The 72089-nt window shown below is 40.9% G+C and overlaps 1 protein-coding gene across 1 annotated transcript; it reads right to left on the bottom strand.

Moving 5' to 3' along the window:
• Positions 1-16584: 16584 nt before the first annotated feature.
• Positions 16585-58716, bottom strand: si (sucrase-isomaltase (alpha-glucosidase)). Its single transcript, XM_036536427.1, has 47 exons — positions 58593-58716; positions 58110-58186; positions 57561-57681; positions 57041-57150; positions 56777-56928; positions 55175-55346; positions 54744-54843; positions 54259-54371; positions 53185-53310; positions 51959-52090; positions 51337-51453; positions 48838-48951; positions 48436-48520; positions 48022-48139; positions 47542-47713; positions 46983-47099; positions 45803-45957; positions 45470-45554; positions 41550-41606; positions 39608-39732; positions 38835-38923; positions 36282-36331; positions 35603-35776; positions 34917-35066; positions 33758-33964; positions 33335-33489; positions 31981-32149; positions 30464-30560; positions 30119-30231; positions 29190-29315; positions 28573-28701; positions 27987-28100; positions 27824-27886; positions 27588-27704; positions 27082-27172; positions 26732-26870; positions 26422-26555; positions 26198-26232; positions 25941-26057; positions 22332-22480; positions 21553-21637; positions 21268-21324; positions 20715-20839; positions 19367-19455; positions 18172-18221; positions 17604-17783; positions 16585-16662 (listed from the first exon to the last, which is right to left on the bottom strand). Exons 1-47 carry the CDS (start codon positions 58714-58716, stop codon positions 16585-16587), a joined length of 5454 nt encoding a protein of 1817 aa, XP_036392320.1.
• Positions 58717-72089: the final 13373 nt, after the last annotated feature.

The raw sequence follows: 72089 nt of genomic DNA, 5'->3' as shown, positions 1-72089 counted from the left end.
CTTACCCTGTAGCCTAGGTTAGCGACAATTGATAATTAGGCTACCTTAGCTTCTCATAACTATGAGATCCTGAGAAAAGATCTCGAAATTACGAGATCAGGATCTCGTAATTACGAGAAAAGATCTCGTAATTACGAGAAAAGATCTCGTAATTACGAGAAAAAATCTCGTAATTTCGAGATCTTTTCTCATAATTACGAGATCGTTTCTCGTAATTACGGAATTCTGATCTCGTAAATTCGAGATCGTTTCTCGTAATTACGAGAGCTTTTCTCATAATTATGAGATAAAACGTCTAATTTTTTTTTTTTTTTTGTAAATGCAATGCACTTCCGTGTAATTAGCTGAACATAGCACTGAAATCATGAATGCATGCTTAGATTGACATGTAAATGAAGTCTCTTTGAAAGGTATTTCACTACAGTGATTTTCTGTAAAGGTCACGCTGTGTTCTTCTCCCATCGGTGGATTGGCCTGTTTGGACTGACTTTAAATATACATATCATCACCTGTTGAGATAATGTGGATTGCAGCAGACAGAAGCCTCAAATCTCATCTTGGGTATAAAACAATGATAATTCTGTTTTGAAAAAAAGAGTGTGTGTGCTATTTTTTGTGGAAATTAATGAATTAATTCTGTCACATGAAAAAGCATCAGGAGATTGACACATAGCGTACAGTAACAGTTTGGAAAAGTTTGGAAACACCTGCTCATATAAGGGTTTTTTTCTTTATTTTTACTATTTTACACATTTTAGAATAATAGTAAAGACATTATAGCTATGAAATAACACAAATGGAATTGTGTAGCAACAAAAAATACCTTTTTAAATGACAAAAATTGGTTTGGAAAGACATTCACACACAGGCATCAACTTCACTACTTATATTTGTCTAAGAAACATATTTCAAGCATTTAAGCATAATTCAAAAGATCAAAAAGTCTTTGAATGCATGTTTCCCATTACCCTAATCAGGTGTGTCCAAACTTTTGTGATACCCCAGCCATGTCAGACATTTTATTTCTCAAACTCTGGATAAAAGTAAATTCTGAGATGCAGCACCAGTCACAGATTTCATTCCAGTTTTGGAGGAAGGTCAGGAGGTGCCCAGATAAGATAAAATAATGCCAAAATTATACAGTGTAAGCTCATTAGGGTTCTGTTCAATCAGATCAATAACTGGGGTAAAGCTTTACACTCTGTTTCCAAGATTCCAGTCCATCATGCAGCCTGAGATTGGAAGCAGCTGTCAGCAACTATGGCACGGGAGTGTCAGCAGGTGCATGCAAGTGTGTGGGGTCAGCGGCTTACTCACCTTAATGTGCACCACCTGGGAGCCGTTAGCCACCTGGCTGGGAGCAGGGCAATTGTCTCAATATAGGCGGACTTGAAACAGAAGGAAACTGGAGTCACACGCCAGTAAGCATAGTCAGCTTGCTGTAAACTGTGAGATGATTTATTTTCTCATAAGTTTTACATGTAGTGCAACAGTGTTTATGTCTGTGTGAATATGCATGTTGTGTAAGGGATGAGAAGTGGAGGGGTAAGCTGCAACCAGGCAGTGGAGTGGAGACTAGTATAGGGGAAACCCAGGGATCCATCCAGCCCAGTGAGGTGGTGACTGAGGCTGAGTGAGAAGGACAGAGAATGTGTGTATTCATGGGCTAAATGCCCTTTCAGTTAAAGCGGGGGGGCTTACCTTGTACTTATGTGTGTGTGTGTGAGAGGTCAGGGGTGCTGGTGGACACTGAACTCACTTGTTGACAGGTCCACAGTACTGGTGAAAGAGTGGCAAGTGGCTTCTGGTTGGTGTACCTGCAAAGAAAAAGGGAGGGAGGCAGGGAGGGAGACTGGCGTAAAAGGCAGGAGAAGTTGTCAGTGGCTGGTGTGGGCTATATAGATTATAGCTTTGATGGACACCCAGTTACGTGGTTATTTAAAACGAGGGTTTCCTTAGGGACAGGGGCACATGGGAAGCCAGAATGCACCTTATTAGCAGGAGTGTGGGAGTATGTGAATTGCACACCTAGCGTGGTTATTTTGTCACAAGCTACAATGTGCTGTGCTGTGTGTTATACTCTGTTGCAGTGAAGAGGAGAGCTATACATAGCCTCATCCTTGTGCATTTTAATTAACTAGTGTACTTACCTGTATTGTTGGGTTCCCTGGGGAATGTTCTGGATAGTGCCTGGAAGAGGGAAAAAAAGCTGTTAGCTCCTACACAATTCCGTATAGTTACATGTGTATGATTTATGAACTTAAACTTTTAATAAAGATTGTGAATTTGCCACTTACCTTCCTATCTCTGATCTGCTGGGTTGCTCTTGTGGTGGATTCCTGTGGGGAGGGGGGCAGAGTTCCCCACAACACCCACTACACAGATCACTGGCTTTTAGCTCCTAGGAAATGAATGGTCACACTTCCTCATCCTTTATGTAGACTATAGTGTCCCTCATGCCATTACATTGTAAGGGATATGGACACACATTCACAACCAAAACCAAATAATTTAGTGCTTAACACTCAGCATTTTTAAAATGTATACGGCTGCCGTCCCCTCAGATCATATGGACTGCCCCTCCTCAATAACTCAATGAGTGTTATTGTTTAATACTTGGATTGTAAAGAGCTTAGTTGATTTAGTTGTGGACGAGATGTGTTTAGACACATCTGTAATTTGTACAGCAATAATTTTTTTTTCATTGTTACAATTCCCTTATGAGACTGACTAGACTAATTTACCAATGGTTAAGCTTATGTTAACTAGTACGGTTACACACTTCTAATTCCACTGCGTGGCAAACTATGGTTATCACTTCATGATGTCTGTAGTTTGACTCAGCTGCTGAAACCCCAATCCAACACTCACACTTATCTTTATACTCCCTTTCTTTTGTCTTGCTCCGCAATGACATTTTTTTTATCGTCTGTACATTAATTTCTCATTCATCACTGTCTCTTTGTTTAGCTTTTCTAGTGTATTTCATTTCATTAGTGTTTCTGCTTTGTGTAAATAACTGTGATTTATTAATTACATTTGTTGCCTCGTCTGTAAATGTATTAACAAAAATTTGTTTAAAAAGCTCATTTTATTAATGTACATTCCTCAAGGAATGTAAATCTATCCTTGCCAAATGACCAGTGCCTCTATGGGGATAGTGATGTCCCCTACATAACTGGTGCCCTGTTTGAGGTAGTCTAATACCCCCCAACAGCGTATACTGCAATTTTTGTATTCCATCTATAGAGGACCTGTCACAGTAAAGACTTCAATTAAATTCAGTCCCCTCACTGCATCCTCTGCATATTTTTGGTGGTATTTGTATAGACTTCTACATTTTAGGTATTTAATTCTTTGATGCACGTTTTTTTGGCAGAGCAAGTGAGAAAGCACATACTGAATAATGCAATGTTTTATGCCCTTTGTTGTATTTCTCCAAAAGGGGAGGCAAAATTTTGTCCCCACAGCAACTTTTAATTGGGTAACATTTTTCACCTGAAAGAGGTATAGTTTTCATTGTGAAAGATAAAGGTCAAAAGGTAGCAGAGATGTTTCTTTCTGTCATTGTCATAACCCCCCCCCCCAAAAAAAAAACAAGAAAAGCACACTGCTGGTAATCTGATAGCATAGTAAAAACCATTTTATATGGAGTGTGCAGGTACATGTGGGCAAACATGGATGCGACCCCAGCTAACAAATTGCATCCTTATTAACAGAAACAGTAAATGTCATGGGAATATTGTTGTAATAAAATAGGTGGGAGGAGTGGTGCAAGGTTGCACAATAATAATCACATATCACCTCAGGGCAATCCATTTCTCACCATGTGGGCATTAGTTATTTGTATGCATGACAGTGTGGGGACTTGCTCAATAGTATGAACCTGAGAATGTTATTTTCTTCAAGATTCTCAAAATGTCTTCCCTCTTGAACTTGCAGGTTTTTTCATTTGCGTTTTATAAACAAAATACCGCAGAAAACGGTGTGCAATTTATCTAATACATAGTAGTTTTGACAAGTTATTCTGCCATTGCAATTACTATGATTGTACCTATTAATCACCAGAAGTACCACCATCATCCTCATTGTCATTGTCACTGTCATCATCTTCACCGTTGTCTTCATCATCATCATCAAATATAAAATTGCTACATTCCATGCTATTCTCGTAAGGCTAGAGAGGGTAGATATGGTATTTATATTTGCAGCGTGTACTTGGAGTCCCAATGTTGCTTCACAATCCACTGAAGTTTAGTCTCCACAAAGCCTACACAGTTTGCTGAGGCCCCATCAGTCACAGAGCTCAGTGAAATTCTTACAGGCTGTCAACCGTAATCACAGAGCAGTGCAGAAAATCCCAGTGATTACTATTGCTGCTGATGTGAATTTCACTTCAGTGGCATTCAAAATTGAAAAAGACATTTAATTCACTTTTGTTAATTGGTTATTTTATGTATTTTTAAATTATTTATGTATTTATTTTTTTGCCAGTGGTGGTTCTCAGTGCAGATGTAGTTGATGTCATGATGTCATTGTGTGCTTAACTCTGCTACAGATGATGACATCACCCCCTAGTCAAGATTAGTGCTCTCACCATTTGATGGTCTTTTCTCCAGTTTACATCTCCTGTGTGGAGATGAGTTGCAGAGTTCCAGGGCTCGGTTTTAGCAGGAGCCACACCATCGGTATTGGTTCTGTGGTCCAGGTACCCAATACTGATGCCTAGCAGCTGCCTGAAGTTGCAGTTGGTATACGGAGATGAAGAGAGTGGTGTAGACCGTTGCCAGGATGAGACCACTCCATGCCCGTGATCATGAAACACCATTTATTCATGATAAGAGGCTTCTGACTGACACAGGTTTTCACTTGTACCAATGTGATAATAACTGCTAACTCATTCATCAAAAAAAAAAAAGCTTAAGTTGTAATAGCCTGCATTTGTAATCCAAGCTACTTGGAAAAGGGCAATAGTATTTCAGAAAGTCAGGATATTTTCCCACTTGATAAAGTCATTTAAAAGTTTGGATTGAATTCATCTATATTTATTAGGCAGAAGATCAGCCATCAGTATTCAGTGTTGAATATGTATTCATACTCATTCTTTCATATTCATTCATTCTACAGTGGTTTAAAAAGGAAGAAGCACATTACCATATAAGTCAAATTGTTTCACATCATAAAAAACACATATACAAGCTTGGTCTGCAAGACAGGGACCAATTGAATACCATCAGACAAATCTATGAATACATTATGGAAAATCATTTGATTTTTGACAAGCTGTTATAGCATTCAAGACCAAACATGGTAAAAATGTGTTAAATTAACAACCATACAGTAGGTAAAATAAAATGTACTTGATTTATTTGTATTTATTATGGGACAATATTGCAAAAAAAAAAAAACTTGTAGTATGTGTATGGTTACTGAAGAGCAGTGTGATGGTTTTAGTAATATTTTTTTTTTTTCTTTTCATATTGATGACATGATTTTAGTTCTGCTACAAACCTGAAGTAACACTGAAAACGCTGAATGTATTCTTCTTGAGGAGATATATTTAGTACTGGAATATTTTAGTCCTTTTATTTTGATCTTGTTATTTCATGTGTTTCTTTTCTCTGTAATGTAAACGTACATAAATGCAGTCATCAAAATATTACCAGATGATATTATCAGATGTCCACACAAACATGCACACGCTTGCCCAGTCTGAAGCACCTTCTCAGTGTTTCCCTGTCACCGGTGAAATCCTCTTCCGTCTTGAGGAATAATAATGCTGCCATTTCCCTGGCAATGTGACAAACGAGAAGTGATAATAATCTCAGTCTGTGGGTTTCCACCCTCAGTCACTGCCTGCCTTTTTTCCTGTTTTCAGTGTGGGAAGGTGGCAGAGATGTTAGCCCCACTCCATTCATTAAAATGTAGAAAACACTACCTCATCTTTTTCTCGGTCTCCTCCTACCCCCTTGCTACAGTTATTGAATGACAGCCATCTCTTCCTCTTTCTCATTCTGTGCCTGGAACAACCCACCTGCAACACACATGCGCATGCACTCACACTCACACTCACACTCACACTCACTCACACACATACACACACACACACTCAAAAAACACCTGCTCTCAGTGTAGGATGAAACCCCATGTTACACTTAGTGTAGCATGAGACCCCATATTTCCCCTCTCCCTTGTGACAGTGGAACTCTTGTTGAAGCAGCTCCTATGCTGTGCTTTCTGGTCAGGTTTCCTTGTGGCTCAGAGGTGCAGAATCATGCTTGCAGCAGCAGTACAAAGCCCTTCACTGTGCTCACAGGTGCTCACTTCAGGAATGCTAATGTCATGAGGTAACTTTGGAACACATAGCACGCACTCTCTGACTTCCAGGTATTGCAGCTGAGATGTAAGAAATATTGTCATGATTTCAAGAAATGCATTGTGTAGAGATCCATTTGTTTAATAGAGAAATCTTTCAAATGAAAGGAGTGGTGAGTCTCAATCCAGAAACACAATATTACTCATCCATTGACACCAATGTTTTTGGCAAAATGAGAAAAAGTTTGATGTTCACTGTAAAGTGATGTGTGTGAACATGCACATGCATGTCTGTGTGTACATTTTTTGTTCAGCAAGATGTTCAGCATTCAGATGTCAGCTAAGGGCTTGGCCGTCTTATAATGTACACTGTTACTTAATGTAGTGTGTAATGCAATTCATTTTCATTTGACCACTGCAATAATAATTATTATAATCATTACAGGCAAAATTTGTTACTGCTTGCAAGAATTTAAGTCATAAAGTCAATTATACCATGTAATTGCATGTTTTTCCATAATGTGACCAAGAAATGTACCTGCAGCAAGCCAAATACTTGTTCTAATTACTTTAATTGATTGGTGAGTTAGTAGAGTGTTTCAGTCCATAGAGTCCGCAGAGTCCTTTCTGTGTTTTGTTACCAATTGTTAGTCAACCCTTCGCCAGGAAGATCACACATTACAATCAGACCTTATCATTGTCCCTTCAATTGGTGAGACAACTTCAGTCTTGCTAGATCTCCATAAAATCCAGTGCTGTTCTTAGAACCTCGACTAACCCTGGACCTAGACAGAGTATATAGTAAATCTTTCACATTTGCATTCACATCTCATTGCAATGAATTACTGCTATATAAATAAACTGATGCAAACTGGGAAAAAAACAATAGCATTTATTTAATGATGAATGATATTGTGTTCACAGATGTTGCACATGCCTTTTTTCTTTTAAAATGAAAACAGAAGGGGGCATGATTGTGTTTTTCATTAACAATAGCTCACCATTTTAAAAAACATATATATTTTTTTTAAAATACATAGCCTGTTTATCACCATAAAATGAATAATTTTGTCTCTTCATGATGGATTAGATTTGAAGCAGATTTCCTTCCAAATGAATGCAGTCAAATGAATATCCTCTAATTAATAAACCTGCTAACCTGTAATGGGGGTCACCTTTTTCTGATTCTCTTAATGAGCTCACAGTTGAGTTTGTGGGGTCCATAAGCTCTGCTGACTGAATAATTATTGCATCTTGTTCTCTTCAGTGATATTTAGCTAATTCGGCATATCAGTTATTTCCTTTTTGTTGTTGTTTATCATGCTTTTTGTTGTTTTTTTGCAGAACTTCTCCTGCCACCTCATAAGTGATTCATGTGGAAACAGTTTGATTCTGAGCTGCAGTATGCAACTTCACTCAACTGCTGTGTGTGTGTGTGTGTGTGTGTGTGTGTGTGTGTGTGTGTGTATGTATGTAGGTGAATCAGCTGCTTTAACCAATTGACATACTTGTCAATCATGCAAACTAATCATAAGCAGGTTCAGAGCAATCAACAGCTTCAAGGTGAACTTTTATGCCCCCCGCCTCCTCCATTTCAAATTCATGTGCCTTTACTGACACACATTGTTGTCAACAATTTATGGTCACGTGATCTAAACACTCCGATCAATTGACCTGCGCAACCATCTGATGGTTAATGGAGGGCTTGCTACTTCTGTTTTCATCATCTCAATTCCTGGCCTCTGTTACCTCTTTCCCACATGATTGAGAGCTACACTTATGCACTTACAATACCACATATGGAAATATGTCTAACTCATAAAAATATGCACTTAAAAAGAGTGGCATAGTGGAAATACCCACTGCTCCTAGACTAAATCTAGAGTCTGTATTAAACCACAACTACTCTTTGTCAGCAAAGTAATTATATAGCTCTTGTTATTATTTTTATTCATTAGTTTTTTTTTCTTACATTCAAAAACAAAAATAATTGCACATCAGTGAGCCTGTTCCTGCTGTTGTCTTTCTTTAAGCTGTAAAATATAAGTGCCTTAGTCACATTGTGGGCGTCGTCACTCGAAAAAATGTTCATTAGGTCAGACAGTGAGCCTTCCAAAGTGGGAAATGATTGCCCGTTTATTTCCTTTAATCATAGGCATGCCCACAGCTCCCTGCCGCTGAAGCTGGAGAGGAGCAGAGAGGAGTTCACTGCACATCCTGGTTCTCCTGCGCCGCTCTCTGCGGTGTGGAGACAGAGCTGCTGCGCAGCGAGTGAAACACTGGCCTTCCTGCCTACCCCCTGTAAAGACATCATAATGTAAATAATCCCTGCCCCTCTACGTGCATTTCTCAGTTATTTATAATCTCATGACTGTGATTATGGTGATGATGATAGTGGAGATAACAAAGCTGAAGATGATGATGATGATGATGATGATTATGGTGATGACGAAAACAAGTGATCAAGTCAATGCCATTCGTTAACCAATTAATCTGTGCATAACTCTCCTCAAGAAACCCACTTGTCATCCTCCTAAAAGCCACACATGCATACCCTGACCGCCTTTGTTTTCAGCTTTGTACTTTTGGACACCAGTATTTCTGAAGGTCACCAAGAACAACCAATATAAAATGAGAAAGACTGTTCTTTTAACCCTTAACTGCATCTCTGAATCACCAATATGTTCATGTCATGCCACAGTGTCTTGTTCCATAACCTAAGCGGATTAACTGATCATAACAAATGACTACAAATTGCCATGCACAACAATGTATAAGAAGTTTCCTGTCTGTGGTGAATTTCCTAAAACACAAACTGGAAATCAAGTGAGCCCTAAATGACCACAACAATATATTTCCTGTTGCAATCCATTTGTGGGTGATTTGTACAGAATGGACAGGACTCGCTGTGTGGACAGGAATACAGAACTTCAGTTCTCTTTGCTGCATCCCTCACCCTTTTATCTTTTATTTAATCACAATCCCATCACAAATAAGGCAGTTTACCTCATCCCTCATTAGGTACAAAATTGTGAACTGCTAATTAATGCAAGCAGAGTGTGTTATTTTATTTATATATATATATATATATATATATAATATATATATGGACTGCCCCAGAAGTCTCATGTAGGTGCCTGTATGTGTTGTGTGCTGTGTAATACACTATCTGACTGGTACCAGCTGGCTTCTATTTTTGCTGCATGCCACTCAGCGACAGAGCACATCCCTCTGTTCCCTCAGGAACACACAGCCTGCGAAAGGCAGTGTCTCCATGTGGTCGTGTGACACTCTCACAGTAGAACAGCACCTCAGAGAGGAGGCGCGCGCCAGTCCTGGAGTGTGGAGGAGAGAGCACTTTGAACACTCGTATGGGCACCTACGGCAGAGATTATGGTCCCAGAATAAATGGACTCTGGTTCCCCCAGGAGCAGAGCACATGTAGTCCCAGTCAGCTCAAGTCCTCTGTCTTATCCCGGATTTCTGGGCGATCCATATGTTATTGATGTTGCCGTGCGCTTAAGGTTTAGGCTTAAAGCACCATTGGACACATACACACACACACACACACACACACACTCGTACGCACACAGACACACACATCTGCACACATGTCCACACACACAAACTGCACACAGCATTGACAGATTTAAGTGCTATATCATGTCTTCCTTTGAAGATAACCAGGAATCGACTCAGATTTGGCACATCCCCTCTGTCTCTCCATTTTCCCCTTTCTATTCCTGTCTGTCTCTGTGAGCCTGAGCGGCCCTTCCTTTAGACTGATAAGGATCTTCACAGATGCTCTGTACTGTTTCATTAACTGTGTTTCCATGGTAGTGCCTCACAGTTCCTGGTTACTCTAGTACTGCCACATGGTAAAAGAATGGGCCTAGTACTAGGGCTTATGACTGCCACCCTGCTGGACACTTCCCAGAAGGTCCCAACATTTTTTGTTTTTGGTTTACTTGATTGCATGATTACCTTTGCATAGCTGGAAATAAAACATTAATTTCACTAATTATTTATTTCTGTGCTTCTTTTTTGACAGGAAATCATAAAGAGAGTTTGATTTTGTCTCTTCATAAATGTAATAAGATCAATGGAATCCAATAAAGTAACCAAAAGATAAATAAATGGACTAAATCTTGAAAGTTTTTATTTTAGGGCACTGTTGAAGTGTTAAAAGTTAGAAATGTATGTTTTCATCCTCTTCGTATCTTTCTATTTTTTATTTGGATTAATGTATACGTTAATGAGGCACCAAAGTGGGCTCCCAAGTGGTTCAGTGGAAAAGGTATTCATCTCAAGTGCAGGCAATGCCATATGGTCTGGAGTCATTGTCAGCCCTGTCATCAGTGAAATATTACAGAAAACCCACAATGAACAAATTGACTTCATTTTTCTTGGGTAGGAGTGGGTATGTCAGCAGGATCTCCAAGTCTCACCGCTCTCAGGCACCCTTTGAGTCATCAGACCTCTGCAACTTGCCTGGATGACAGTGGAGTAGCACCTCTCCTCCAACTGGTGCTCAGTTCACTCTGGTGCACTGTGGGACTTGTAGTGTGAAAAACAGTTGTTAATTCTGTGTGAGCATGTCAGAGGATCGCAGTCATATTGCTTCAGCACTCCAGGATAATTGCAAAGATTGCTGCAGTACAACGAGCCTAATGTGTAATTGCACATTCCAAAAGAAGGTTGCATAAAGGGGAAAAAGCAAAACTGGGAAAAAAAAATGAAGCACACATGTTCACATGCGTGAGGTCACATATATAAGCACACACACTGTATGCGCACTCATGCGCTCACACACACATTCACCTGCCCTTGTTTTACGTGTCCAAATGTAATTGGCGTATAAGTGAAAGGAAAATGATGTGGGTGCAATAGGGTGTCATGCAGTGAAATTGCTTGGAAGGACAGGAGAGAAGGGGTGTTATTTTGGCTGTCGGTGTACCTATCGGCACTTCAAGTGGCAAGATAGCAAAAGGAGGTGTGTGCGTGTGTGTGTGTGTGTGTGTGTGTACACAGGCAAAATAGAGAGTGTGTGTTAATCTGCCTGCTATTTTGGCCAGCAGGACCAGTTCAAGAGTTGTTTCCACAGGCGTGTGTGCTTAGCAACTTGCCTGGATGGGTGACCTATCGACAAACACAACACAGTGCAAAGTGGAGGGCTTGCTTGCCTTTCCATAAACTGTCCATGAAGGAAACGCAATGTGAAAAGTTTGCGGGCTGTGTGTTTGTGGGTGTTTTCAGTATCTAGCAATGAAAGGAGGTGCTGCATCCAATGCAGTGAGACACTCAGATGCCCAGTCAGTCAGTCGAACGGTCTGTCAGTCAGGTAGTCAGTTAGAAAGAAATAATGCTTATGTTTCCTCAGTTGGCAGTCAAAAAAAATAAAAGTCTAAAAGTGGAAGAAATGAAATAAGAGGAAATTATTGTGGATGTCTCTCTCATTTCACCTTAGGCTGATGCAGCCTCTCAAGATCAGTTTTGGAGATTGTGTCCAAGACTGTTGAGGCATTTTACTGTTCTTCTACCCCTGCAGAGTTTAAACAGAGTTTTAAATGAGGTATTATTCCAGGCCCAGAGATGTGACAGAATATAAATATCAAAATGTTACATATATTTCCCCCTCTTGTCTGTAAGGTAATGGCTTGATATCCAGAACTCCCGAATAACAGTTCTCTATCTACACTTCGATCAAAAGAAGCGTAAAGACACTATCCATGACAAGTGCTTTTTTATTAACACCCCGTCCCCTCTTAACCTTCAAAGTCTCTATGAACATACAGGGTAAATACATTCATAAAGAATGCATCATCCTACAAGCTGAATTTATTTTTTTGGAATTTGATTTTATTTTAAATAAATCCTCCTGATTTTCACCTAAGGGAGTGGATTACCGTGGCTCCTTTGAAACGTTTTACCATGTTCTATGGGACTGAACATTGTCTGAATAAAGAGGGCTTTAAATCCTGTCAAAGGAAATAAAAAAGCCCCCCTCTGGGTCTTTGACAGCTATATATAGGAGTGCACCCTACTGAACAGCAGAGATAAGCAGGTCAGAATTTTCCTCTCCTCTACCGCTGACTGCTAAATGCAATATTTCAGTAATCTGGACTTGTATTATATGTTAAACTATGCAGAGAGGATTGACACAGCCCATCCACAGGGCTTTGTTCCAACCATCCACTAATGTATTATAGATTACAATTAGTCATATGACTCAAAGTAAATACTTCCTCTAATTGGCTTCTTTATCTTTAACGAACCATCGTGTTTAGAGAGGGGACAACTATGTTGTGGTGAGAATGAATAGTGGCTATGAAAGTGTGGTCAGCAAAGGCAAACAAATCTTCAGGGTCTGATCCTGTCTCCGGAGCAATGGGCAGGCCAGTGGCCGGAATATTCCTGTGGGGAAATTACAACTCAAAGAAAACTCTGTGCCTGGCAGGCGAAGTGTCATGGACTCTTACCCAAGGCCAGACAGATGACAGCGAGAAGCCAAAGGCCATGGGTCAAGGGTGCTCAGGTCATTTGGCAGAAAGCAGCAAAAACTGATATACTTCATCTTTCTAGTATGGATGTCTGTGCTGCATCAAAGAATGAAGTGTATGCACATTCTCTCAGTGAGCTCATGTCTGGAAGATTAATAACACATATTTGTGTGCTGAAATACACATTTCTGTCCATGATAAAACTTTTTTTACTTAGGGGCAGGGTAGTCAGTAAACATATTGCAGCCGTGTTACACTCTGATGGCTTTATCAAATGGGTTTGAGCAATACTTCAAAATGTAATTATTTGTATCCATTCTGCATTGCTCATTTCATTCCTCTAGCACTGAGTATTTTTAGTTGAGAGGCACAAGTGGCTTTGGAATAATACAATACAGCTAATGTAGGTGTAGAGGTCAAGTGCTGCCCTCACAGCCCTGTGCGGTTATCTGTTATCAGAATTCCTCTCTTTCCTCCCTGCACACTGCTACATTAGTGCTTTTATTCATTGATCTGATTAGCAGATGTACTTATCTACGGTGACTTGTGCACTTTATATTTCACACATCACATAGCTGTGGTGACAGGGTTAATTGGGCTTGCCACCAGAAGGGTGCAGGTTTGACTCCCATGGGGAAAGCTGTACCCTTGAACAAGACACATCTGAATTTCTCCAGTGACTATCCAGCTGAGCAAATTGACATTTTTTTTAAACAAGGATGCTCTGTGTGTTGCTTTTGAGTGTCCGCAAAGAAATTATCATATTTTATGGAATCAGTACAACAGTAGCACAAGCTGAACTGCAAGATGATTTTTATTCACGCCTCTGAAGTATTTTTTTATGCTTTTCATGTGTATCCTTCCAGGGTAAGAGACAGTCTGCTGTGCATATACACATCTGACATGCTGACCTTAAACAAAATCAGTAGAAAACAAAATGTTTCCATGTTGAATGTGCCAGAAGTCTTAATTACACATCATGCATATTTATTTCGCTTATGTTTATATTCAATATGATCCAGATTGCTCATTGCACTAAAGGTTTAGTTTATGGCGAGGTACAGATTTTTTTATTGTAGATGTCACAACATACATAATGTTGGGCCTTAACTACAGAGTTAAGCTTACAACTCTGTCAGGGTAAAGCAATATTTAACGTGCCGTGCAAGATATGTGAATGTGATATGTTAAGCAAAGGAAACTGACTTTGCAGATTTAATTACAGAAGCTCCAGGGTTTGTCCTTGTTCTGGCTTTCATCATTTTTTTTTTCCTAGTGCAGGCTTCATTTGTCATTTTTACAGATTGCAAAGCAGTGTATTCTTGGACAGCTTCGTTTTCATCACAGTTGTTTCCCCTCTACTTTCTATGCATTTGAGCATTATCATTCCATCATTACGTAACGCAGTGAGCATCTTGTCGAACTTTTTACATATGTTGGCTATCCCCTCGGCAACCCTGTCCAGATGCTCGTAATGTTTTTCGTGCAGAAAGAGAAACAGAGGCTGTGAGCTAACCTCTCCTTCTCGTGATCTGCAGAGTGGATAATGTATTCATGCATGAAAACTCTTTTGCTTGCTCTTAAGATTCACATGTAAACACTTTGAAGTCATGGAATGTTGAAAGCAGCACTTTCTTTTCAGCAGAAGTTGCTTTTTTTCTTTTGTGCTGGTATTCCTCTTTTCTTTCCTTTTTTTTCAAATTACAAATTGTCATTTTATGCTGGGGGTGAATCAAAAAGGAGTCATCTGTCTGTTGGACAAAAATGGAGCTCAGAAAGAAAGGAAAGGAAAAAAAGATTTCTTACGTCAAAATGAGAATAGGAAAAATCAAATCAATTAAGCTAGAGGACAGAAGTAGTGTTGAGAATAAGTTGAATAAGGGATTCAACAAGAAGGAAAGCCAAGATCTTCTGCATTTATTATATTCAGCCAATATAATGCTCACCCATAACTAGTGTGGATGGACTGCAGGTCAAAGGTCAACCAAACATATGAGGTTTGAAGAAGATTTCATCTGTTTGTGAGATCAGGGTGAGGCAACAATAATTACCATGTTTTGACACAAAATAACTCCCTGGGGACTCTCTTGAACTGAATCCCTCAACAGAGCCAATAAAGTCAAGACAAGTGGAGAATGTGTGTTTTATGCGGCCATTCTCACTATATAAGATATTTTCACATAATTACCTTCATCCTGATGTCTCCAAAATGTACTGCAGGATTTAAAAAGAGCAAAATAACTGGATTAGGTCAATGACTGAAGATTGGTTGAAAGGATATTAGGTGAGGGGAGGATGGGGGTTTAGAAGACTGGAATGTACAGTATGCCCTCAAGGTGAAGTCTCACCAACCCCCCATCCATCGTTCCTGACAGCTTCTTAGTATTAGCATGCTTAAGTCTGTGGTTATAAGGGATAGGAAAAAGAAAAAGAGAAAACATCAACCAAAAAAAAAGGAAAGCAAGTACTCCAGAAGGGGGGGGGGGTGATATGCTATGCTTTCTGTATTTTCTGTATGGGTAGGGGAGATATAAATACATTCATGAGAGAGTTCTTGTGACATTGCCTTTCAGCTTTCAGGTCTGGTGCCATGAGGTCACAGTGCCCTCTGACTACTCGGGAACCCAGTATGATGATTTTAATCAAGGTATTTACATACTGCATGCATTGTGGGAGAAAAGAGGCTTCAGGATACATTGCGCTTAGCAGCTCCTCTCTGACTTAAATGGAAGCCAAAAGGTCAAAACATGTACATGTGTACAGTATAGTGAATTAGGACAGATATTTATACATGTTTGCATCTCAATTAGGTAAGTGGGTGAACACACGTGTATTTATTTAAACAGTAGCCAGTACATTAAGGATGTGTTTGATGGGGGGGGGTAGGCCTGCAGTACTGCAAAGTCTGGTCATCTCCAGGGCTAGGTGTTGTCCTTCAATAATCTTGCTGGAAGAATAAGTTCGGACTACATTTGAAACTTAATTTTTGATTGAAACAGTAATTGAAGAGGTGCTCTAAATGTTATTTCTAATAATAATAATAAAAAATGTTGTTCTCCTGTCGAGCTGCAGCCGGCGTTCTCGGAAACATCACTGAGAAGATCCTCTTCGTTGCAATGATCATTAGCATCTCGCTGTGCTCCACTCACTCACCCCTTCCCTCTCCCACCATATGCCCCCCCAAATAAATAAATAAATAAGTGATGATTGCCAATTAGAGCAGAAATCAATTAAATTCCCCATTGCTAAATTGATACCATTATCTTTACTGCTGTATGAATAATTGATTATTGTATCATTATATCTGTGTTTAATGGTGCACGAACCTCACCCCTCTGACACGCAGACAGATGCAGGTAATTGTATCTCTCCTGATCTCAAGGTTTGTTTTTTTTTTTGTTGTTTTAATTCTCCTCCCAATTTCTCCTTTGTCAGTCTCATATGTTTTTGTCCCTCACTGTTTGTCTTTGAAACTTGCTGACATGATATCAGGGCATGTTCAATTAGGGAATCGAAACAAACTCACAAACTCAATGCAACATTTGGATTTTTTTCGATCAGCAATGGCCATTTTATTTCTGTTACAGGTTATTACACAAATAATTAATCCTATAACACTATATATTTAGACAAGTATAACAGTGCAGATATATTTCTTCTTTTTTGTAATTGCTTTGTCTCTCACAAGATCCGATAGATTATAAATTACTCTATTTCCTTTTTCCCATAACAGTAATTCACATGGCAAATCTCTGAGTGTCTTTACAGATCAAACATTTATTTTCCAAATTATGGAGAAGGCTTCATCCAGAGACACTGATGACGCTGATAAATCCATGATCAGTTCCTGAAAAAAAGGGAAATCAGTCCAAACCAATGACTCCCTCATCAAAATACAAGTCTTCATTTACAATATGCACTGTACATGACAAACTGTGTACAATAATAGATGTCATAGCTTTTTTTTTTCTTCCCCTTTAGACTTTTATTCTAAATGATTGACTGAGATTACAGTACATTTCTGCCAGACTAAAGTCATAGCTCTGCAGCTAAGGTGTTTCTTCAAGTCAGTTCAAAATGCCACTGTTCTTCATAACACAACTTGCAGACAGGCAAACAAATTCCAAGATCGATGAGGGGCTGCGACTATTTCAAGTTATTGTGCTATAGAAAAATACTAAGCGAGATTAATGGATGGATTTAGTATGAGGTCCTAGTTATATAAATAAATGTCTAGCGTTTTCTTTTTTTTTTTTTTTTCCCTCTAGCCACCCAAAATAAATCATGGCCTCTTTAAAATTCTTATGTAAATTAAAATTTATGGCCATCCCATTCAATACACAAAGATGTTGTTTACTGGCTGTCAATGGTAGGTCTGGATTTATCTGGGCAAGGGCACCAGGCCTCCCCATTGAAGGGCATATCAGCATTTGGGCATTGTCTTACACCCCCTTTTTCAGGTCATCCCCTCTCCTGTCTTCGATTGGCATTGCCTGTCCATCAAGCCAAGCACAGCCCAAGGTGAAAGTGAGTTTACAGCACTTGGCTATAAGATTTATGGCACACAATGGAGGGGAGTGCCGCTGTGTCATTATACCCTTGCTAAAGTTATTTCAACGCAATACCATCACGTGTGAATGGTGCACGTTTGCAGTGTGACAGTAATGACTTTGTTGAAGTGAACTTCTCTTAGTAACAGCAGTACATTGTACAGTATTGTATCCTGTAATAAACAAAACTACTGTCTGACACCATCCAGCTTTTACATGAACGCACAGATAGGCTCACCTGTGTTTGCAGGTTGTGGGAGAAGCTGGAGCTGGGCAGTGCAATGTCTGCACCTGCCCCTTTCCTTAATACCACCTCCCTCACTGGGACCCTCCCTGCGCCCCACACCTTCACCTGTCCGAGCGTTAGTTTGTCGGCAGGGGCCAGTGCAGCGTGTGAGATCCTGTTCACCAGGGTGTCCTGATGCGTAGAGAGGAGGGGCCAGAAGCAGGGTCAGAGGATGCGATGGCTTCGATCAGATATCAAGGCTGGAATGTCCAACTAATCCCCCATCTTAAAACAAATACTTCTGAGACTGGAAATGTACAGCAGGCTCTGACTATGTCTATATCTTAAAAAAACATAACTAGGTCATAATTATTTAAGGTAACATCTGTACATACAGCATATCAATTAATGGCTTAATTAAATCATTAAAAGCTAAATCTTCACAAATCGAGGAAACAAACAGTTTGATGCAATACAGTATGATCCAAGAAATACATTTTCCATCCTTTTCAATTTTTCACACTCAATTGACCATACAACCACTGAATTGTACTTCCAGTAAAAGTTTTATAGACTGTACCTTGTAGGCAGTGAAAGTAACCAGGAGGTAATGGCCTCTTCCATAAGTATCTGTGGAAAAAAAACAGAGAAAAGTGAGAGAGAGAGGATAGACTGATAAGGATGTCTGTGATAGAAAGCATATTTACAATCTGAAACAGCGAGCATTACAGAAATCTTTCTTTCAACATTATTTTATTCATACCTACTCAGTATGCCAACTCTGAAGTGTCCCTTCAAGTCAAGACTATTTCAATCAAAATATGGACTTTAAAACTTTTAAAATCCACAACTGCTTCATTGCAGCCTGGGGTTTTCATTTCAAGGTCAAGAGCCTAGCACTGAGAGGTTCTCAGCACAGCTTTTGCGAGGGGGTGGTACAAGACAAAAGGCACTCGAAGAGACAATTTTCACTTTATAAGGTTGCATGTGAATGTTTAGCAAACCTATGAACCTGTGTTACATCATAATTGGATTATAGGAAATAATAATATCACATGATGATTGTACCTGATATTTTACAATGTTTTTTTATGGATGGCAAGGAGCCAAAGCCAAATACACCAGTTGCTGTATCATAGTTCAAAATCATTTGTCTTGTCATGATAAGCATGAGAGTTCCCAAGCTGCATACAAGCATGTCTGTCTAGTTACATACCCTAAACATCTACTACATCAAGGGTATTTTACCAGTACTGTAAGGGGTACAGCCTAACAGTGGTATCCGTCTAAGATGTTAAGTATTTTTCATTTTGAAATACACTTCAGCTGATTTAGACAGCTGTGCATTACTAAATTAGAAATATGTTACCATTTTGCCTCCAACCCTTCTCCACAATTATGCAACTGTCTAAAAAAGCAAGTAAACAACTCTGTTCTCAAATTCTGTTCTGCTGTCACACAGCAGATAACTATAACTTATTGTAATTCAGAATGACTGAATTTTTGACAGTGTTAAAATGTTTTTGTTTTTTACTTTCAAAGCAAGGAAAGACATTGTGTTCTTTGATTCAGCTTTTGACAACGCTGACATCACAACTTCTGCTGTAAAATTAAGATATTTTTGCATATTCATAACTCTGCGAAAGTCATAGATAGATAAAGTCTGTTGTAATGAATGTATATCATCGACCAAAGGCAGGTAATCCTACTGATTTGAGATGAATGAATTGAAACATCAGAGCGCCCGGGTCACCTTTACAGCAATAACAACTCACCAATGCCTTGTCCATCATCCCAGAAGAGCGAGCCCTGGGCAAACCCACTGTCGCTCAGAGCAACGATGAGACCCAGTGGATTCTTCCGACTGGAAAAATTGAACACAGAGCACCCATAAACACAAAGCCACTAGTTTCTTAAAGGGTCCTGTCAAATGCAGCGCATGCAGGCCTTTTCATTACATGCCTGCACTGAAACAAAAGAGCCCTCTATTAATATTCCTGCTACAGATTGTACATTATCTGAAGTGCAGGTAAATCCACAGCCACCAGAATATATGACATAAAAATGGAGCACCGAGAAGTGCCTATATGCATGGTACTGTACACGAGCACATTTCATTGCATGAATTACACTGCTGTGACCACCTGCTCCTTTACCTCTGAGTTCTTTTTGTGAATTCCGTATACTCGCATAGTGTGTGCTTGCTGCTATGCTGTATGGGAGCTGTATGAGGTCTGCTTTACGTATGTTTTAGACCTTGACACATTCTACTTTACACATTCTACTTGGTTTGGGGTGAAGCACATATATGAGGTCTTCTAGTGCAGTGAGCATGTAAAGTAAACAGATGGTGTAAAGTACACATTCACATAAAAAAGGTAGCTAGTTAGCTAATTGAGCACAACCACAATTGTCTTCAGCTTGCTCTGTGATTTGTCAGAATTCAAGGATAAAGTAATAAAGTTTGAATGTCACGACAGTATTTTTACGCTACATTCATGTAATGAATGTATTAATTTAGTGCTACTATTCAATGGGCTAGGATATGTTCCTGCTAGATCTATACAAGAGAGCAGTTATTAGTTAGCAAAAAAGACAGTAGTATAGATTATTGCTAGTATAGGCTGAATCAACCTAAGTGATTTTGTAAACTGTAAACTGTCTATAGTGAACATGTTTAAGATGTGCAAGAGCACATTGCAATAAATAAACTTATGTTGCAGCTGAATTTCATGTCATTAATTAGCTTCTAGCTGCACTTTTTTGTTTCTTTAGTTTTGGTAAGGTTAATTGCTGTGTCGCTAGCCTGAAGAAAAAAAGAAATGGTGATTGCACTTCCATGTTATACTATTACATAGTCAATATCCCTTCCCTCTGTCCTGCTGTTCCCCTCTGGCTTAGGGGCATTGGCAAGACAAAGGGCAAGCCTGTAAACCTCAACGTTCAAGCAGTATGAACAGGTCATGTACACATCTAGTGAAAAAGAGCGAACAGTTGTATTGCAAACATATACAGTGGTTAGGTACAATAAACAACCATTGTACACATACACAAGTGAAGTAAACAGGAGCAGTGATGTGTTGCAGTAAATAGCCGTAGGATATACATGCAGTTTTCCATCACCTATAGTGCGTGTTGTTCTCTGGCTTCTGCCAGGGCAGGATGTAGCCTCCTCGCACATGAAGATTGATCTGGTCCAGAGGAGTGGGCATGGTCACCCACTGCCGTCTCTTTCCAATGTCCTCTGCCTGAGTGACACAGAGAGAGGCTGTCATATATCAGGTGGCACTCCCTTCCCTCTGCAGACAACTCCTGCTAAATGCTAAAGAGATCATGCTAATATATTTATTTTAGTAATCTTTTTAAACCCAATAACCTTTCTGAAAATATCACTATTTATACCTTGTTCAAAGGACCCTGGATGTCATTTATTCGTTATAAGTTTAATATACAAGGCTACTACTAAAACCACTACATCTGTTACTATTACTAATAATAATAATTAATATTAATAGGCAGGCACCTTTTCAGGCAAACATACTTGTGTAATATGGTATGATGCATTAAAAACAAATCCGTGGAGCAACATGCACAGCGATAACAGTGCATATGCATTCCATAGTAAGAACAGGATATGAAGGTAAGTGGCCCATCAGCGAGTACTGGGGACACATACCGTATGATAGTTGTACCATCGCGCCTCCGGCATGTAACCAGTGACTTCTCTGACACCCTGGGAATAAAATCCAGAGAGAAAGATCATCACACCCCCTCCTACACTCCAATACTCACTGATTGAGATGCCAATCACACAGTGAGGAATTTCACATGCACCTCCCAGGGTTCTGTCTGTGACAAACCATACAGGCAATACAGGCAATATTCATAATTAACGTTTTCGTAGGCACGAATGCAGGGATGTTGTTTAGGAATGCATGTGTGTCTGTGTGCACGTTCTCACCGCATTTAACGCGGGACTGATCAGCAGGGCAGGCCCCCAGAGGAACTGATTGTGGATGTCCCACGTCGTCTTGTCAGTCACAAACCTGCGAGAGATGAAAGAACCCCAGGCATCAGCCAAACACCAAGAACCAAACAAATGGAGCAGTGATATACCACCCCAAGGACAGAAGGACAGGAACCGAACAGAGCACTGCGGTAAAAGGCAGAAAGACTGGCAAGGCAGAAAGAAGCGGCAAAGAAGTATGAGAGCAGTGGCAGGGAAAAAAATGGAGGAGGAGGGAAGAGTCGCCTAGCATAGAAAATCAACAGCGGATATAAGAAGGACACTTAATCACCAACAGAGAAGGAAAAGAAAAATGAGCAGCAGGAGGTGAGAAGGTGAGGGAGAGCAGAGAAGGACAGGATCTGTGGCAAGCTGAATATGAAAGGAATATGAGACAATGAAAAAAACACAGAACAGGTTGTTGAGGAAATGAAATGAAAAAGGGTAAATGAAGGAATAAGAAGGCTAGAAAGCAACTGAATGAAAAGCAGAAGGAGGATTACGAAGGTAAGGAGAAGAATTGTGCAATTGGGCTGCTCCATCATCGTTACAGCTACTGTTAATTTTGGTATGTGAAAACCATCAGAGCTCAGCCTGTGTCACCAGCATCAGTGACATGACACTTCACCCACTTGGGTATTAAGTTTGGGGTGTAACCAGCTTCAGAAGTTAGTCTGCAACGTCACCAGTTTCAATGATTAGTCCGCCGTGTTATGACTGCTGTGTTTACTTACTCATGCAGCAGAGGCCTGACCACTGTGCTGCCCTCGCTGTGCGCGTGGAACATGAGGGTGTAGAGGTACGGCAGCAACGTGTAGCGAATGTTCAGCACGTCCCGTGAGGCGTTGGCAAAGGCAGCATCCCAGGCCACGGGATCCTGTCTCTGTCACACAAACACACAACCAACACACACTTGACACACCAGCAAAGTGCCTCTGTTTCATTCAGCTTTTGGTTCTTTCACCTCTGCAACTGCCACTACTGGGAAAGGATCAATAATTTCGCCTCTGAGCAAGAACTCTGTAAAGAAGGATGGCGAAGACTACCATATGGCTGAACTTGAAAGGCCAGATGGGAAATATCAGCTGACTGGAGACATGCCTTAGATGTTTGTGCTCTCTGTGGATCAGAGGCATGATAAATTGCCTCAGCCCTCTTTACAGACTCCTCTCTTGTGAATAAGTCATACAGCAATAATGCAGAAAGCCTGGAGCTCTCTAGTGGACTCTGATGGACGGTCATGTGAAAGAGAAAGCATGTCTAAATGTATAGGTGCACTAGTGCCGTACAGACTGTGTGAGTGAACAACAGATTGAACATCATGGACAGAAAAAAGCAGAACATAACAATTGACTCCAATACAATGACATCCAGAAAGAGCCTGACAGATATCTGATCAGTGACAAGTACAGTTTTAGTCTCATTAAGTTTTTTTTTAGTAATATCTGCAGTGGTACTTCTCCCTTAGCAAAGGCAACTATCATTGTTAACTGTAACATCATCTGTCATGATCATTGACATTCCCAAGGTGCTTCTTCTACACTCTTTATGATCTCTGGTAACACAAACTGGCACAGATCACGACTTCCTGGCTCCAGCATTCTCTGATAAATCATTATCTGTATCATTATCATGTGTTTGTAATTTAACATTTTTACTTATATAAACATTGTTTTAATATAGGGAATGAAGTTGTTGTTGTTGTATTATTATTATTATTATTGTTGTTGTTGTACAAACCATGAAAACAGAGTGGGTTTAAGAGGAGACAAAAAAAAATCTATTTTTCCATCTTTTAGTAGAGAGGAGTCACAGAGACCTTTGAAGGCCTCCATTACCTCCATATGTCAATACGCTGCCAAAATTAACAGCAGTCTCAAATCAATACAGGATGGAAGTAAAAGAGGAAGTGTTTGAAAAGCGGCAGGTAGTCATTTCACTTAACACAGAAATGCTTTTATTGTTCAGAGAAAGAAGCCATTTCTGAAAAGATCAGCGGCATTATATGAAAAGGTACTTGAGCGGTAGTGTTTCTGGCTTTCCTTGGCTCCTGTATCTCACTCAGTATTGGCCCAATTCCCTCAACATGTATTCGGCCAATAAAAAAATCAGACTCTTGTGCCTTGTCTCCGCTGGACTATCCATGCCCTGTCTTAACCAGACTGGACAGACAATTTAGATAACTGTGTCCATTATAATTTGGAGTTCATTTGGTGGTAACCTACTGTGAAACATAAACATTAAACACTGGTTGCTAATATATAGCAAAACTAGGTAGCAAGTTTGTAAATTCCATTTCATCAACTTAAATATTTAGACATAGGGCCATGCTTGTGTAGCTGTGCATAGCTATTTGCACAAACAGTATCATTAGTGTTATACATTATAGTTTACTGGTATTCATTATATTTATACAAGAACACATATATTGGTTCTTATTCTGCTTATACCATAGCTAACTTACTTGCAACAGAAATAATTCAGTACTGTTGCAGCTGTAAGTTTTCTCATTAGGGTTATAAATACAATTTTAATTTGTATTTTAATATGGAAGATAATATGGCTATTTGCATTGGAAGAGAGTATTTAAACAAGCATGCATAACCAATAATCTATAACAATACTGTATTTTCATTGAAAAACGTTAATTTGACATTCAGTGAATCATACCCACTTACATTCACTGACACGCCCCCTGGACAGGTTTGCTTGAGGAAGAGAAAGCTGTCCAGGGTGTTGAGATTACAGACAGGTTTGAACAGGTTTGGGTAACAATGCAGATGCTCACAATTTATCAGCTAGTTTAGAGTCAGTCTGTAACTTGACCAGTGGAGATAAGGTGTTGTTCCCAGACATAACAGGACACATGCCCCTACATTAAAAATGGAAACAGACCCAGCCCATCATACTTCCCCACATTTACTCACTTCACCAAAGCAAAGCTGAGTGCTGAATTACTTCAAATGTATTGTCACAACACCATTAGTGTGGACACACCCACGTGTTATGATAGCTCTCCACCCATGAGTGTCTTCATTCATGGGGGCTGCTCCATTCGCTAGCAATGAGTAAGAGCTATTGGACACTCAGCCAAGCTGTGTCACCCTCTCTCCCTCTCTCTGTTGATGCATGACTTTCTCGCTGGCTTCACTGTGTGACCTTCCAATCGCTCTTAGAAAATAAATAAATAAGCCTGCTCCTTGAATTTCCATATTAAAGCTAATGACCGATCAGCCTGTTGGAAGGACGATTAGACCGGAACATAAACAGGGGGGAAATCTTAGTGTATTAGTGTTTGGATTCTAGGGTAAACAGTGATGGAGGCGCCGTGGTAATGACCCAGCAGAAATGCAGTCTCCTCTACTGACTTTGAGCTCATTGGGACTTGCGTTTTTGTTGTTTCTCTTGTTTTCCAGTCCGTACCCACAGCACTTAGTCTGATAAAACAAGCCGATCAGAAATATAACAGTAATAGAGGGATGTTTTGTAAGTGACCTCAGAACTCTTCTCCATCAACCCACCCCCCACCCCCTACACCTCCTCCCACGGGCAATGCTGACTCTGTTCTCTAGCTGCATGCTTTGTGTTTGTTTGTTTTCCCCGTTGTTTAAACATCCATTTGCAAGCCATTATGAAATGACTTGAAGCGAATGGGGAAGGGAAGGGGGAGGAGGAGGAGGAGGAGGAGGAGGAGAAGGGATGGGGGGGTGGGTTTCACCTTGAAAATTCAATTTTGCGTGCGCTTCCTATCAGCAATGAAGTCATGTCCTATTTCAACGAGGAAATTTAGCAACGCCACATCGATTCTCGCAGGCGGGCTTATTGGATTTTTAGACGTGTTCCAACACTCCTAAAAGGTCAGATTTTAAAGGAGTCCCATGGAGAATACCTGAAAACCAACAAGCTACTGCATAGTAAGATTACCTCAGTAATGACTCATGCAAGATTTTAGAGACCATAGTAGGTCTTCGACCATATAGCTTGCATCACAACCTGTGATCCCTGCAAGTGCCCAAATCGGTCACATTGGGTTTCAACCACATCACTCATTTTTTAAATTACAAACAAAACACAACTGAACAAAAAACTCCATGTAGCTGAATGTATCACAGTTTTGCAAAGACATGCATTTTAGCATAGATTCATGCCAGGTTTTTGGAAACAGCCCAATACAGCACACACTGGTTCGCATGGAATTCAGTATAAACAGACCTGTGACTTATTCAGGTGGTTGGGGATGAAGACTGCAAACTTGGAAACCAACAGTTTAAATGACCCCTTCTCCCCCCCACCTCTTTCCAAAACTACCTTAATTTAAACATCTCTTTTGATTCTGTACTCACTGGGTTCCCTTTGCCATTGTGATTTCGGGAATAAGGGTAGAATGCTCCAAGCTGCATCCAACGAAGACACATCTCATACTCAGCTTTGTTGAAGAAGCCGCAGATATCAGCTCCAGTCTGCAGGGGCAAACAAGTAAAAGGAGAACCATATTTATTTCCTATCCAACAGCAATATTCTTTTAGGAAATATCATCTACTTCCACCTAAATATCACTATCCATTCTGGAAGGGGGTGGACATAAAGTAATGTGACTTACGTAGGGGATGCCAAACAAACTGAACTCCATCATTCCTGAACAACAGAAAGAAGAAAAAGAGAATTCAGTAATCACAAATGGCTTTGCAGCATAATCTTATGAGAGTTTCATTTCAGAGTAATCTGTTTAGAATAAATTGTCGATAGCTCGATCAAGCCATCCACACACAATAATGATTGCAGTTTACCGTGGGTTTAATGAGGGTGAAATAGCGTTGCCTGTACCTATAATGGACTTGTACAGCTGGTCCCAGCTAGCATTGTTGTCCCCAAGCCAGTGACCTGCCCATTTTCCACTGGAGGGGTACGTGGACCGGGTCACCACAATCCCTCTCTCGCCCGTGACATTCAATAAGGCGCTGGGTCATGAAATAGAAGATAAAGATTAGCAATCTATCCAAAAGAGGTAAACAGAAAAAAGGAAGAGTGGAGCAACCCCTCTGATTGGGTTAGATCCTCAGCTCTGCAGAGCTCTGAAAAGGCCCATTTTCAGCCTTCGGATCAATGTCACAATTGTTGCAAGCCTTGTACTCACTCGTAAGTGGGTTTAGTGTGTGACCAGCCATACAGATTGTGGACGTCGTAATGCAGAACTGGTGTGCCGTCAGGCAGGAACTGCTGACTGTTCATACACAGGGTCTTGTGGCTGAGGCCCATGTGCTTGGATTCCAAAGCTGAGAGAGTAAAGAGAGCACAAAAATTAACCTTCTCATTTGCTGCTGCTGCTAATAATAATTAATAATAAATAATAATAATAATAATAATAATAATGTATTAATATTGTTCAGTTCACAGCTTGATTGCTTAGTATCCACCTTATGTAAGTGTCAAGCTGTGAATGTCTTAAGCCTTTAACCTTGCAAATGGTAAATGGCATGATCTTACGTGGCATGTACGGCGGGTTTTCATACTCGGGAGATCCCAAACACTTTCCACCTACAGTGCCATGGACAAAGCTTGCTGGCTCATTCATATCCTGGAGATAAAAATAAATAAAATGATAATTTAAATTTTAACAATTTTAATCTCTTTTGTCTTCTCAGAGTTGTTGTAAACCATTTGCATAAAGGTAAACGAAATGATATCATTTGATAATGATCTCCTCAGGAGTTGTAGTTTTAATCCCAGATTAGACTCAGCTGTTGTACCCCTGAGAGAGGCAGCAGTGTAACTCAAGCTGTGTTGGTGATTTACTGAATGTTTATTTTAAAATATATATACATAAAACTAATGTGAACATCATCTTACACAGATTTACACGAACAAGCGTTTTTAATGTATCTTGCTGTCCTCTCCTACCACCTCATCAACAGCATCTTTGAAATCCAAGATGACAAGGAGCAAGCAAGAACGCACCATCGGGACAAAGTGTGTGTTCAAAGTGCACTCACAATCCACAGGCCATCAAACTTCATCGTGTCCCTGTAGAAATCTTCAATCTCTCTGTGCCACCATTTCGCTGTTTGGTCGCGGAAAAAGTCAGGGAAGGCAGTATAAGCTCTGTAGCGCTTTGAAGACAGAAACGGAAAATCAAGGATATCAAGTGCAAGGGTGAAGCAGAATGTGTCAGTGTTCTGTAGAGTGACTGAGTGAGGCGACGACCTGCCCGTGTGATGGTAATTCATACCTCCACCTGAGTGTCCCAGTCCAAAGATTCATCCACAGTGACATTAGGGTAGTCCGGCCATACCTTTCATGCAATCCAAAACATTGGAAAAATGAGGCAAAATATTGCAAAAACCATTGCTGTTATCACTTTGATAAAAGCACAGGCATTCAAAACATGGTACCTTCCCCCAGACGATCTCATCCTTGATATTAGCAGGCCATTTGATGAAGACGTCTTCCTGGACTCCTCGTTCAAAAGCAGGGTATGCGGTCTCATTGCCTGAGATTGCAGGGTCCTAAAAAGAGGGAAATGTATCAAAGATGAGGGGGCTATGTGTGCAAAAGCCTGACTCTTGAATGACTGAGAATCAAGACATAATTAAGTTCATATCATATAACTGATTTGCATCTCCAATGCCTGATTTGCAATAAGAATTCATAGAAGGAAGTCACCATGGTATTTCCTTTCAAGGTCCAACTGACGGAGTACAACTGATCAATTGGTGTGCCTACATAAGAGAATTTAAACCTCCATTGACTCGTGCTTCATTTCTGCCTGGCTGTGTCCCTGTTGTTACCAGTGCCTGTGTCACAGGTTGTTTCCAGTGTTACACTGTCCCTGATCACAAAAAGTTCCCTTTATGTCGATCCTTCTTTCTTTGGCAAGACCATGAATGTGTTTTAATAAAGCGCCTGTTAATAAGGTGACCAGTAAATAACAATCCAGGTGGCTAGATAGCAGGAATGTGTGTGCATAATACAATATACCAGAATGAATATGAATCTCATGCCCTCTCCTCTCATTCGGTTCACAAGCGCAGGGAGCCCCTGGAAGTTTTTGTCCAGAACGAAGTCCAGCTGCCTTTCCATGTAGTCAATGTCCGCATACTGGACGTCCTGCACAATGGAGAGGTCAAAGCGTTGCTCATTCTTGACAACTGACATACTTGACAACTATATGACCAGCCAAACTATCTGCTTAGTATGTCATCATTAGTTGCCCACACCATGCACATATACAGGGAAGGCAGTCTTCATGCAAGAGTGTTCTTGTGTTTGATTTGAAAATATTTCAAATTGTTTTACCAGGAAATGCATGTCGTACATCTAGTGGCTCAATGAGGAGACAGCTTTATCCTGATCTAATGGAATTCAAGACATTTTAATGGGTCCTCATTGAAAGATTGCTAATCCCCCAACCCCCCCCCCCCCCCCCCCCCCGCCAGAGAAGCATCAGGCAACATGTGTGACCAAAGTAGTCATAGGGACACCATCACTGTAAATGTTTGTCTTTGTGTCTGCATGATGTGCATGTGTTGATAAAGGTAGCATTATACTTCTGATAGGAACAGCAGGACCTGTAGCAGTGGTAGTCATGAACTTACATAGGGAATGCCAGCATTCCTCATGTCCCTGTACAGGTCTGAAATCTCAGTGTCATTTTCGTATCCATAGCGACAGAGCTGGAATCCAAGCGACCAATAGGCCGGCAGGACTGGACGGCCTATCAGCTGTCAACCAGAAACAGACAAGCAAACAAATAACCAAGAGTTAAAATGAACTAATTTTTCACCATTTCAGAGACGCTGGGTGCTTCTGCTCATTGTCATTGCAGAGTCACAGAGAAGTGCTAATCCCTTTAACAATTGTCCATCCACCTATACTGCAAAGACTCCTTCTGTCAGTGCTCCGCCTCCTTAGCTGTTGTGTTTTTGCCCTGCCCCGCTCCCCGCCCGGTCTCCGCTCGCCTGATTGCCTGCACACCTGCTTCCCATCCCCTCGTCAGCCCTGCCCTATATCTTCCCTGCTTTTCCCTGTCCTGTTGCTAGTTCGTCACAGTGTTTTTCTCCTGTTTCGTCCCCGCCGTTTGCTTTTTGCTTCTGTCTGTGTGTTCCTCGTTTTCGACCCTGCTCGTACCCTGACCTCGTTTTTGCCTGCCGCCTTGCCACGTTCGCCTGATTGTCTGTCTGCCTGTCCGGTTCCCGACCCTGTCTGCTCCGGTTTCCGATCCTCATTCTGTCCACGGACTGCCTTCCGGTTTTTCGACCCTGCCCATTTCTGATTAGCGATCTGCCTGACGATTTCATTTAAGACGCTTGGAACCCGAAGCTCCCGTGGTCCGCGATTGAGTCCTTGCCTGAGCCTTGACACCTTCAGTGGAACAACCACGTCAGCTGGGTTGGTCTCAGCAGGAAACCAGAGATTGTATGTGTGTGTGTGTGTTTGTTAATGTCGCTAGATATTCAGTTGATCGCATAGTTCAGAGGTTACAGTTTGTGTGTAAGACCTGGGCTGAGTTGCTATAAGCACTCACAGCTGTATATTCCTGTACCACCAGCTCGGGGGTGGGCCCCATCACCATGTAGAAGTCCAGAATCCCACCAATGGTACGATAAGTCAGTGCTGGGGTGGGCTGGAGGGTCACATCTGCAGAGGGACAGTGACAGAAAAACCGTGGTTAGGAAAACTTCCTGTGTGAGTGCCAGTGTGAACGTGTGTGTGTGTGTGTGTGTGTGTGTGTGTGTGTGTGTGTGTATTAGGTAATATGTGTATTATGTGTGTAAAGTTAGGTACTTACTATCAGCAAAGCTTTATGTCTCTCTTTGTGCAATTCCTCCCCTGAGGGCGGAGCTGAGAGGGATAGCAGAAACGAACTCACCCATAGCATTACTGTTCAGGAGCAGGACTCCATGGGCATCAGCTGTTTCCTCCAATCCCATATAGAAAGGATGCACACCATAGCAGTTCATTTTGTTCTGGGGGTGAGACGAGAAAGGAAGTGAAGAGAAAGAGGGGGGGAAAAAAAAGCACAGTGACACATCATGTCTGTGTCCTGGGCTGCGCATGTTTGTCAGGCTGTATTCTAGGAAGCGAGGTATCAATATGTGAAATTTTGGCTTCGAGGAAACGCGTCCTTCTGGAATGTGGACATGATGGATGGGATGAATCGGAGGAAAAGGTCATTAGTGTGACCACTAACGAGGGCTGACAGTTAATGACGGCACACCTTTCCAGCGCTCTCTTTGGGGAGCTTGAGCTTGATGCAGCATGAAGCATTTAAACAGATACCATGCTGCTGCCAAGACTGCAGACACACATTTATTTTCTTCAAAAGAGCAATTTGGAACAGATATACAGGACGTGATCTTATTTTCTATGTAATTACAATGTGTTCACCCTGTAATAATTGTTACGACTTTAGCTGGTATCCGCATACACCAGCTACACAAGTACACAATGCTCTTTGTTTGTTCTAAACTTAACCTTAATCATAACTTTAACCCTAGCCCTTGACTGTTGTCACAAGTCATACACTTTTTTATAGTTACCAGCTTTATCCAGACATCACTCACTTTTTTAGTACAATCTATATTACAGAGCTGACGTGAGGGTGCGTGGGTGAATTAATGTGAGGATCTGAAAAAAGTGTCAGGGAAAAGAAATAAAAGCTAGTTACACTAACAAGTTAAATTTGCCAGTCTATGCAACTGATAGAAGGCTATTAACTGTGTAGTGGTCCACTGAAAGGATGTCCATGAGAAGACTGGTGACAGATCAAGGCTAACTAATTCAGAGAAAGATGTAGCTTTTTTTCATTCCAAGGCTTTGCCATCAATACTGCTTTTAAATCAGCAATTCACAAAAATGCTGATTTTTGATGAAATGGTGTGTGCACTGAACCTTTATTCATTGGTTAGCCAGTTAAGGATCTCACAGAATTATCCTACATAACATCTTGATGGGATGATCTGGAATTTATTTTAAAATAAAAAAAAAAAATCATTCTATTTTTAAAATGGATTCTAAACAACTCATGCTACTTTGAGATGCCTGTATCAGAGTGTAAAACCTAGCTATCATGATAATTCAGCTAGGGAATGTCCTGCAATATGCTTTGGGTAGGTTATGCGCAAAACAAAACTTGTTAGTTAGCTACCTACAGAACATGAAATTATTGAATCAAAACAACTGAAAATGTTTTTCAAGAATAAAAACACAAACCTCTATTTAATCATGCTCTAAACAAGTGGGAACTAATTGTCTGGAGTAATTATAATGATTGCATGGATTCTGTTTGGAATAAACTAGCAAAAATATCGTTTTCTCCTCCCTGAAGAGTGCTACTGAGAGGAGGATCAGAGGTAAAGGGGGTCAACAATGGTCTCAGCCACTCACTCCGGGCGGCTGGTCTTTGGCGAACATGCCCCAAGTGTGCCAGTTGAGGTCATGCCTGTATGTGGGGTGCTCCGTCTCCCCAAACCCATAGATGTAATTGGAGGGAAGACGAGTTGATATTTGAATGAAGAGGTTAGAGAACGTGAAGCCAGGGAGTGCAGAATCCCATCTGAAGGGAAGAGGGAGAAAGAGAACAAGGTCAAAGCATTGACATTATCTCTGCACAGAGATAGTCAAATGAAAAACAAAGCAAACAGCACATTTTACATTTTGGATGGCTTCTTAACAGCGGTAGGATTACTTAACTTTTCTTTATCTCTTTCTTTTTCATTGTCCATATTAGCTAACACAGCACATCAAACTGAAGTGCACAGCTGCACTGTGGATACGCCATTTGCACCTTAAAACAACCTGTCCACTGATCAGCTCCCCAAGTATTACCTCATATTATTCATACAGAATTAAAAAACAGTGAATGCTGTTTCAGATCAATACAAAGAAAGTTTATAGTGATCACAAAGTAAATAATACTAATTGATCCCCAAACGAATAGATCGTCACACATGTTCTGTATGATACTGGATCAAAAATGGCAATTTTGATACACTAAAAATTGGAAAAAATATACAGTAGTTCCTTTCATTCTTTTCAAGGACTTTACAGAGCACCATCCACATCTGAAAGAGAGGGATTAAGACAGGGGAATATTTGATGGTAGGATTTAGAAAGATTACAAATTTCACCACAGCTCTCAGGTCCATGTGGTGCTATGGGGCCTTTAATAACCACAGAGGGTGAGGACCTGGGTTAGAATCTCATCCAATCTATCTTCTTCAGCACAGTGTGACCATTGCTGGCTCAGGGAATTTGTTTATTTTATAGGTCCAGAAAGAAGACTCCACTTGCCCTTCAGTCTACCAACACCACTTCCACTTTCTAACAACTTTCTTTTCCTGGGAAGTCTGAACATCAATCAATCCCAAGTCCAACTAGCTTCAACTGTTATGCAAGAGAAGGCCAGGTTATGATGACAGGGTATGGCTTATGGCACAGGAGGTAAAGCTGTGCATGAAGCAAAGGTCAGTGGTCAACTGATGTGTGGATCTCGATTTTAATGGCAGACATCATAGTAATGGAAAACCTTATTTTAAAACATTTTATCAATCACCTCCTCTCATGATGTTTACTCATGGCAGCACAGTTTAAATGGATTCACTGGCTGTGGCATTATGCTTCTACAGTGTCATGACAACATGTTGTGTATGTGTAGCCTGCGTTAGCACCTGGTTAAATAAGGAAAAATAAATGTGATCCATGATGTCACCCTTTGTCCATGTACACTGATGTCACTCACATGACTGTTCCTGTGCTCTTCCTCAGAACCTTGATTCCGAAAGGGGCTTTCTCCACCTTCACCTCATACATACGCTTGTTTGGGTCAGCCTCTGGCGCACTTGGAACGTTTAGGGGGACAGGCACCTCAAACCGTTGATTGGCAGGGTCATATATCTGGAGAAATGCCACCAAACAATGGAGGACATGAAGAATATTTGCATTATCAGTAGTAATATTGATGTTACTGTTCATCATTATTGCAATTCTGTGGAAGAACACATTTTGCGGGGTTATTGTGTAAGTCTTGCAAAGAAAATCTGTCTGCTTTTCCAGCATACCGTAAGTGATATCTATTTAGCAAATACTTTCTTTTCACATTTCAAAGAGGCATATAATAACTAGAGTACATTAAAAAGCACTTGACTGAACCATGAAGAGATACCTTGAACTGAAGCATGTACTCATTGAGGTATTTGATCTCCACTCGCAGATGGTCAATATCTGGAGAACCCGGTCGCTGAACGGCCTGGTACTTCATGCTCCGTTGGATATCAAAAAGCATGCCAGTGCTGGTTTCATTGACGGTGTCTACTGTGTAACCATAGTCTTCAGGGTAAAAACACCAGGGAACCCCCTGAAGATTAGTTGGCTGGAAAAAAACAAAGATGGGAACAGCAACACAGAGAAATTAAACTATACAGATTATAAAGACTTAACGTCATCTACATCTTGCCCTATTCCAGAAGTACCTGATGTCAAGTGTAAAGGTTTTAATTATACATATATAAGAAATTATACATACATTATACTTGATAGAGTGCAGTGTACCCATAGATTAAATATATGCATTGATGGAAGAGTGAGACTTCTTGAACCCCAAGTTGGATAGTGATTTTGTCTATTAATTCATGTCAGATAGCCACAGAGTGTAATGTGTGGTATGTTCTGACCTTATTTCTGAGAGAATTAAACATGGCAGTGATCAGTGACAGCTAATTAGCTACAAAAAAGGGACACATAGAATTTACCATTGTAATGATAATGACTTACCAATTTATATAAGATCACCCATCAGCTGCTTATTTCTTTTTTCTTACTTGTGCATAATGCGCTAGCATTACCTTTGTTCTCTTCACATTATTCAATATTGCGTAATCTGCGTTATACCTAAAAGTATTTAAGTATAACAAAGGCTAAAGTACTTTCATAATGTTGATTATAGCAAAAGAGAACAGAGTCTGTAGATCTGCCTTACCTTAAATCATCTTTTTTTAAAATTAAAATGATGTGGAATGCACAAAAGCGGAGCTGAACATTAGAGGCAATCAGGCAGAAAGGAAGCAGTGGTGTGAGTGAACCTTATTTAACTTGTGTGATGTGTGATCTTCATTTAAATTGTGGGATTTATTTGTGGGTCATCCTTATTTAAATATACATGCCATTTAATTGTGCAGAAGAAGAAAAAAAAACAGTTTCTGGACAGTTATTAAATAAAGGTAGGCTCTCTGCTACCAGTGGCTGCGGCTAATCAGCCGCCGATGGTAGCGGTGGCATTCAGGGTGTGGCGAGACTTTGTGACAATGGCCTGTTTCTGCACCCACCTCCCAGATGCAGCCCCTGGCTCTGCACTTTTCTTCATTGCTGCCCTCCTCCGGGTAGCAGTTAAACCGTTGGTTCTCCGCAAGCACCACATCCCACATCAGTTTGTAGTTCTGACCCAGTTCCAGTTGTAGACCCGTGATGTACAGGACCTGGGGGGGGGGGGGGATCACACATAGACATCGTTATTGAGATCAATGCACTGCATAATGCCCTGTGCAGCATGTCGATACCCCGGCAAAGGCCAATCGGATGGTGAAATCACAGTCTTCCCCACGACAGTCTGCTGCTTAATTGGCAGCTGCTGAGCCACCCCTTGCTTTAAAGGTCATTGAAAATAGCTTCATTTAAAGGCAGATGAAAGAGCAAAGGGATTTCAAATGAAATATCTTTTATCCCCACCAAGGGCTCCCAGGAGAAGAGCAGGTGTAGGCCTCGCCTCAGCAATGTGTAGCCAAGGACAGTCTTAAACACAGCATGCACTGTGCAAGTCTGACACCCTTCCCCCTTCACAAGGTTGCAACATAAATAAGGTGAGAGGAAACTGTTGTTGGCATTAAAAGTGCATCTCACTGCACAGTTTACATTCCACTGAGACCTAAGATGGGGGATTACTGCGCGCAGCCTGACGCCCAGAAGGACACCCTCCAAAAAGTCACCATTTTGCGTGTGAGGCGAGGTCGTGTACCTTTTTGGTGGCGTCATAGCGAAGGTTCCCAGAAGGCACCGTGGTGATGTTGGTCCCATGGTCGACCAAGACGTGGGTTGGAGGGTTGCTCAGGCCCAGGATGGTGACGTTTTCAAACTTCAGGTTGTTGGGGTCACTGAAGCCGTTGTGCATGACCTGCATGCTCAGGATACGCTGAAGGGGGAAACACCATTCATAAAAGCCTGGCATTTATTCCAGCAGGACAGGGGTACCTAAAATATAGTCTCAATGCCAATATATGCCTGGGCTATTTCATGCTCTGGCCACATGAAGGAAAAATGTATAATCACCATGATTTTTCAAGTATTTATTTATTCATTTTTATTTGGAGCTTTTTTTTATTCATGTTAATGTATTTTTATTTGTATGTAATCTTACATATCTTATTACAAAATACCGTATACATACATGTAATTACACAGGTACAAGGTCATTATAATGTCAGTATAATGTAATGTGTGACTTAGACTGACTAGCTTTCCAAAGGGAGATATGTAGATGTGGACCTACTAGGTTCTGTTCTAAACCAAAGATGGCCCCCTGCCATTGCAAAGCATTGCAATTTGGGAAAACCTGGATTAGGATTTGTGACATTACATAACAATAATAATCAAACTGATTAAAATGATTATATCACTACTACTCGTAAGAGACTTACATTAACCACAGAGAACTGGTAATGGATGTACGCGCCAGATGCGACTGTCTCTGAAAATGAGTTAATATTCCACATTTTAAAACCACGCTACAAAAAAATACACACAGTCTTGAGGACCAGACAGGACACACTTTGCACATACATCTCCCCTGGTTTGCCAACTCATGACACTCACCTAGACATGAACTGAAAAGACTGTAATTGTCACTGTGGTGGGTTTCTATGCCACGACTAATCCTTTTCACTCTTTCAAAACATTGCTCCAATGAATGTGAAATATGTCATGGATTCAGGGGTCACATTGCGAGATGGATTTTCGCTATCTAAAGACAAAAGCAAACTTTAGCAATGGTTGTGTAATGCAAGCACATTGTGGGGGGATGGGTTGTTTTAGTATTGCAATGTTTATATATAAAAAGCAAGCATTAAAATCAGTGCACACTTTAAACCTGTTAACGAGCATCAGCTGGCCAATAAAGCTGTGCAGCAACAAAGAGTTAAATGATTAACATACTGACACCCTGCTGCAGACAATACAATCCATGTGCCAACGTCCAGTGTCTTGCCAGAAATATATGCCGTATACTACATTATTACACCATTTATTTTTATATTTTGTTTTTGAAATGATTCATTGAAAAATGGTCTGTTATATTATATTGTGCCTGTTTGAAGTGTCTTTCATTCATTCATCTTTGTCTCACATTATCGACTGTGGGTGTATGACCGTGATAGGTTAGATGAAATGTAAAGGTTTACATGATGGTCTCAAACAAAGGAAGATATCAAGCAGTACTTTATCCTACTTTCCATCAGCTAGCCTATAGCTTGTTCTCATATAGGGCAGAGATATTACAGCAAAGAATCAATGCATGTTACCCAAAAGGTATGTTTGTCAGGGTGACGTATTGGTTGGTGACACTGATTTGGTGTCCTGTCTTGATACCCAAGAACTAAGCATTTTTATTTTTGGATGGTTTGTGGATAAACCTTCACCATGACATATCAGAAAACAGTACTCTTCTGTGGGTTCCACATTTTGTTGTTAAGACACCGCTACCCTCTCTGCAGGACATCTATCATCAAAGAGTCCACAAAAGAGCCTGCTCCATTGTCAGCGACTACACCCACCCCCAGTGTGAACTGTTCACACTTCTACCCTCTGGCAAGAGGTACAGAAGTGTGAAATGCAGAACATCCAGACCAAGGAACAGCTTCTATACAACAGCCATCAGACTCTTGAATGGGTAAAATACACAAATACACACCTCCCCGGCCTAGCCCATGCATACATTCACACATACACACCCACACCGCAACCAACTGCACGCAATATGCATTTTGCACAGAACTGTTGACGGGACTATAAACCTGCACCACTGGTTATTGCACTACTACTCTTGCTGTATACTTGGAGTATATTGCACATTATTAATGTATATGGAACTGACATTGCATCAACATTGCACATCCGACACTGCACTGATGTCCTTTTTGCACATTTAATGTATATATCCTTTATTTATTTTTCTTACACTCTCTGACCTTTTTTAATATATTTTCTTTCTTAAATTCTTGTGTTTTCTTACCTAATTGTACTTCTTACTCTTAACGGCATTCATAAGTGGAAGGCAAAGGAAGGATTTCATTGTGCAGGGAACTTGTTTCTTTACTGTGCATATGACAATAAACTTTGAAACTTTGAACATTTTGAGAATCAACACACCCCATTCACCTTTGTAGATATCCTGCTGCACAGTTCATTGCTCTGATTAAACCAGGTCCAGCAACAGAGGATTGTTGGTGCAAAAGGGGACACAATGCAGACTTGGAAATACCAGTTCAGCACAATGTTAATAAGCCACATCTCAAAGGTTAGCCTATTTCCCATCCCAGTGCAAATGCATATGGGTTGCATCTCGTAAGTATTGAAAATTGCAGTCTGCCACTGTCAGAATTTTTGGTGTAAAAGGTCCACACTCCATATGAGCATGCATTTACAACAGTGCCAACAAGACAACAATGGGCTTATTAAAAAAGTCTGCAAGTGTAAATAAATCAACATTTAATGTGGGTAGTGATTAATTATGCTCTTTTCAAATAAGGAGCAGTATTGAACTGTGCCTGAAAACCAAACAGTCCTCCTTGGCAAATCAATTATATATCCATGTTCAGGTCTGCTGTGACTTCAAAATCCTTCATCATATCTACATACCACAGTGACTTGTGGCAAAAAAGATCAGGTTGTTGTGAAACAGTAACTCATATGAACTCTGGACTCCTTTTACTCTTCAGACCTTGAGAACCCAGTTTTGTTGTAGCTCATACTTTGACTTATTGCACCACTGCCAACACAATCTTTTACATAAGATTCTTTCAGCAATATAATCAAACAGCAATTTAACAAATGTGCTATCATATCATACCAATGTGCATTCTCAGACATGCATGCCCACACACACAGACACAAGCATCCACTTTTAAATGAACTCTCGCTCTTTCACACAAAAAAAAACCCTCATGACTTTTAATTAACCGCACATTGCATAGTACCTCTGGAGTCACCGTCATCCCAGAATAGCTCTCCTGCAGCGCTGTTACCATCATCGAGAGCGACGATCAGCCCCATGGGGTTCTGGCGACTATGGGAACACAGGGGTACACATCCCTCTTTCATCAAAAAAGCTTTTGCCAGGAACAAAAGTCATAAAAACAAAAATAAACACAGACTCTTTGAAGTTGAGATATTTACTACAAGAACGTGTCAGGGATTCCAACATTAAAGGGAAATTGGGATGAGCATAAATGCACATGTGACATAAACAAGCAAATAAGACAGAGCATATTTAGCAGGGAGTTAGGCATATTAAAATAAACTATCATAAACTTTATGTACTGCAGTTTTAAGTGCAGTGGAAATATGCTACAATTCAAAGATATAATTTTAAAAAGACACCTATTGCTACTCCTTTTGCTGAAAGGACTGTTATATTTGCGACACATCACATTTACATTCTTGAAATAAACCAAGTCTTAAGGAACTTATGATTGCAGAAAGTGATGCTTAATTAGCTTGCATTGGTTGCAATGAGCTGTTTACTTGCATAGATGGATATATAAACTGGTGTTTACCTGTATATATGGATTAGCAGTTAGGTGTTTAACTGTATACAATGGCATACAGAGAGGCATCTACTTGTATGAATATCTGTACAGGCAAGTGTTAACCTGAACAGATAGCTATATAGACAGGTGGTTAACTGTCTACAGAGGTGTTCAGTCACATGTTTTACCTGTATAGACTACAGACAGTTGGGTGAAGTTACCTGTAGACAGTGGTGACAGCAGGTCTCTGTGTTGGCAGAATGGCCCCACCTCGAATGTGTAGGCCTAACTTATCTGCTGGCAGGTACATGTCAATGTGCTGTTTACGGGAGTTTAGTTTCTCTTCCTGGAAAAAAAAAAGTTTTTCTGGAGGACTTGTATAAGTAGACTCTGTGCCCACTCTGTGGCAGCTATGTGGAAGAATGTGGAATGTGTTTCAGGTGACATGGACTTGAATGCAAGGTATTCAATGTTGCAAATGAGGCCTTGGGCATGGCACTTCAACCATCCTGATATGCTCCAGCAGACACCCAGCTGAATGAATGGACTACAATATATGTATACTGCTATTTCCACTACTACTGCTAGCTGGTAGTGGTAGTAGTTTAGACACATTATAAAAATTGCTAAAACTGATACAAATGGCTTTACAAATGGAAAAAAAAATCATTGGTTTTTTAATGATCAACTGGATGGAGACTCGTTCCTACCAATTTATAACAGATATTTGAAATATTCATGTGATAATTTGTCTTCTAAAAAGTATTAATAGTTTGCACCCACACTAACAATGGACCTTGAAATTGTCTTGGGATAGTGTGGGGGGCACTGGGGATTGGTGAGAATAACCTCAACATCTCAACCCTGAGTGAGGGGGAGGGTCACACAAAGACCCAAAATGGCTCCAAGACACTATACTGCCGAAATACAAATCCCGCCGCAATTAATTTCACTCTCCCTGGAGGAGACGTTCGACAGAACGGAGCGAGGAAAATCTTAAAAGTATTCTATCTCTCTTTCTTTTCTTTTTTCTCCCTTTGTATTCAGAGAGGTCGATGCGTTGAGGGGAGCCGCGAATCACTGAGGCGGTCATAAGCAATTTCAGATCCTATCGGGCTTCATTGTCGCCCGCGATAAGAGCACTTAGGTTCTCCTGTATCTCAGAGCAGAATGTGGAATCAGGCCTGCTGGCGAGGAGCCGTTCTGTTAATCGACAGCGTCTCTGATGCCCCCACCCCCCACCCCCCACCCCACCAGGGGGTCAGCCTCAATACAAGGCCCCTGGAATCGTGTCCCTCTTATCACCCATCAGATCAACAGCTCTTATAGCAGTGCAAATCAAGCTGCTGAGGACTGTGTCTTCTATACCTTTCTGTCCCTTTATTTAAATATTAATTAATTCACATATCTCAGTAAGGAGTGTCTGTATGCCACATGTAGGTCCATGTATTGCATTTCAGATAGCCCCTGATTTTGACTTGGCAATAAAGCAGAGGTCCTATAACATGGTGACCTTGCGGTTCCATTACAGACTGTTAGAATCTGTTCTTTACATTGCTGTAACTGTGAATGACCACCATAGCATAGGGAAGCATACTAAATAACTAAGCTCATGTGCTAAATTCTGTATGCAGGGGCAGCTCTGTGGAGGAGTGGCCAGAGAATTTCACTCTGGTCCTGAGGGTTATGGAAATGAATTCCAAGGTGAGGAACATTTTATACCCAAGAGCAAAGTTATTTACAAAAACTAATCCTGTAAATGGCTGTGAAAATGTGTTACAGAATGCGTAAGGTTTTTTACAGATGTATAATTGGTGAGGTTGTAAGTATTTAATGGTAAGTCACCCCGGACGAGATGGCAGTTGAGCAAATAAATATTAAAAAGACAACATAATCGCATTCTAGCCTTGAAAATTGAACCTAAACTCACCGTGGCAGAGACCGTGATGGAGATTAAACCTATAATTCTGAACAAATCAGTTCCACAGACCCAGGGGCTACGTATTATTCTCCTTCAGTGATTTCATCCAGCACTGCTATCAGCCACTGCCCTGGCTGTAGGAATGACATGGTTGTAACATTATGACAGCAGGATGTCTATCAGACTACGGGGAGGCACCTAGTCTGATCAATCAGGGTTCTCACCGGCAACAGGAAGCTTACCGTTTCATAGTCGTACCACACTGCATCTGGGATATAGGCCGAAACTCTGTCCACACCCTGAAAAGTAAACCAATTATAACAAATTAAATTTCAACACAGCAAAGACAGCAATCAAAACAAAGATGCCAAATTACCGACAGGAGCAGCTCTCAGAAATTCAGCCAACTTACTGGAATGATTCTTGAGACAAAAATCTTAAACAGATCATGTTTTTACATTATTCAGGCATCATTATCTTCATTGTCTAGCCCTATAGTGCCACCCAAGAGAAACTATAACTATAACGCGCGCACACAAGCACTCCACAAAAAAAAAAAAGATGTACAACCATATGTGAGCTCCAAAACTTTGTAAAACCTGCAGGTTTATGCAATTTCCCTGCTTAAGCCATCACCGAGATAATTTACAGGACTGGAACAAGGGAGCAGACAGAGCAATGGCCTTTTAAAAGAGCAAGCAGAGAGTAAAGCATTCTGTTCACGCGTCACCGCTTTTTCCCCTCTCAACGTAATTCCCGACGCTGTCACTCACTCTCTCCCCTCTTGTCATATTTTATTTTATGTTTACCAGATTCCCGTCATTAAGGAACTAAGAGGAAACGGATGAAAGAAGGTGGGGGGGGGGGGGGGGGGGGAGATGCTGCATAGGCAACTTTGTGGTTGTTTGATTGCTGCTCGTAAGTCATGCAAGAAATGATCGGCCTAACAGCTTTTTTGGTGATGAGGAATACAGAAATAAAATGAGTAGATTGGTTCTTCTTGTAAAAGGCAACGGCTGAATGAAATATAAAAATCTAGGCAGCAACACTTTGCAGAAGCAAATTGGCCTCTGAATGTTTAAAATTGAATTCATCATCCAGACGTTATTTTGAAACACTAGTATTAACTTTTGTTCATAATATGCCTGTTCAATTCTCTATAACTTAAAATAGACCTTTTGACCAATCTAGCAATTCTATATATATATATATGCTCTAATATACCAGAAAGCATTAGAGATTATTGTGGTACTTGATTTGGAAGCAGTAAAATCTTGTAAAATCAAGTTGCCCCTTGATTAAAGAGACAGGGAAAAGCAGACAATTTCTTCTAAACTCAGACAATTATTTGGAGACTCAGGTCATGGTCATGAGAAACACAATGGCTTTATTCTCAGTCCCTTTGCATTACCAATCCTTAATGCAATATGTTTCTAGTTACTATATCTTCCTGTTTATATTTACAAACAAAATTAAACTAACTTGTTAGAATCTTTAGCTCTAGATGCAAGCATTCCATATCACATTGAATAACGTGGCAAAACAAATCTTATCGCATACTATTGGTGGTGCCTCCTTTTTCTTCAGCTGAATTGCACATTATATTCACATACTGATTTAACTGCACATTCAGTTCCCATTATTGTAAATCTCAAACTTTGCCAAGTTTGTTCTAAAGGCAAGTGATGGCTTACCTTCCTGTAAACCCATAGCTGTGTATAAATAGTAACTCGAGATAAAATAGCAACTTTCATTTTAAAGCGTCACCATGCATTTTTAAACAGAATTATCCATGCTGTTGTGTTAAGGAGGTCAAATTAAGAAAATGCACTGAAATCTGCATAAAAAGAAGTAGATATTTAAGAGGTAGGGCACCGGTGGGACATTGTAGTAGAGGCAGGGTCTGAGACAGTGAGAGGTGGAGCATTCAGTAGCTTTGTTCAGGGCCTCTGAGTTGTGGGTCCATTTCAGCACCCAGGGAGGCACAGATAAAAAACAGGGATACGCATCCAAGTTGAAAACTTGAAAGCGAGGGAAGCCACGGCGAGGCCGACCTTTCTGTATATGAGGAGGTCTGAGCTGGCTTTGATGGCCACTAAGGCCCACATTAGGAAAATAATTAGGTGAATTTAAATGAGGGTTTGCTTCCAGGACTTGTTTGGAAATAAAAGAAGTGGGTAGAAGAGGGGGCGGACGAGGAGGCGGAGCCGCTGGAGGCTGCAGGAGATTTCCCTAGCCTGTCGTAAGATGAGATCGAGTTTCAAGGTTTTTATGATCTTTAGGTTAGAGCTGAGATATCATTAAAAGCGTAGTCCAGAGACTTCACATGGAAGTAGCATCAAATAACATTTATTTAATCGCCTTGCACCTCGTAGTGTATGGACCTACACTCTAATTATGTTATTATGGAAAAATGATGCCACCAGCTGAAGTGCATGAGCTTTGGGCCTAATTTTACAGGTATTACACAACCTTTATTCCATAAGTGGGTCACCTCAGCGTTAGTTCCCCTGGGAAAAACGTTAAGGTTCCACCGTTCGCCACCAACCCAACAAACACTTTTTGCTATTACAAAAACTTTTTACAACAAGTCTCTGACTGAACTTTTAGGAGCCCCAGTTTGCGTCTGAGTGATCTATTTTGCTTCTTTTGTAACATGTGAGGGACCGTGTTAAATTGGCAATTAATCACCCACTTTAACATGACCGCAATCTATCTTCAATTCTAATTTCCCCATAATGAGGTCAGTGCTCTCATTAAAAAAAGAAAAAAAGAGAAAAAAATGAAAAAAAAATCCCCACGGCACATGTCTGTCCCAGTGGAGGTCAAGTTAGGCCCACAGGAAGTACAAGCACATACCCTGTAACTCTTTCATGATTGGCTGGGATACACAGCACCAAACCCACTTGTAAAACTAGGTTCTGGCTGCTGATGTCAAATTGAGTTTGTGTTATGCTGTGTTAGTGGGCATTCTGTTTTCTGAGATAATAAGCAGTAATAACAAATATTAAAGTATTACAAAATCATCTGAAGAGCAGGGAGCTGCTCTTGGACAATCAGAAAAGTTGTGAATCCACCTTAAAATCCGATAATGCATAAGCTATTTTATTCTGACGCATCTCTATTCATTATATTTCAAACAATTTATTCATAAAAATTTCCCCATCAGCTGAGATCACATTATTGCAAACTTCACCTTATCCACCCCTACAGTTCTTGAACAGGGTCACAAATTAACATTTTCTATAATAATAGTGCTGGATATTTCCATCGCAAGTTTACCATTGCTGTTTAAACAGCCTACTGTTTTATCGAACGGCACATGAGCACTGAGGACAGCTCCGAGTCCCCCAGGGCCAGAGACTGGAGGAGCCTTTGTATGCTGATGATGAACATCAAACAGCCCCCCGGTACCTGCCACGCCCCCACAGCCCTGCGCCATTATCCCAACGACAGGCTAGGAGAATTCAACTCCACCAGACAATGGCCAGAGCTGTGTATGAATTGCAAATGGGCCTAATTAAAGGGAATTAAATGCTGAAATTACAACGCAAAAAGGACAATGACAGCCCAGCGGCAGCAGCTGCCAAATTGGAAACCTGTCTCGCTCCGCCATCTCTCTGTCACCTGGTGCCTGTTCCCCTTTATTAACCGTTTATTTAAATGTGGTGAAGAGTGGAACACCAGAGGGACTGACCGGAGAAACAAGTCAAACCAAGTGGAACAGTGTGCTACAAGCACATTGTCACCAGCAGAAATAAACCATTAAATCCATATTCCCCTATGTGTTGTACATGCAACTTTTGTTAAACTGATTCATGGTCACAGGGTTTGCCTTCAGGGTCAAGTGGTAAGATCTAGTTTTGGCACATTAAGATCATTATTCAAATAACAGCTCAATAAAACCTAATAATTAAAAAGATCAGATGGAACAAAAAACAGCACACACAATGTCTCCATAACCATGTCTGAGAAACACTGTAAGGGAACATCATGTAGGTAGCGATATCTTTTGTTTTACTTTGTTGGTATAAAGTTGAAATACTACATCTGAACATTATCCTGACAAATAGACTTCTTTGTGCACGTGCACATGTTTTTACACAACTGTGTGTGTGTGTGTGTGTGTGTGTATGAATATGATACTGTAGACAGAACTCACAGGGTCCAGGACAGGTGTGATGAGGAGGTAGGGGCCCCAAAGGAACTGTCGGTCCACCGTCCAAGTTGAGCTATCAGAGTAAAATCTAAGGAGAAGAAACAGGGTCATTGTGTGTGACTACTTGAAACTGAGCAGAATTCAAAGTACAGTACAATAATACCAACCCAATGTCATCTCCATTTCAAACACTATTTTTTTGAGCAATGCAGGTGACCATAAGACATTTCCCATGAGGAACATGAAGCTATAGAATGTAGCTGGCCCCTGGAGCTGTGACTATCTACTTCACGGGCCACATGGGGAAAGGCAGGACAGAGTGGAGCAGGAACTCACTCATGCATCATGGGCCGCACCACCGTGTCCCCGCGGACATGGGCCTTGTAGAATAGCGTGTAAAGGTAAGGCAGTAGTGTGTAGCGGATGTTCAGGTAGTGCTTGGAAGTCTTCACCAGCAATGAGTCAGCACCAAAGTAGGCTGGATCCTGTGGCTAACAGGGAGAAAGACAGGGAGGTAGATGTTATTAAATATTTGTTGTCAAGACTGGCTCTGAAATTCTTGAATGCCATTATGACCATCAAGTCAAGACAGGTATGGGATGCGCACTTCTAAATGGATAAAACATCGAATTGAAACAGAGCATGCTGAATTTTGCAAAAACATATTCAAAGTGCACACAAATGCTAACATGCACACACAGGACTGAAAGAAAAAGATATCCAATTGTCAAGTGAATCAAAAGCACAACAATCTGTATCTTGGAACTAGTCCATTCGGCAGACTGCCTCGTAAGGTGCACCGAACTCAAAAGCTCAGCCATCTGGACCTCATCACAATAACCCAAACTAAAACAAACCAGCTTCAGGTCAGCCCTGCCACATAACTGCCATTAGAACCAATTCACAAGAAGCAAATTACAACATCCTGTCTGAAGGCTGGCCACTGAGAAAGGCCAAACCCAAAAAGCCAAACCTGTCTGCTTAAGAGCTAAAGCAAGTCTGTGCCCAGACTGAAAGGAGATGTTGCCATAAAAAAAAACAGAGAAAAGTTCAGAAAATATGCCAAACTCAGTCTCGAAAAGGATATTTTTTTTGAACTAAAACAAATTTGATGCCTTGGAAGCAACTGTAAACTGTTCATGCTGATAAATTACCTTTTGAAAGTGAGACAGAGTAAAGAAACAAACATAAATCAAGCATATGACGGAAGGAGGCAGTTGAATAAGAATCAAAAGGTCACTGTGAACGGCTTTGCGCTTATTGATGGGTGTTTCTGTTTTGAGGCAGAGGAGCTTTGCCTTGGGCCTAAAATTGAATTAGGTGATTAGTGGACAGAAAAGGTCAAGGACCATTCATCTCATATCAAGAACAATAGTGATGTCAATTCATCATTGTTTCTTGTCTGAAAAATACATGAGGAAATTGTATTCCACTAATGTCCACTAATGAATGACTTATCGCTTCCCAGCACTAATTTAATGACAACAACAGAACAAATGATTAGATAAAAACTTACTTTATAATGCTGTGCATTGTGATTTCGGCTAAAGGGGTAAAATGCCCCAACTTGCATCCAACGTCTACAGAGCTCCTCCGTTGCGTCATCAAAAAAGCCACAGATGTCGGCACCAATCTGTAGATGCACATACAAAGACGGGTCAAGAAGACAATGCTCACAACGTAACTATGCATACGTTTCCAAGGGTATCGCAGAGACTGGAATCCCACACTGTTCCACATGTCAGCTGTTTCAAATGCTCATCCTGATCTGGGCTTTCCTTTCCTCTAGGCCTGCCGGGACCAGAACTGGACCAGGCACACCCCATTCCCACAGAACGCATCGTATTGCATTTCCTGCCTGTTTAGCAATATCCCCTACCAAAGGAAGATTACATGTATCATCTTTTTTTTTGGTGTAACATATTCATTATACACAGGCAAACATTTACTGAAGCAATTCAGTTTAATGAGTGTGCTCTAGAATGTAACTGCAGGGTAGCACTTAAGATTCAAACCAGTGACCTGCTTGTTGTAAGACTGATGTCCTGCGCACAATACCACTCTGCCCTACTCACATAGGGGACCCCAAAGAGGCTGAACTCCAGCATTCCTGGAATGGCCCACTTGATATCGTTCCAGTTGGCAGCGTTGTCACCCAGCCAGTGGCCTGAGTACTTGCCCACCCCAGGGAAGGAGGACCTGGTGAGCATCAGTGTCCTGTTGTTGCCAAACACTCGTTTCAGAGCCCTGGGGTCCCAGCCAGGGACAGCCACAGACAGGGGGGATGCCGAGAGGGTCAACACAAGAGAAGAAATGGGGCAAGAGGAGAGAGAGTGAATAAAAGTGCCCGGACAAGTGAACAAGCTTCATGCAGATAAAAAAAAAGCTTGTCTCCCTTATGTGGAGGTGGTCTGACTCTTCATTAGCTCAGAGCACTTCATTAGATTTGTTCTTTGTTTTTCAAAATCACAAACATTGAATTCCTTTCTCAACAGCCAACTGTATTGCACAAATTAAACACCTGGGTGTCTGCTTCAGCTTGAATGTGAACTTACACCTCAGTGGCCAGGACCATGGAGTACCCATAGAGGCTGTGAACATCATAGTGGTTTCCCCAAGTTTGTTTGGCATCCATGCAGAGAGTCTTGCTGTACATTACACCATCCAGGACACCTGAAGAGTGGGGCAGATTTGCTCAGAGGCAGACAAGCAGGAGGCAGTGGGGCAGAACAGACTCTGGCTGCACTCATGCACTCTGCTCTTAAGTTTTATAAGCATACTGGCAGTGATGGAGAGTAGTTCAGCCAGTAATTTACTCAGCTTGGTCAGAGTAAGGGAAGGGTAATTCTACCAGTTTTTTAGAAAACTTACCCAGAGTAAAGGAAGTGTAATAATTTAGTGAATAGTTTTGTAAACTGACTCATAGTACAGAAATGGTACTATTTCAGGCTGTAGTTAAGTAAACTCACTTGGAGTAAAAGGAGGGTAATTCAGGTTGTTGGCGGCACAGCCTTTTGTGGAGCCTTTCAAGAAGTTTGCTACCTCATTCATATCCTTTGGAGAAAAAAAGATGTTCTAATGAAAGTTTCTTCATTTATCAGTTCATTCACTCATTCATTCACCTGCACAAGAGCACTCCCGAACCACCATGTATGGTGAGCAAGGAAAGTCAAATGTTCATATACAAATACAGGGTGCACTGTCTATCTGTTTGTCTATATTTAGATTTACTTCTATATAGTCGTTCAGTAAAACTGGATATAGCAGGGGCATGTATGTTTTAAAGAAAGACAGAATGCCAACAGTGGCTAATAATACAATCAAACTGAGCCCTTCTCAGACCAGCCTTCACAGAGATGTAGGGAACGTACAATCCAGAGCGCGTCATGCTTCACTTCCTTATAGAACCTCTCAATCTCATCCACCCACCACTCGATGCAGGCGGGGTTTGTGTAGTCGGGAAACACTGTCTGCCCTGGCCAGACCTGCAGGAGCATTACACACAAAAAATAAAGGTTACAAGAGAGGAGGAGGAGCAGAAAAAATGATAATGTAATTAGGTCTGAAAGGAATAGCACTGCATAAAAAAATTGATGAAAACAAAACAAAAAAACTAGATTCCCATGCTATTTTGGAGGAGTTTGTAATCCCATGAGGGCTACAGCAGTCATTATTTCTAGAGTGAGTTGCAGGATAGGTCGACCTTGCGCAACAAGTTGCTCATAACAGTTTAACGCTCTGGGTGAAAGTTGCTCCACGCCCTGTCATAAAATAACATCTTATATCTATCAACTCTGCAGATTTCTGTCTGCATGCTTTAAAGCAGTGCACACTCAGCCACTCACACATGCACGCACACTTCATATAAAAATGCCACTTCTCAAAGGAGCAGATTGATAGGTTCTAACAGGGGTACCATTTCAGCACAATCATGATGCTTCCACCTTACAAAGTTGGGATTATTTGATTGTCTGCTCCTCTCTCCTCTCTCTCTCTCTCTCTCTCTCTCTCTCTCTCTCTCTCTCTCTCTCTCTCTCTCTCGCCTTTGCCCAGGTAAAGTTGGTGGAACATTGAATAACTATTCTCTTTCACTTTCAATTTCAATGTCATGAATGCTAACAAATCCACAAATATACAGTGTACACAAACAGACCTCTCAGTAACCGAATAGTTACATATTCATCTCTTTGTTTTCATTTAGTGTTATCAGCTGAAATGCACAAGCCCTCAACAAATTGAGTCCATTCTGTGATAGTGGCATTGGAGTGTCTACTCTGACACAGGAGATTCTGGGCTCACTCCACAATCGAGGGATACCAAACTCTTCATTAACCACGGCCCCCGTTTTCATTCCGAGATGCATGCATAATTCATCTGATGGATTGGGATGATAACACTTGTATGTTAAGCTGCTTAATGCTAAAATCAGGATAAGATCTGACCCAACAAACTGGCTGTGTTTAGACACACCTTCATAAATTGGGCTGTTTTGTTGACTTTCCTGTGCCAGATAGATACTTTCATTACCTTATAATTTATGAGTAGCAGGGACCTTGCCATGCAATGTATCTTATTCAATGGGAACAGGTGAACATGGCCTTTGAATTTAGAGTCTTAGAAGGAAGTGACATGATTCCAGGAGAGATAGTATGCATGGAGGCTAAATTCCAATTTTGGGGGATCAACTTTGGGGATCAAATTCTTCTATCACAAATGTGTTAATTTTTCCAAGTGAAAGGAATTGGTTTAACATGTCCAGTAGCACAACTGTTTATCTTAACTAGGCTCCAAGGTGCTGAAACCCTGACATATTTGAAGACATTATTGGTTAACCCTTATTTGCTGCATTCCAATTAAAATTTTCAAGTTCAAACAATGGAGAAACTGTTAACAATCTTTGTGTCAGTTTTCCAGCCTGTAACATCTGAACCTCCAGAATGCAGCCACTACTGTAATTCACCAGAGGAAAAATCTCTGTCCTGCACACGTGCCGATGTGTTTGATGTAAGTGATGTTGGGTTATGAACTCTGAATAACCTCATTAGGTGACACAGCACAAATTAAATTCAAGGCTCACATAGTTTCTCCCAGATTTAGGACCTCTGAGCACAGTGTTCATAAAAATCAGTTTCTTACACCCTTACTTTATAGTCTTTCTACTTTTATTATTGCTTCTAGAAGCAAAACAGCATGAGATAAAAGCCCGATGCAAAATTAATGAATTACATGAGAATGAAATAAAACAATAAACATACTATCAAAGCCACAGGACTCCCAACTGAGGGAGTAATCAATCCTGATCTATAACCCATGTGGTGCTTCTTATCTAACCTCTCACACAGAGGGGCCTTATGACAGGCTGGAAGAAGCTAATACTTAGTTTGCACTCATTCCAGAGGGTCTGAATGGGCAGACTACAGAACGGCTGAGCTGCTTTGTGCATGTGAGTGCAACACGGTCTGGTATGTGTATGACTTCCTGCTGAGATAAAGATGAAAGAAAAAAACTTGACCCCCCCACTCCTCTTTTACTGTTGTTGTTTTTGCTCATTTATAGCTCATTTATAGTTAACTTTGTGTTTCCCTGTAGGGGAGTGGAGGGATCAACTCCTTTAAATCTCAGCATGATAAAACAGGAATTTTTCATGACCAGCAGCCAGTTTTCGATATTACTTAACTACTAATTAATAATGATTTTGAAAATGAATCTCAATTGATACATATGTTTTGCATTACAGCCCCCCACTCAGGCAGTTTATCTCTCTTTGAGGAGTTGTTCACTCATACCTCCCCCCTCTACTTTTGCAGAGAGCAGGGATTTTTTTCAGCCTTACCGTTCCCCTTCCCCGAGATGCCATTTGCCCCATTTACCTCTCCCAGCAAATGTGTTTTCCCATCAGCCTCTGTGACCCAGGCGTTCTTCTGAGTGCCGCGGTCATAGGAGGCGTACGGCCCATTCACCCTGCGACTGGTGGCAATGGCTGGGTCCTGAGGCAGACACACTGGCGTGAGTGAAAATTTATGCCTTCTCTCACATGCGCGCGCACACACACACACACACACACACACGCACACACGCACACACACACACACACACACACACACACACACAAAGTTAAATGACCCTTATTGGTGCGACAAACTCATTATTGTATGAATTCGCAACGCATACAATGGATGAAAACATAATCGATAACAGGACGGAGAAAAACTAACAACAATTACAGTAATACTAACGGCAATAATGATAATAATGGCAACGATAACTTTGTTCTCAGGTGTTTTCCTTATTGTGTCTCAGGCTATCTCTCTCTCTCTGCCCCCCCCCCCCCCCCTCCTTTACCAATACATACTATCAATGTCTATCTCTCATTCTCTTTAAAATATGCTGGCATGAGAAATAAGCCACAATATTTTTACTGTGATGGTAACAATGTCTCCTGCTCAAACATGTAGAGTACTGTATAGATTCAGGATGATAAAAATCACTTACCAGTATGAGTATATATTTTTGTCCCTTCTCATGTAAGTAATCCGCAAACTGAGGAAGATCTGCAAATTTCACCGCATCATACGTAAAGTCTTTTTTGTCCTCCATGTAGTCGATGTCTGTGTACTGGATGTCCTACAACAAATAGGAGAAAAAAACAGCAATGTTTATTATTTGTATCCTCTTCAAAAAGCAGCTCTCAGTCTTTGATGCGAAGATGTTTAACTTTGTTCATGCCACTTTACCAATTTTAAAATATGGTTTTGGAATTTTTATGTTACTACATATCCATTTTGGGCTGAACTCATTAATTGGAAATGTCCCACCTTGCTGCTCTCCAGATGGTATCGTCTTCCTGCCAGTTTCTAGCTAATGATAATCAGTTTGAAATGAATCAGTGGAGTGTAATTATGCCCTCTCTCTTATTTGATCAGCATTCACACCTAAATACATGATTCAATGTTCCTTGCCGAATGTGGAGATTTTATTTGCGGCGGTGTGCTTTTTTTATTTCACAAGGACTTTGTTTTATAATCAACTGCAACTGTGTTAATTTGGCTACATGCTACAATTTACAGCTTAGACACTACAACATACAACTGCATAATACTTTCTTAATCAAGTTCATAAAAGCATAACATTTCAAGTGAAACACAAACATGCACAGACATATGGACTCCTGTACACACACCCATACTACAGTGATGGAGCCCCTCAGTCACTGTGATATTTTTAGCTATGGACTTTATCCAATTCCAGAGAGAGTGCATGATTGAATGAGTGAGTGAGTGACTGAGTGAGTTTGTGAGTGTGTTATTACATATTGGAAGACTTTGCCTGGGATAATCATGTGCGATGGTGCTCTTTTGATATTTGTAATGTGTAGCAGGCCAGTAACAGTTTTGAGGTTTTCCCATGATATAAAGCAGCTTTCCACACTAAGTCTGTAAAGTGAAGTGAGTGGATTGGCCCAAATCCCCAGCCCAGCCCCAATGATGTATCTTTATTTCTTTAATAAAAGTGGTTTCTCAAAAGGTATGGATGAGAAGAAAGACACCTTAATACTTGAAATGAGTGTGTGTGTTGTTTATGTTGTGAACCATCCAAAAGGCTGTGGAATAGATTCAACATGCATTGTATTTCACCCACACCGACACATATATACACAGGCACACACACAATGTTATGCAAGTCATGTAGCACAGAAATAACGAGGGCCAGGTACTTACATAAGGTAGCCCAATGTTACGGTTCCTCTCCACTGTCCTTTTGACCTCATCCAAGCTTCCATAGTCCCACCGTGAAAGCTGGAAGCCCAGGGACCAGTACGGTGGGATTACAGGTCTTCCAATCAGCTGGGAGACATAGACGATGGGTCAGAGCAGTCATGTGGGAGCCTCTCAGATGATACTTTACTGTCAGGCAATATTAAACAACCCCACATTGCCTCATTACAATTTCACAAAAAAGGCGCTCTGCGATCTGCCTCTTCATTCTGCATCTTGGCTCCCCTACTTAGTTATAAGACTCAGTGCCTCATTTTCTGTATGTTACTGTTGGATATTATTGCACTTTGTTGTTGGTAAAACTAGCTGTTGATTTTATTTTTATTGTTACAGTTATCATTATTGTTTTTAGTAGTAGTGATGGTAGTATTGTGGCATTTAATCTGTACTCAGTGTAGTTATTGTTATTACAGCACCAAGTGGTGGATCGACTTCTGTTTGGGTGTGGTCTCTTTTTTCCCATACAAACTTTTGTTCACTTGGCCATACTATTTGCTCACATATTCTACTGGTGCCTGCTTGCCTAATAAAGTAAAGATCCATAGTCCTGCCCACAAACTACTGAGTCAGATGCTGCATATAACACTGGAATAGTGCCAGTATCAGGCACTTGTCTTAAATTCGCATATGCAGCGTGACATGTATCCAATTGAAGAATTAGACTCATTTTTGGAATTTAAGGGATGTGTTATGTGATGACATACTGCTTGTTATGACCCATTTTGCTTTGGTTTAACCCATTTAGATTAGCACGTGAAATTAACAAATTTGAATGTACTGTATGGATTAAAATTCAATTATGCTGAAGCATTTTGCTTGACAATATACCCCTAGCAATCACTTGCTAATGAAACTGTAAGTGATGGAAAGACAATTGTTTGATTATCCACAAACAAGCCTTTTCCAGCCAGTTAGAGTAGGATATTCTTGATGACTATGGGAGAACTGCTGTAATACACACAGGGAAATCAATTAAATAAAGTCTGGCTTTCATAGTATTGATCCGAGGCCTCTCACCTCCAGGTACTCTTGGACCACACCTTCGGGAGTGTCTGCAAGGAGAATGTAGAAGTCCAGAACACCTCCAATGGTTCGGTAGGTGACTGCCGGGGCTGGCTGGATCGTCACCTCTGTGTTGATCAGAGCAAAACCCCAGTGAGCAGTTTTAACAACGTTAAAACAACGAAACGCGACAAAACACAAAACAGAAATGGAATCCTGTCAGGAGACACAGCATTATGCAATGGTGTAAAGGCCGTTACTTCCCCCCACGGCAAAGCACATTCTTTAAAAAGTCAAATTATACAGAAAAGAGCATTCTCTTTAAAATGTCAGAGCCAATTTTTGTAACAGACAAGCTAACATTTCCTGAAAAGCCACCCATTTACAGAGCTCGGGCGGTGTCAAATTAAAGCTTTGCCAATGTGAATTTTAACTCACAGTGGGTTTGTGTATATGATAACATGAAAAGAAGCAGTTCCAACTTGTTTAGCCTCAGTTACCCATGGCGTTGCTGTTCATGAGGAAAACACCAAATGATTTTCCACTCTCATCCTCCAGGCAAAGGAAGAAAGTATAGTGTCCATACAGATTGTGGGTTCCCTGGAGGGGACAGAGACAATTTGAAGAAAAGAACAGACTTATCCTTTTAACCTTCTTACAGTCATTCAATTGCCTTGCATTTACATCCACTGTGCAGGATACATGGGAGCATCCATGACTGGAAACACGTCACATACACTATCACTCTGTTCAGCCAAACATGTAAGGATTGTCATGGGTAACAAATACATTTACGGAATACCTGTGTAAAACATTGTCAAGTGCAGTTTTGACAGTGTGTGTATGTGTGTGTGTGTCTGTGTGTGGTTTTGGTGTATATTTTTGTTTGGCTTGTCTGATGGGTGAGGGGGGAAAAGAGCGGGACACTCACTCCATTGGGGAAGGCATCCCGGGTGAAAATGGGCCAGGTCCTCCAGTTAGTGTCATGGCGGAAGTTCTTGTGGACATGCTCTCCCAGCCCATAGATGTTGTGTGAAGGGAGCTTGGCAGACAGCTGGAGGTACTGATCAGCAAAAACCAGCGGGCCCATGGTGGTGTCAAACCTGAGTGTGACAGGGGGAGGGGAGAAATTTCAGTGACTGCCTTGAATAAAACGTCCCTGTTTATGATGACCTGGTTGACAGACCATGAATGTTTAAAAACACAAAGGATAAAGACCCACTAATGGTGGCAAGGTGAAAGTAAATTCCCAGCAACAGTTTTGCTGTGGATATAAAGAAAACATCAAAAATGACTGAAACTATTATTTTGGCAAGCTTGTATATCCAGATGCAGTATCCAGACACAATGAGATGACAGTCTATTAGCTCTGAGCAATGACTTCTGTGCACTCCAATAGATTTAATGAACTAAAAAGTAGTTAACACAATTAAAGCTAGTTTCCATAACTCTAGGCAGATTACAGCAGCCAGGCTTGAGTATCCTGAAGAATTGGATAGAACAATCCAGAACTCAGCCACAGCTCACATAAAACCATAAAACCTTAAAATTAAAAAGATTGCTTCGTGGAAATACATCAAATATTATCTTCACAAGATAATAATGACAATAATAACAACAGCCTCTGTAATACGTCTGCTTAAGTTGTAAATATTGATTGGTAATGTACAATAAATTGGACCATATCATCAGTTATTTAGATTACTTTTTTTCTGTAAATCTGTTACCACTCATCAAGATATCAGTAAGGTGATTGTAAAAGGCTGAGTGTGATGTACTGCATGAGATGTTGTGGCGTGATAGAGAGGAGTGGTACATTTCCAACTTTGGCAATAGCGTGGAAACTTTGACCCATGTTTAGTTTATACCATGAGACCACACTAAAAGAGCAGTTCTCCATTCAAAACTACTTCAAATTGAAACATTAGCAGCAAAAACAGAATTAATGAAAGGGTTGTTATCTTTTTTTCTCTTTTAATAATAATGCTTTAATTGTGGAGGAGAGTGCATTCTCCAGTTCGTTTGAGAAGTAATTGATTCCTCTAATGACACAAATCTGCTGAACAGTCCCTGAAGTGACACAACCGTAATTATGTTGTCTCTCGCTCTCTTTCAGTGACTGACAGAGAACACGGAAATAAATACTTTTCTTTCAAAGGGTGCATAATAATAAGATCCCTTAGCAGTAAATTAAAAGCTCTCGAGGGATCCAATTTGATATGACAGTATCAAATTTCCTGATTATCTTCCTTACCTCATGGGAGACAAAAAAAGTGAAATGGCCCTGTGGGAGAAGTGTTTGCCCCAACCACAGAAGGCCAGGAGTCATCCTACAGACTTTTACTAACATAACAAAGTTACTTCTCATATTGAAGAAAAAATGGACATTTGCTGGGTTTCTGCAATGGATTACTGCTTCAGGAGTTGGATGGTGAACATCTGTGCCTCCACCGTAATTATGAGGGGGTGCCAAACCAAAGATGATGGAAGTCACGGTGAGGCTGAAGGGGGAGAGACGGAAAAAGAGACTTACAGAACTCTGTTGGAGGAAGCCCTGCGCACCCTCAGGCCGAAGGGATTCCTGACCAGCTCGACCTTATAGCTGAGAGCGCCATTAGGGGGGCTGCTAGGTGCTCTCACATGCTCATGGGGCACTTCGAATCTGGATTTGTGGGCATCTGTGATCTGAGAGAGTGGACATAGAGAAGCATTCAGGGTTGAGGGTTTTTTTTTTTCTCTTTGGCCTTATTGTGAACAGGTTTGAATCATGAGGAAAGCAGTTCTTCCTTGACCAAACCTTGAATTGGAGCCGGTTCACTGTTTGCATATCAGCATGAAAGGAGAGCTCCTCAATATCCGCCCCAAAGAGGGAGGGAGAAGGCATTCTTTTCAGCTGGGCGTGTATGTCTTCAAAATGAAAAGAGACTACAAGTGAGCCCACTGGTCAATGGACATCCAATGTATTTTATATCTATTGATCTAAGTTGAGAGAGAATGTATTGATATAACTGAAGAGAGACAGGGAGAAAGAGAAAGGAGGAGAGATAAAGAGAGGAAGGAGGGGAATAAAGGGTATTCCACAGAAAATGTCCCCTGCTGAATATATTGAGAATTGGGGAATACTCTATACTCATACCATACTGGTAGTTTAATAACACTAAATAGGTGATATCCAGAGCTGTGGCACAGTACCAACTTTATCAAGCTGACTGCTTTTTTGTCTGACTTGTGCTGCATTTTGCTGGCTGCAGAAGGGACATTTGACCACAAATATGCCAGCAGAGAATGAGACGGAGGGAGTGAGAGAGAGGATTTACCTCCATCGGCAGAGCTTTGTTCACTCACAACTTGGTATCCGTGGTTGGTGGCGAAGAAGCACCATGGCACATTGGTCTCATCTAAAGGCTGCCAGCAGCATCCTCGATTGAGGCATGAGCTCTGGGAAGAGACAGAATAGACAGAGACAAAATCAGGTGTTTGGATTTTTCATCAGCCCAGCAGTGAAATTCAGTGGCTGGTTCCTCCCCTACACCAATCTATAATATCCACTTGCATGCATATAGGTTGAATATGTTATCAATATCTCAGTGATGTATATCTTTAAAAAAATGACTCTCATCAAAGTGTTGCACATCAATGGACTTCTCTAGGACATAGGGTACTTGAATAGGCTTTGATAACTGGGCTTAAAAATAGATTAAAAATAACTACATCTGAATGACTTAGCACTGCATCTGAATGGGGTTTATTAGGTATTTTTCAATATAGCACCAGACGTAATGAATATGTTTGATAATACTGCCCTTGCAGGGATGCACAGTATACAGTCTCATCACACAACCTCAAGACTCATCACATTAACTGACCTGGGATGCTCCAGCATCTGGAAAACAGTCAACCCTCTCTGACAGTGGAATGTTCGGACATTGTGGAACAAACTTGTCTGAAGCCCCTGTCAAATACACCAAGCAACCAGCCAATGAGCATGTGCCACCCTGTTTGCATGATATATGCAAAACATGTTGACAGATTAAAAACAGTCTGTTTATTCTACAGATAGTAAATCTTAGTGATGACTGGATGGCTCTATACCTAATTTCCCCCCCCCCCCCCCCCCAAGAACCTATAGTATACACACACACATATATACACTAAAAGACAACTACTATTACAGCACCAACTGAAGATTAGAAATGCAGCTGTCATAACATGTTCATCCTGCGCTTATAATTTAATCTGCTCATATCCCCTAAATCTCCTGTCTACTACATCACCCTCCCATCTTGCTAAGGGTCCCCAGGCTGTCTGTAAAACCCCACCCCCTGGGTGCCCCACCTCCTGTCACTCACCGTCTTGGATGACAGCTGGCTCCCCTGTGGCCATCAGCACCACCAGGACTACTGCAACCACGGTAACCAGCAGGAACATCACTATTAAGGTGACTTCCAACCCAGAGAACTTCCGCTTCCCCATCTGTTAACAGCACATGCAGCATAGATGCATGTTATATATAGAGTTATGCATATATATGCATATATATATATATATATATATATATATATATATATATATAATATATAACATATAACCATGAACCATAGCGCATACATCTCAGAGCAGGAATTTCACCGCTGGCCAAAAGTCATACACATTCAGAGCCAAAATGCATTTGACAGTTGCACAGATTAACCCCTTATTGTGTTTAAGAAAATCCAGTCGAATGGATTAGGCTGAGGGGCACGGGATGGAACTGAAAAACCAGAAGGATCAGGCTGCCTCCTCCACAGCAGACCAATGAATCAAGTCAACATACACAGAGTGAGCAGAATATGAGAAAATATCTGGATCTCTGTCTGAACCATCAATGTTGGCAGAGAAAAATCAACAAACATCTTTATATAAATCCCTCTTCCCCCAAAAAATAATAAATAATAATGTTTTTTAAAAAGATGAAACAAAATAAATAATAAAAAATAGTAATGATAATAATTCTTGCATGTTCTCTCCAGTCGTGGATTTCATAATCCCAGAAGACAGATCAGCATGATATGGCCTTGACTCATCTAGCACAACCACAGAGGTCAGTGACGTGAACACTGTCTCACTTTCCATTCTCTGGCCAATCCATCTTCAATTAATATTTTTTCTTAACACACAAAACTGAGGAAATATTAAAGGCACTGTTAAAGATGACGCTTCAGAATCACTTATTTACTTCACTGAGGCTCAGAAGAGTCATCAATCACACCATCGCTCCAGCTAAGAGAATAAAACCAAAATATCCGATATTCAGCCACCCACTTTAACGCCAGAAAGACTGATGTGAATCACAAGGTCACCAGGAAGACGGCCAAAGGTCTGGAAAGAGAAGGAGCGGGAAAGACAGACACAAACAGAGCGGGAAAACAGGGGAGAGAAGGGTTGCCAGATTGGTGTATGAGGCCCAAATTGCTTGCATTTATTTTCTAGTTTTGGATAGGATCCCTATATTTTTTATTTCTTCTTTTGTTGCAAGTTTCCAGTATAGAACAATATTTTTCCTGAAAACATTTTATCTGTTTTCAATGTATTACCACTGTTCTCTACACCACAGCTGCTTAACTCTCGTCTCCAATCTATAAGAATGATGATTATCAATATGAGTTCCCCATCCTATGAGATTAAGGAATGCTATGCTTCACTGCTTAAGCAAGCCTACCAACATGCTTGAGCCAACTACCTGTTACCTAAGCTTGTTTTTCACCAGTTTCTTTCAGCTTTGTCTGAACCGAGAGGTGTAGGTGTGTTTGGTGATATTTGAGGATAGTTTGAGGATATTTTTCCTCTACTTTAATTTATACAAATTGGATGGCATAATTACTAGGCATACAAAATATAGCAAATCTATGGAATTTTTTATACTGATGTGACATCAGAACATCAAGACAGGTGAGGAAGTGCTCTTGCTTGTAACTTGCTTGATTTGATCTGTATCTCAGTCAAGTCATTTGCTTTGTTGATTCAGTTAAGGCTACTGTTGGACAACTGAGCTCCCAGATCGTTTCCATTTCTAGCCACTGCAAGAGAGAGCGGGTGAAAGAGATCATGAATGTTCGTCCCATTTTTTCCTGTACGGAACTACATCCTGTCATCATTATAAACAAGCAGGCACGTAGCTCCGTCCATTAGGTCCTTCTCTGGGTGCTGAATTCCTCTCTCTCCTCAAATAAAGGTGAAGTGTCTGTGAAGCACGGCCAACAGCTTAATGTTGTGTGAAGAGCAATGGAGGACACTGACAACAGCAGGCTAAACCATCAGCTCGGTCATAATAAAATAACCGCTTTAGGCAGAGTGGAAGCACTTTTTAATATATCACCCACTGTAAACTGACACCCTGTCTAACTCATCACCATGAAGGCATTCATTAAGGTAAACCAGAGTTTTCTAGCAGCATTATCACAATGTCATAAAAACATTGTGAGAAAGTCTGAAGAGTCAGCTAACCATTGCTCAATAACTTTTTACCTTGATGACAGGTCAGATTAGTTGTAGATCTAATCTACGAAAGCAATCTGTCAATAACTGAAAACATTGGAACAAATAGATGAAATTGTCAAATAAATGCAATTGTATTGCATTTGCAATTGTATTGTATTGGTTTGTGGCTTCTGTTGTGTGAGTTAAATGTTGCAGTCTTGTAATGAATAAATAAGTAAATACATTACTACTACTAAAAATAATAATAAAAATTTTTAGTTTCTAGTCCTCTATCAAACTGAGTAGAATACAATTGTGTTCTTCACAGTTCTTTTTTATGTCAGGTTTTCTAGGTGGAGCTGTTGAAGCGAAAATTTGCTGAAACACCTGTCAACTACAAAAGAACTGACAGTTCTACTTTAAATATATTAAGAACCTGCCACAGAAATGTCCCATTTCTTCAGATCTGCAGCAAAATGTGAGCAGGTGACATGCATACAGAAAAAAAAACTGTAGAGATAGATAGATATAATCACACATCAAAATAAGCCACAGTAGTTCAAACTCCAAGTGCAATTTACTGGCATTGTTTCTTATGAATATTTGTAGTATCCATTATTAGTTTTAATGTGCTGTGAATTTTACTTACTGTCTTGGTGGGGATATAATTTGAGTAAATGAAACAAAATCTATGTGCACCCGCTGCAAACAATCTGAGAACAGCAGTGATACTTTTTTTTTCCAAACACTTTTTTTCAAAGAAAATGTTTATGCAGACCCTGACCCTGTATGTGAAGGATTTGCATTATATCATTAACAGGTGAGGTCAAAGGTTTGATTTTATCCTAGTACTCAGTATACTTTCTGAACAAATGCATGGAAAGAAAAGTCAGATGTAAGGTATGTACAGTAAGTCTCTGTCACCAAATTTATTCAATTAAAATGTAGCTTAATAAAAATGTCGCTGCATTTATTGAATTGTACGAGGACAGGCGTCTTACCTTTCTGCACCACTTTCTGTTCCGTCGGCTGAAAAACTTTTCATCCAAGGTCAATATACACCTGAAGACTTCTGCTTTTTATATCGAAGCTCGGAAATTGCATATATCTGTGTGTGTGTGTGTGTGCGTGTGCATGTGTATGTGTTTGTGTGTTTATGACCAGATTGTAAAATCTAGGGAGAATAAAACGTGAGAGATAAATTGGCCACACAGTTGCATGACAACTCCCATATAAATCCTTATGCAAGTCTGTGTGCTGGCAGTAGTGGAGTAAAGCAGTTTATGTTTTAACTAGCTACAGATGTCTCCTAGTTGATGTAAGTCATGACTCAGCTTCTGGCCCACACCTTGTTGAAACCCTGAATAACCCCCTATTCTAAAAATTGTTTCCCAACACTGTAGAGATAATAGTCTTTTAATGAGAAGTTGTGACATTGGGGAAAAAAAGGCATATGAGAGAAGAGATTGCGACATACAAACATACAAATATGACATACAAATATTTTACATACCTCTTATACATTCATCTAGTATTAGTTATAATAGTCCTAAAAGTGTGGCATCTCTCCCTATATCTCAACACTCACGTACACCTGGCACATATCTGTATCGTATAAATACACAGACTAGTCCATCTTCACAACGACACAGTCAATCACTTTGCTATATATTCTCTCTGAAATGCACTTATTTATGAGACACAGCAGAATTGTCTAAATGAACAGTGTACAACCATCGACTCCAGTCTGAAGGAATCCATTTGCAGCACTGGATTACCAGTTTTCAATCTCTAAAATTAATTTTGGATTGTAACCAAATGTTTTGAGCGAGGAACAGGGACTGGGCTTGACCTGACTGAGGGCAACAGGCAGGAGAGGAAAAAAGGAGGGAACAGGCAAAACTGTTGCCTGTGGCCGAAATGCAGCAAGTGGGTGGACATCCATCTGGGCATTTAATCTGACCGGAGGCAAGGCACTGCCAAAACACTGAGCTTTAGCTGCAGAGAGAGATTGCTCTGAGATTGGGGGAGACGGTGTGGCAATACAAATGTTTCTTGACAGCAAAATATGGTGCTTTTCATGGCAGATCTTTCATTTGAAATCTCATAAGGCAAGGCTTTCACTCTCACTTGTGTTACCCTTGGTCAATCTTTAAGAGCTGCCCAGTTCATGATCTTTCAACAGGCTACCTAGGGGTTCTGGAGAAAGAAAGGAAATAAATGAATAAACCCTAGGAGAGCAGTCAGTTGGGCATGGTGTGCAAGGCAGAAGGTCTTTATCAGGCTATTGCATAAGTGCCAGTGAGATACAAACCTTCAGACAACTTCAGGTCCACCTCCAGGTTTCCTGAAGTTATTCATTGGCCTTCTGTTGCCGCTGATTCATGAAGGAATTGTAAGTGATTAACTTACAAGACGGAAAGTGAAAAGACCGGCCTGCGCTTCTATGTTTCCAAGAACCATGACAGAACAACAGCAGCAGCAATCTGCAGAAGACATGTTTACAATGCTGAGATGATTTATTTAATCATATATTAAGATCTTAACACAATTCTGGATCAATGTTGTCAAATGCAATGTATTTTTCTTAGGCATTTGACTGGAACCTGTATGTATTGGATCACTTGTCTGACATATAGTATTGTGCCTTCCATCTGGACTTGTTTCTGAGACACAATAAACACATGTATCTTAACAGCCATGCTGAGAATCTCACTGCCAAGTGTGAATATGTTAAAATATGCTGATTACTTTGCAGGGACCAGGATCTGCTGTGAGCGGAGCTCTTCTTAATGGATTCTGTCTTGAGCAATAACCCTCGTGCAAATGACTAATGATTGGAGGTGGGGGCTGTGGCAAGAAAGGCATTCTGTCTAGACCTGGAGAACGAAGGTATAAGTATATATGTAGTAAGGGAAAGGGGAATGTAAATTTGATTCCACAAAGAGAGTAGCAGAAATAACATTCGAACATTGGATTTTGTTTTATTGTTTTAGTTGTTGATTGCGTCTCTTTTTAGACATTCCACCCTCACCTGAAAAAAAGACACTATAAGTTTTTGGCTTTGTTTGAAAGTTCAATTGTGCAATGACAGCTAATTATCTCCATTACTCTGACTCCATTACTTTATGTAAATAAAAATTCTGCTTGTACATGCCCAGGCACAAGACTGTATATTTTGCTTAAGTGTCAGATAATCCTTTTTCCATCCCCTGAAAATAAAAATGAACATTTTTAGATGTGCATGTCCTTTTTTCTTACTAGCAGAAAAAATGAATAAAATTATCCTCTTAAATAAATAAACATGAATAACTGTAATTTATGAATTGACCTGATCACAACTGCTTCTTATTTTTAAATGATGCAGTATAGAAATATAATACAATCAGAACCATTTGTGTATTTGTTTTTTTTTCATAATTCATAAAACTATAGGAAAAAAAAATCACTTAATTTGTTTGTGTATGTCTGTTAATTTTTATCACCTGCTAGACACCGAGTTCATCTCAACCCAGTCTGTGCTGTGCCATAGTTTTTGACTGGGCCCAATGGCATGTAGATTGTTTTGAAAAAGACATATGTTGTCATCACACTGTCAAGACAAATGGCAGGGTTTCAGTTTAAGGGGCGGATGAATTAAACTGAACAGATGCTCAAGTTCAGAACACAATTTTCACCACATACATTTCACTCAACCTCAAAGTGATGCTGAGCAAGTCATATGGTCATTGAATTATATCAATTCAGTTTACTCCTGGGTCAGCCTCTAAATGGATGTGCCAGAACACATATTTTTGTTTGTTTCATAATACAATATCGATTCATTCCCATTCACAACATTCACACCATTCTGGGTGTTTTACACCTTAACACCATTCCATATTTTAAGTCAAATAGAAGCAGGACACTCTGGAATTTGAACCAAAGGTTATTTTAGATAAAAAGAAAAAGAAGACAGAGATTCATTTAGATAGCTAAGAATTATGCTTTAGTTTGGTTTTCTGTTTTGTCACATGATAACGTTTCCCTGGTTTTCCTTCATGTTCTAAGTCTCATGTAATAATATTTATATCAGACACAGTGCAACTATGAAAATGAAAAAGTTTCTTTTGCTTGGCTTAGAGCAATCATGGTTGGCACTGCCCCCGCTATCCCACCTTGAGCAAGCTCACGGGCTTGCAGTCCAATCCGCTCATTGCCATGGAAACAGAGGATTCGGAAAAGTGGAATCTCCTCCAGGTGCCGAGCTCAGCATCCCAAACAAAGTGCCATGATCTGACCAACCTTAAAATCATTTCATAGTGAATCCTCTACTCTCCTCATAGATTTTCTAGTGCCTCTTTTACCTTCGGTTAATTGTGCTGATTAGCATCACAGTCTTTCTATATCCATATGTCCTTATTAATAATGGTAATGAATATATACAGTTCCTTTCTTTTCTTTTTCTTTTTTCTTTGTTGTACCCAAATCCTGTTCATTCAACAGATGGCCAGATCTTGGGACAGTAAAGCTTACTTGTAGCCAACAACCTACCATGGCAGGTCTGGTATCACTCCCTGTGCCTGTAGATAGACCATTCAAAATCCACTCTGATGGTGAGAAGGCCCTCAGTGACATTCCAACTGGAATCGAGTGGACATGTGCTCAGCATGCAAGCGGGCCACAGTCCTGGACTGTACCGTATGTTTGGACCATACCATATGTTTGGACCGTACTGTATGCTTGGACCGTACTGTATGCTTGGGCTGGACCATATGTTTCACAACGCGTTTTCAACCTTGCTGCTTTTTTAGCCATTAATCATCATTTCTTATCTGGCAATGCTGGAGGGAAAAATACGACAAAATCAACAGCAATGCAAATCACACCTACCCACACTATCTTAAATGACTCTATAAAAGAGATGATTAATTATATTTTTCCTTTGTTGTCATAGAAGCTGTACCACATGCTGAAATATTACTAATAACAGTTATAGCTGTTGTAATAACCAACAAAGCCAATACAGCAATGCCATCACACTCTACGAACTCCAAATGCAATCATGATAATCTTCATAAAGTACTTACAAGGAGGCAGAAAGTAAATGTATCATTGTCTGAAGAATGCTTGCGCTTGCTTTCCGAATGTTTGTTCGTAACCATAGCAGGATTTATGTTTGCATCACAATTACATCTCATGGACATTGAAGGTCACCATAAGTACTCTCCTACCTTCTATATCTCGCATCTCATTCCACAACATGTGACATGACATTCAGCCCGGATTAAAAACATCAGAACTCAGCTGTGGGTCCAGGAAACAGTGACAGGCAGAATTCTACATTGTTCAACAAAATTTTGACTAACCCTATTAAAAGACGAACAAAACAAATTGATTTTAACTGGTGTAAAGTATGAACGTAGCTCATATTTCTTCAATTAATATATGCATATTTACCCCCTAAACATCCTAAAGTGCATTCATCATCATTTCACATACATTTCTTTTTTAATCTGGGCATGAGAATTCATTTGGAAAAAACAGGATTGGGTTGGGAAGCATCCTGTTTAATTAAGTCATTCCAGTTCCTGTTTTGTGAAGAGAGCTCAGAGAGTCCCAGCTCTCATTAAATTAAGGGAATGGTTTAGAGAATCTGAGAGGGCATGCATGGCAGCAGAACACAGGCTTTTATCGGTTATCAGTTCTCATCTTGAGTCAGATAAGTTTCTTCTGATAATGTGGAAACGTAGGCCAGTATAAGCCAAGAATCACCACTGTTCCCCACAATATGCCAGATTTAAGAGAGAAAGTAGGGTTCACATCCCTACCAAGACAGCATAACTGAGGGGAGTAATGAAATTAACTCTTGCATCAGAAAAACTGATGACCCACCCACCCACCCACCTGCCCAAAAAAAATACAAGATCATTGGTCCTACACAAGTCTCAATAGCCAAGGCAAAGGCTAGGAGGGTGACGTACTTTGACCGCCAGCAATTAATCAGTGTCACTCATTAACGAATTACTACTACTATTTCATGGCATTAATTAAGACTGGTCTCTGGTCAAAGTGGGCCCAGCCTGTTAATCTCCTGGCGTTGCACCTGGGCTGGTGGGGGCATGTCATCTTGTTGTAAGGCCCCCAAGTCCTGTCCCAGTGCATACCTGTCATCTGATGTGGGGCAGTAATGAATGGAGGGGTTCAGACACTGGAGGTGATCTAGTACCACTAGGACAGAAGACAGAGGGAGAGAGAGGAAGAGGAAAAGAGGGAGAGTGAAAAATAGTGAGATGATGGTGAAGTTATAATAGAACAGATATGAGAGCTTTTCTACCTCTTACTACTTATATCCTCTACTGTTATCTTATTCCTTCACACACACACACACACACACACACACACACACACACACACACACACACACACACACACAAACTCCTTGCCTGAACAGTTCAGAGAGCAGCAGTCCACCTCCACTGGAGGACCTACTACAGACGCAAAGCACCCTGGGAAATGGTGTGTCAATCTGTGGATTTGCAGCACCCTGTACGAAGCTGGTCCAAGCTGGTTCATCTTTCTCTCTTTTCAAGCAGAAAGCTGGTGGGCTTACAGTGTTGGGCTGCCCAAAGCCCAGTGAGGCTGCAACTGCTGCCACTCCTTCAGGGCAGCTCCTCCTCTGTGTGAGGTTACCCTGCCCAGGGGCACATCCCAACAGATTAAACTCCACTTCGACCACTCCTGCAGCATGGGAGACGCAGATACAAAATTGTCATCGACCGGAGGGGGAGGGGGAGTGGGAAATAAAATTGAAAAAAAAAGAAACCAAACCTCATGTTATCGTCCTGCGATCAAAGTGGCCTCTGATTGAGTCACTCTAATATTCTGTTTAAAGTGGAAACTCTTCTGTTCTACAGGGAGAGGGAGGGAGACAAACTACAACCTCAGGCTCCATGTGCTCTCACCCACACAACACATGGTACTGCAGCAATACACACACATACACTCTTACAGACACACACAAACACACTCACACACACATACACGCACACACGCACGCACGCACACACACACACGCACAAACTCCACAGGGCTGTATTAGAGTACAAATGCACCTTTTCAGGATATGCTAAGGCAGCGTTTCCCAACCCTGCTCCTGAAGGCACACCGTCCTGCATATCTTCTATCTATCCCTGCTCTACCTACCTGACTGAACTCATCAGTGGCACTTTTGATTAGCTGAGCACACCTGATTTAGTCAAGCAGGAAGGATACATAGAAGATATGCAGGACAGTGTGCCTCCAGGAGCAGGGTTGGGAAACACGGTGCTAAGATGTGCAGAATACATGTAATGTACAGCTGCTGCAAGATGACAGGCAGCAGTATCCAAGGTCCCGCTCCCTAAACAACACTGTTACAATATTAGGGAAATATTGTAACAACGTCAGAGGCAGCCAGGCCGTGAGCCTGGGGAATGTTGCTGGAATGGCAACATCAAAGGCAGCTGTCACCCAGGTTCTATGCACTGAACCGTCGCTCCTGTGGTATTAGTGCTACATCATGACATCGCAGGCAGGCTTCAAGCAGGCCTCAGATATTTAAACCATGCTCACACGTATTAGGTCTCCAGCAATGGCCTATTTAAACCACACTCAAACACATTAGGGCAGCATGTAATGTCCATTTAAACCATACTCACACTCTCTCTTTAGGGCAACAGTCAAGGCCCACGGTTGAACAGCGCTAACAGACATTAGTAGTAGTCCCAGTCCTGCAACACAGGGCAATCCCAGTCCTGCAACACAGGGCAATGCTATAACAATCTCACAGATGACCTTCAGCTACAGTACAGTGAGAATAATACTTTTATCTGACAGTGTTTATACCCACACCTGTGAATTAAATATGAAAGGGAATGATGAAAGGGAAAAGAGGGAGAGAGATAAAGATGGAGAGGGAGGAGAGAGAGAGAGCGAAGGGAAGAAAAAGCAAGCCACACTGACCCCATTGCTGCAAAGTGCGTCATGTCCGAACCCATCAGGCATGGCTCTGGCAGGAGCAATAGGAGGGGGATAAAGACTATCTCCGAACCAGAGAAGCTGTCAGAGCTGACGGATAGAGCCATGAATCACTCACTTCCCGACAGGCGCAAATCTGCTGAGGCCTGAGCAAGGCCAAACCACAGAGGGCCTTGCAGTGTCCCAGAGGAGCTGAGGGGAGGGACTGTTCACCTCCCGAAAGCTCAAGGCCACTCAAAGGGTGACGAACCTGTTCCCACGCAATCCTAATCCACCACAAACCTGTCTTTTTCTTTACACCTGGTAACACTGTCATTCTCACCCTGGAAATTTTCATGACTCCACCAGGATGAAACCGTTTAAGGCCAGTTATATCTCAGAATTTTAAAAATAGCCCCCGCCACATCCCATATGAGCAGAAATCAGCAGGAATTCTGAACCACTCTTATGTAATGCCAATTGGAAACTGGGTTTGTCTTTGACTTTACCTTCAACTCTCTTTTCCTTGCTGTGTGTGGCAACTGTCATTTTCCTTTGTCATGTTGCATAACAAACTCTCACAGGAAAATTAAAGCGAGAAACAATAAAACAAAGCAAACAAATAAATAAACGTCCAGTATCCCCGAAAAAGTAAAAAAGTAAAATGAAACAAGAGGATATAAAATATTGAATATAATTTGAATTTCAGGGATTACCTCAGTGCTACACTTTCTTAAGACAACAGCATTCAAACCACAACAGAACAACCACAAAACCGGGTGGGTGAGATCCAGTTCTGGACCCGATTACCAAAGTTGAGCTTCTGTTACTATGTTAGTCCACTGACACATGCAAGTGAAGTAATACATACTGAAGATGAGTACATTTTAAAGGTGTGCAAAGGGGAGTCTGAAAAACTGCAATATAAAAAGATAAAACAATGTGAATTGATTCTCACTGGTATGAATCTATGCATGTGTATGAGTAATTCAATTTATATTAATCTGCATTTACATCACTATACTGCTCATATACACATAAAGATAAACATACACTATATGGACAAAAGTATTTGGACACCTGACCATTACATTGTAATGACATTGTATTCAAATACATATACTTTAATATAGAGTCGGTCCCCTTTTTGCAGCTATAACAGCTTCCACTCTTCTTGGAAGGCTTTCCACAAGATTTTGGAGTGTTTCTGTGGGAATTTGTGCCCATTCTGTAGAGCATTTATGAGGTCAGGCACTGATGTTGGACGAGAAGGCCTGGCTTGCAATCTCTGTTCTAGTTCATCCCAAAGGTGCTTAATGGGGTTGAGGTCAGGGCTCTGTGCGGGCCAGTCAAGTTCTTCCACACCGAACTCATCAAACCATGTCTTTATAGTCCTTGCTTTGTGCACTGGGGCACAGTCATGTTGGAATAGAAAAGGGCCTTCCCCAAACTGTTGCCACAAAGTTGGAAGCATAGCATTATCCAAAAAGTCTTAGTATGCTGAAGCATTAAGATTGCGCTTCACTGGAGATAAGGGGCCTAGCCCAAACCCTGAAAAACAGGTGTGGTCAAATACTTTTGTCCATATAGTGTATAAGCATACATATGCACATAAATACAGACAAAAACATGCAAATATAGTACACATATGCAAACACACATATATACATGTATGTATCATCCACACAGATACATGCACGTATGCATATATCCTAAAAACAATGAGAAAAGCTTCATGGCTGGTGTCTGCTGTCTCCCTGTGCAGTGATTCCCCAAACACATAAAACCACTGCAGGTGCTTTCAGATGTTGCTGAGCCAAAACTGTCTCTCTCTCCTCCTTCTCTGTCAGACATCCTCCCGGGCTCTCCCCCGGGCTTCCTGTAAAGCTTCGCTGAAACACAGCCAAGACTGGGACAAACACACACACACACACACACACACGCACACACACGCACGCACGCACACACACGCACGCACACACACGCGCACACGTGCGTTCACACAAACATGTGCGCATGCACACACACAAACCCCTGAGGTTCAGAGCGCAAACCTTCAGACCATTATCCAGTCAGTGAGTATGAATCAGCATTCAGGGAGGATTGCTGCTCTGCATTACGCATTCTCCCTGCACTCTCACACTCATCTCCCAGTCTCCTGAGCAGGCAGGAGAGGACGAGCTGCACAACCCAAGCAACACAGACGTGATGTCATAATGAGGCACATACACCCAGCCCAATCCATACGGACGTGATGCCACAAGAGGACAGAGATCCAGGCAAAGCAATGCAGGCATGATGTCACAAAAGATCACAGACCCAGTCCAAGCAATACAGGCGTGATGTCATGAAAGGGTATGGACCCAACCACAGCAACACAGATGTGATTCCACAATAGGGCACAGACCCAACCCCAGTAACACAGACATCATGTGACGAAGGGCACACATTTAACCCCAGTGACACAGATGTGATGTCATAACAGGGCACAGACCAAACCTCAGTATAACAGATGTAATGTCATCACAGGGCACAGACCACACCCCAGTAAGACAGATGTGATGTTGAAACAGGGAACAGACCCAACCCCAGTAAAGATGATGTCATGTCATAACAGGAACAGACCCAACAATAGTAACACAGAAATTATACCATAGGGCACACTGCATAAAAATGGTTTACATCTTATTCATCCGACTTTCAAAGTTCAATCAAATAGTTTGATGCCTGAAACTGGACAGAATCAGTCAAAAATCATAGAATTGGTGCACACACAAAAAAGTCAATGTACATATTATATACTGAAGAAGGCTTAGGCCTGCTTAGGCCTTCCCCATGCCCAGTAACACTGCAAAACTGAAAGAACAAGACACAAAATGTCCCCCAGTAAGACGGCAGCCACGCAAATGCTCAACTACAACAACACATAAGTGATGCAATAACAGCACGAAGACTCAGAACCACATCACAGTGAAGGTAATAACAACCCTAGTAAAACACCCCTAATGTAATAACAGTATGCAGGCTTTCACGTCACTAAACCTGACATCTCCACAGAGTAATCAATGGGGAAGCTTTTAATGCCCTCCTGACCTGTTCTTTCCAGTGTGTTGTTTTTAAGGAGGGAAAAAAATCCTTAGGGTGCATTTCAGCACCATGGACCGCACCATTTGAATTACTATGCAATTTATTGTCTTAAAACCCAAGAAAATACCTCAAAACTTGTTAAACAACCCTGTAGAGTCATTGCACAAAATATGCTCTGCCAAAATCTCTCCTAATAGTTATTTATGTAACCGTGATTAAATAAATCAATAAAGCAATTGAATGCATCAATGCATTGCAATGGAAAGAGATATATACTTCAGTCATTACAAGGGGGAGGTGTTTTGCAAGCAGTGGGGGTAAAGGCA

The sequence above is a fragment of the Megalops cyprinoides genome, chromosome 9 (assembly GCF_013368585.1).
Source record: "Megalops cyprinoides isolate fMegCyp1 chromosome 9, fMegCyp1.pri, whole genome shotgun sequence".
In the NCBI taxonomy this organism is placed as follows: Eukaryota; Metazoa; Chordata; class Actinopteri; order Elopiformes; family Megalopidae; genus Megalops; species Megalops cyprinoides.
This window is presented reverse-complemented; position numbering and strand designations above follow the sequence as displayed.

Coding starts and splice junctions, on each gene's coding strand:
- si (XM_036536427.1), bottom strand. CDS start 58,716: ATGGGGAAGCGGAAGTTCTCTGGGTTGGAAGTCACCTTAATAGTGATG. Junction 39,733..41,549: donor TGTGGTACGACTATGAAACG/GTAAGCTTCCTG, acceptor TTTTTTTTCCAG/GAAGAGAAACTAAACTCCCG. Junction 26,058..26,197: donor GTTTGTTTGGCATCCCCTAC/GTAAGTCACATT, acceptor TTGCCCCTGCAG/ACTGGAGCTGATATCTGCGG.